A 72,089-nucleotide genomic window follows, 5' to 3' on the forward strand; every position below is an offset into this window, starting at 1 on the left:
TGCTGTGGCACTCTGTGGAACCATTAAAATCTGTTTTTCATCTTTTTTTCAAATATATCTTTCTCTCAACTTTTATATTCTTTCTTTCTGAATGTCCTATTTGCTGGTTGTTAGTACTTTTGTTCAATCTTTCATATCTCTTAATACTATTTACACATTATCTGTTTCTTTTTCCTTCACTTTTTTTCTTCCTGGAGAATCTACAATTTTATCTTCAAATTGCTCATTTTAAATTCTGGTGCACCTGTTCTAATTTTAGACTTTGTTGAAAGAAGTCAAAACAAAACTGTCTGATCCAGTTTATGGTTTTTATTTCAAAATAGTTGTTCCCTCAAATGTCTTAGCTTTTCAAGCTTTAACCCCTTTTTCTCCTGTGCTCATTGTCCACTCTGACAGGCAATGTGTGTGTGGAAAGTTGTGGGGAGCTCATTTTCAACTAGATGAGCAGAGAGGGGGAGGTGTCGAATGTGCCTAGGACAGAACCTGGACTTTGATAATGACTTTGAATCACCTTCTACCCCACAGAACTACTCTGGTTAGCCCTCCATCCTTAGCAAAATCAGGCAGAAGCACAGTTAGAAGAAGAGACTTTTTAAGTGGGAATTCTCAGTCCTGGGGATTTGAAGAGGACAGAATGGGGAAGGAACTGCTCTAGCCCAGTTTTTTTTTTTTTTTTAATTTATTTATTGAGATAGAAGGAGAGAGCACAAGTGGGGAAGGGGTACAGAAAGAGGGAAAGAGTCCCAAGCAGGCTTTGCACTGTCAGCGCAGAACTGGAAGCCAGGGCTCAATCCTTCTCACTGCAAGATCATGACCTGACCCTGAGATCAAGAGTCAGAGGCTTAATGGGCTGAGCCACCCAGGTGCACTTCCAGTCTTTCCCTTTATTCTCTCAAGTTCTCAATGACACAGGACTCATTCTTCCTGACTTTTTCCCTACCGATTTGTACTGGAAGTCCAAGTACTACTTATCCCAAGGCAATGGTAGAGGAAAAGCAAGAAAGAATGCCCATGACTCCTGTTTTATCCTCCCATTGCTGAGCATAGTTGCCTCTGCTCCAACCCAGAGCCACTACTTCAGATCAACCAATTACTACAACCACCCCATCCTCTCACCTACCTCTACACTCCAGGAGGCCTTTAAAAACTGTCTTCCTAAAATGGATCCCCTCTATATTTCTCTGCCGCATACCACAACCACAAAAGCCAATAATCCTGCAAGTTCAACTTTTTTTTTTTTAATTTTTTTAATGTTTTACTTATTTCTGAGAGAGAGAGAGAGAACATGAGCAGGGGAGGGTCAGAGAGAGAGGGAGGCACAGAATCCGAAACAGTCTCCAGGCTCTGAGCTAGCTGTCAGAGCCCAACGCAGGGCTCAAACCCACGAACTGTGAGATCATGACCTGAGCCGAAGTCGGACGCTTAACCGACTGAGCCACCCAGGCGCCCCCTGCAAGTTCAACTTGTTGGGAGGATGTTTTTGTCTCATAGTATCTCATTTACAATCAATAGTCCCTTTTCTCCAACTTTCGCTTTGTTTTCCATGCCTCTTACCCCTTAGTTTCTTCTGCCATATTTGTCCTGCCTTTTTAATTCCCTCCTGAAGGTTCCCTGCTTTGGTTTCCAATCTGTGATCTTCTTTTCATCAGTTCTATCTGTGCTGAGCTCCTCCTGGTCCTCTGTATAGTACTGTTTCTCATGCGTCATTCTTCCTTTCCTTTTCCTTCTATTCCACAGTTCTCTAGTTCCCATTTCATTCTTTACTCTTTTCCCTTGACTTTCATTCACTAGCTATTGATCCCCAATTTCTAAGTCACCTTTCTCTTATAAGATGAATCACTGTTTTGCACCAAAATATTAAGTTGGCTAAGACCCTTATATGTTAAATCTAAGTTTAGCTTATCATTGGATCTCTAACACTTTAATATATATCAGAATGTTTGAACATTTAATAGATGACTGATACAGATTTATTGAAAACACACAAGAATAAATTAATGAAAAGAAAAAAGCGAATAGTAGGGAACAAATATATGATGTCCTTTTTTTAAAAAATATTTTGATGTTTATTCATTTTTAAGAGCTGGAGAGAGAGAGAGAGCATGAGTTGGGGAGAGGCAGAGAGAGACACACACACAGAATCAGAAGCAGGCTCCAGGCTCTGAGCTGTCAGCACAGAGTCCGACGTAGAGCTCAAATTCATGAACCTCGAGATCGAGATCATGACCAGAGCTGGAGTCTGATGCTTAATCGACTGAGCCAGGCATGCACCCCAAATGATGGCCTTTCAAATAAACATCATATAAGTAATCATTTTCCTTAAGTTTCATCTAGTTTCTAAGCCTTCCCCCCCCCACCTCTCCATCCATAATACTCACTATCGATTCATTCTCTAAAGTATCCATAAGTGGAGAAAGTGATTTGCGCTTTCAGACTTTCTGGATATCTCAGACTCATATTTGTTCTCTTCTGTGTGATTTTTTTTTTTTTTTTTGGTACTGGTTATGGATTCTGTACTGAGAGAGACATACAAAGTGTGTATTATAATAGACACAATAAAAAATAAGACCTTTGGATGTGGTTAAGAAATCCCTACCGTCAGAGATATCACAACACATCAGTCCCCAGGGAGGAGTGGTTCTTTTGCCTTCTAACTCTGATATGCATTGACTGTCAGATATTTTCTTTCTAGTGCTTATGCTAGTTAATGTATGATGTTCTGCAGACTGCCAGCTTGTTCTGTACTCCGTGGAACAGTTGATCTTAAAAAATGTCATTTTTTTTTCTCATTTTCTGACTAGTTTTGTTACATCGGTGTTGATTTATTTTGCACTTTTGACAATCTGAATTTTTTAAAAAACTGATCACATCTCAGAAACTTTAAATTAACGAATCAGATGCTGTAAGCAGAGGGAAACAATAATCTGATTCTTCATAGTCTCTTTTCTTTGCCTGCCTCATCTTTTCTTTTTTCTCCTTTCCTTCCTCCCAAAGCACAAACAGCTGTATCTATGTTTCCTGCACCTTACATGCAAATGTGCAGAGAGAAGCACAATTAAAACAACTAATTAGAATGTCTTCATTTGCCATCCACTTGTGGTGTGTATTCTGTTTCCAAGGCAGGACTGTGGTGCTTCCCTTGAACCTGGTTATGATGGATTAAGGCAAGCAAAATGAGGTCGATGAGCTCTGTAACCTTCTCCAGTGTAGTTGTGGTTTTGGGCCTGTTTGTTGTAATTTGAATGTACATCCAATTGTGCAGTTCTGTAGAACTTCATCTTCGTATCAGGGGAGAACCGTTAGTTAAACTTAAAAACACTTTGGTGGATTGGTGATTGACCAAGTCTCTGTTTTTAAAGGACTAGCCAGAAATGAGGTATAAAATCAATATTTGGTGCACAGATTATGAGATGGACAAACCTGCAGTTTTTTTAATATGTGTATATTTTTTAACCTTTTATTTATTTTTGAGAGACAGAGCACAAATGGGGGAGGGGCAGAAAGAGAATCTGAAGCAGGCTCCAGGCTCTGAGCTGTCAGCACACAGCACAACGGGAGGGCTCGAACCACTAAACCATGAGATCATGACCTGAGTTGAAGTCAGACCCTTAACCGACTGAGCCACCCAGGTGCCCCAGATAAACCTGCAGTTTGGATTCAGGTTCCACTGCTGTGTGGCTGGTGGGGCTTGGGTGAATTGGGATGAGCCTGAGCTTCAGGTTTTGGGTTTTGGTTTTTTTGTTGTTTTTTTTTTAAGTACTTACTCTAGGGATAAAATTGCTCAGAAATATCATGAAGAGGGGCGCCTGGGTGGCTCAGTCGTTTGAGTGTCCGCCTTCGGCTCAGGTCATGATCTCGCAGTTCGTGGGTTCGAGCCCCATGTCAGGCTCTGTGTTGACAGCTCAGAGCCTGGAGCCTGCTTCGGATTCTGTGTCTCCCTCTCTCTCTGCCCCTCCCTTGCTCATGCTCGGTTTCTCTCTGTCTCAAAAATAAATAAACTATAAAAAATTTTTAGAAATATGAAGACTATACATATATATGTATGTATTTATAAATCATATAAAGTGTTTAGTCCAGTAAAGTCTCAATACATGGCAGCCTTCATTACTTTTGCTTTGATGCTTTATCGTTACCATATAGTTGGCTTTTAGTGCCTACAGAATACTAAATAAACATAAGAACAAATTTATCAAAGGAAAAAATAGAGAACTTAGTGTCAGATAGTATTTCTCTCCAGCTCTATTAATCATTCTTAGTTATTCTAGAGTAGTCCGTGGTCTTCATGGAAAAGCAGAGCAGATGAGATCCAGCCTATCTGTGAAGGCAGATGAACGGAGAAACATTAGGAGTCATAAATGATTTTCCCTTACATGTTGTATTTCAGGTGATTTTAAAATAATTTCATTAAAAATATCCATGGAGAAGTAGAAACATGGAGGAAAGATTGTAAGGAGATGAATATTTTACTAATTTTCATTTGCCTCATATTTTCCCTTCCTTTTTCTCACTGCTCCACATGACAGATAGTTCCACATTCTCAGCTCTTATTCTCACAATTGTATTGATGGTAATTAATAGGACTCTGGCTAGGTTATGTATTTCACCATTTCACTATTTAAGGTTGAGAGAGCAGTAAGGAATTTCTCTTAATTGAAAGATAGCTCAATTTAAAAATATCCAATTATAACTTATTTGTGAGGTTCTTTTTAAAAAATTCTCAAACTCACTGATTTTCGAAAAAGATAGACGATCATACTGTTTGTCATTTGTCACTGTTTAGTTTCCCAGATCAGCAGAAAAGAGAAAAGTCTACCACTCCGAATAAAAAAAACAGCTTTGTGAATATTGTCCTTTCAATCGTTTTTCCAAATACATTCTAGGGCTGCAGGTTAGACTATTTTATTTTCTTTGCTATTAGATGCAGATGAGACTAGTCGTAAAATAATCATATTTTGTAGTCTCAAAATTGAGAATAAACTGTAGGCGTTGTTTTGTTGTCTGTTTATTCAGCCAACCATATATCATGGACATCTTTGAAAGTCATTACATATTCTTCCAAGACACCATTATTAATGGCCTCAATAGTAGCCTATTGCATGACTGTGTCATAATTCATTTAACCAATACAGTTGGCACATTCTTGATGCAATAATATTGGGGATATTGTAAATGGAGTCATTTGGGATAATTTATTCCTATCTGTAGTTCCTCTGTGTTTCTCAACTTGATTTATTTGCAGCCCTGAGAAATGGAACACATTATGTTTTCCTGTGAATGCATTAAGCATAACCTTATACTGAAGGCTGAAGTAATGTGTGTGTGTGTGTGTGTGTGTGTGTGTGTGTGTGTGTGTGTATGCCCATATGTATACATGCACGGTGTAGGGCAGAGTAGAGGTTTCGAGTAATATGTGACCATAATCAGAGCAGATAAAGACAACAGCAAGAATACATATCTGCTAATCCTTTAGAAAATTCTAATTGCCTTACAGTTTCAGGAAGTGAAATATCAAAACTGCGTGGCTGTGGCTTTTTGTCATGAAGACGTTCATGAAAGAAAAGAGGGAAAAAATAAAGGAACTCTGAGTTAGAGAGTTACTTCTTATAAAGTTTTTATTATATGGAAAAAGGAAATTATATTCAGCCCCCAAATCATTTTGCTCTACTGAAAAAAACGGGAACTGTGCCTGCTTTCTTCTATTTTAAATGCATAGAGATAGCACTTGCTTACCTTCTGGAGGCTGTTAACAACCAGAAGCATAATCTCTATATAAACACAATGAACGCTATAGATTCCACAGTTCTTTTCTTTGGCATTTTCATCACATTTTCTCTTTGGCATTGAAACATTATCACAAATGAAAGGGGAAAAAAAGTGCAGGTTTTTCCTTTTCTTTTTAGTTCGGCTTCAGAAAACTCCGAAAAGGAAAAGTTAGTTTGTTCTCAGGTACAATGGCATCTGAGAGTTCACAACTTTGCACTCTAATCACCCTTTTCTTCCTCGGAATGTTCATGGCTCACATTCCCAGCCAAGAGCCTCTACTTGCTCATCATTCTCTAAGCCCCGAGCAACAATCAGTGTGTACTCATGTGGCAAAGCCCTGGCCTTTCCTATCAATTCTCTTGACAAGAATGTTGTCAAGTCTCGTTTGTTCTTTTCTGAGCTGATGAACTTATTTCAGGAGGCTGGTAGTTATATTTCACATCTGTCTCTGATGAGACTGTGAGCCTTGAGGCTCTGTATCTTCTTGGGTTTTCAGAAGGGACTTGGCAGAGATTATGTGAGATATGCTTTGATGACCGCAGGCACAGGGTACCCAATCTCCATTGTCTATGTAGTGTGAAAAGATCCTTTTGTGTGTGGTGAAGGGGGCCTTAGTGTGCATGACACCCTCTCATTCCTATTTTCCCTTACTGCCTTTTTTTTTTTTAAATCACGTCAGTGGGTAGATAGCTATGCCACCACGGGGTAGATGGCTACCATTTTGCTTGATAAATAATATATCACAGGCTCTCCAGCTTGTTATGGACTAAAAATCTTAAGGAGTCCTAAAATGCTGGCAAAATTGCAGACCCCGATGACTGAACTAGTTCAGACAATAAGCATTTATGCGGTGATACTGATATATCAGAAACCATTTTAGGTAAGTAAGATCCTAAATTCAGTGGTCTTCACCTTTCTGCAGCTTGGTAACATGAGGAAGGCAAAATGCCAGATCATCTCAGTGTAATGTGGTGAGCTCTGTGATGGTGGAGGGGTCCTCAATCTAACTTGGAGATTGAAGAAAGACATCCCAAAGGATAGGATTCGTCTTACTTCCCTTAAAAAAATTTTTTTTTAATTTTCAATTTGAGTGTCAGAATCTACTTTCTCATTTTGGTGTGGCTGTATTGAATTTAAAATTTCACATGTGAATACAGCATATGTGACCCAAAGAAACTTGTAATTGGGCAACAGAAGTGACTGGTTGAGAGGCAGTTTGTGCTGTTGAGAGCATATGCTTTTGTTTCAGGAATCCTCACTTCTCTATCTTATTAGCTTGGTGACCTTGGCACCTAGCGTGCCCTCTCTCATTCCCATTTTCATCATGTATTAACTGGGAACAAGATCACCGCTGCACAGACTTGTGGGGTATGGATGAATCTCTTACCAGAGCATTTCATATTTGGGGGAATTCCAGACACATCTTTATTTTCTACTTGTGAAGGAGAAAGTTACCCTTTGAATTTCAGGCAAGTGATGTCTATCCAGCTCATGTTATGTACTCAAGTAGTGTGTTTCTTCATCTCTTATGTTTTCATCATTATTTCGGTCACACACGCACATAAGAATCTTTTCTGTATCTCAGCTTCCATTCTATTTTCCATTCTCTTAGATATTTCACATCTACGAGGTATAAAGTTAACTCTACTCTTATAGCTAGCACAGGAGTAATGATTATATTAGGAAACACATTAGGCAACTGGGAGCAATACGATGTACATGGGTCAGATTCTTGTATGCAGTATCTACAAGGTGTTCGCCGATAAAGGAACTAAGTCTTCAATCATCAGTTTTGCAGAAGGTGTCCATTTATGAGGAGTTGCTAATACAATGGCAGATGAGACTAAAGTTCCAAAGAGTAATGATGGTGTATAGGTATGGTGGCCTCAGTCTGACACACAGAGCTGGGATCCTGTCTTTGCTGCACATTCTAAGTATCTTTGGGTAAATATTCATGTTCTTGCTTAGTAATATGCATCACCGAGAGTTGTATTTAAGATGAAATAACATGTGAAAAATTATGGGCTTATTTGCTGCTTCTTGACCTGTACTTCATCTTTCTGGTGTCTGATGAGGACTCTATCACTAGGTAGCAAAGTGGCTTTTGTCTTGTCCCTGTGGCTCTGCCACTCAGATTTTCCATCTAGGTATTTTCCAGTTTGGATTTTATGTGTGGATTCCTGATTTTATGTGCTGGCTTAAAGCATTTGTAATACCATTGATTACGTGTTAATTAATCCCATTTTGAATCCAATGTGTATTTTTACACAAATTAAACACTTACCAGGGCATCCCTGATTCGCATAAAAACAAACAAAAACATAGTTAGTGCCAGTCATTCTCTTTATTCTGATTTAAGGCCATTCTGTGCCCTAGGTGTTTGATCTTGCTACTTGCAATTCTGAAGCAATAGTGGCTAAAGATCACAGTTCACTTTTAAATGCCTTTTTAATGTGTTGATAAGGCATATTCATTGACTTGCACTGTCCTCTCTGAGTACTTTAACAATTCATTGTTGAGATAATTATTTGGTATTTATTCTAGCCTACCTGTGTCAACTCATTTTCTCCTCATTTTGAATAGGAGTTGGGAGATGAAAAGAGGTTTGTGTGTGATTATCTTCAGTATTTATTTCAAACTCTGTTAATGTTGTTAAAATGTTGTCTGGCTAATAAATAAACTTAAAAATATCTAATAAATGTTCCTTCTCTTTAAAGGGAAAATAAATGGAAAGGAAGAAGGAAAGGGACAGAGTATGAGAGAAAAAGAAAAGGGAATCTTTTTTTTGGCATCTGGGAATTTGGGGAATTGGATATAAAGAAGAGTCATGATCCATTTGATTTCTTAATCTGCCATTTAAAATAAAATCAGATTCTTCAGATCTGTTTCATTCTGTTATGCCTTTCCCTATTTTTCTAATAAGCATACCTAGAGCTCTAGAAGGTATTTTTCAGTTTAATGTATTTACTTGGAGAAAGACAGAGACAGCACGAGTAGGGGAGGGGCAGAGATAGAGAAAGAGAGGGAGAGAGAATCCCAATCAGGCACCACTCTGCCAGCTCAGAGCCAGAAGCGGGGCTTGAACCCATGAAACCGTGAGATCGTGACCTGAGCTGAAACCAAGAGTCAGATGCTCAACCCACTGAGCCAGTGAAGAGTCCCAATAAAGATAACTAGAGCTTTAAAAATAAACACATGAAAAACATGTGACCTGAAATCCTGAGATAGTGTCTAAAGTACACGTAGTCTAATACATAGATCTCAGCATAATTTTGTATTGTCAGTGCCTATTGCCTTTCCAGTGTGTCACTCCAAATTTTGGGCATTGAAGCAGTTATTATTTTGTTTGAATATCAACAACTCCATGTCAGGTGGTTGTCAGATGGGAAGTAGATTAGAGACCTTGGTATTGCCTATAACTTCAAGTCTTTATTCTATTGGTTAAAAAAAGGCATTTATTTTTTAAATAAATAAATCATAATCATAATTCTACAAGCTTTAGAATCCTATTTATCAGTGTTTATTTTAAAAAATTTTTAAAACATTCATTTAAAAAAATTAAATATTCATTCATTTTTGAGAGAGAGCGGGAGCGGGGTAGGGGCAGAGAGAGAGGGAGACACAGAATCCAAAACAGGCTCCAGGCTCTGAGCTGTCAGCACAGAGCCTGACACGGATCTGGAACTCACGAACTACAAGATCAATACCTGAGCGGAAGTTGGACACTTAACTGACTGAGCCACCCAGGCACTCCTTGATCTGTGTTTAAATTCTGGCTCTGGTATTTCTTTAGGTTGGTTTGAGCATATCTAAAGTTCTATAAACCTCAATTTTCTCTACAAAAAAGGACAAAAGATGATTCCTCAGTGAGTTGCTTTCAGGATTAAAAATAACTTATGTAAACTCTCTAGCATTTTGCTAGCACCAGCCAGGCACACTAGCATTTTGCCATAAGCATTCTATACTTGAGTAGTAGTAGTTAGCAGTAATCACCTAGCAATCACTACTGCTATTAAGTAATTGGATCTCATTGAATTAAAAAAAAATACCGTAGGGGTGCCCGCTGGCTGGTTTAGTCAGAAGAGCATGCTACTTTTGATTTGCGGGTTGTGAGTTTGAGCCCCACATGGGTGTAAAGATTACTTAAATAAATAAAACTTAAAAAATAAAAAAAAATACCCTACAAACACAAAGAACTGACCAGCATTAATAATAAAATCTATACATATGGAATCAACTGAAGCCTGGAGGAGACTTAAGGAGGTTTAATTTTAAGAAGCTTACCCAAATAGACCTGTAAAGAAATCCACATGTCTTAATCCTAAATGTCCTAGTCTCTTGACAAATCCTCACCTTTCAATGCACCAAACTTAATTACATTAGTGGCCTTTAAAAATATATAATTTCTTACCACTGCCAAGGAATAAAGTGAGTACCTTTCCTTACCATACCACGTATCCAGTAACATTGGCAATGACTACTGATATTACTCGTTCCAAGATCTGGAAAAGACTCTCGGAGTGAGGGAGTATTTTAATCTAGGTTTCATGGAGGAAGTTAATGAAAAAAATTAAATGTATATTCTGTTTATCTCTGATCATTTCAAGTATTATTAAGAACTTGTTTTCAGTTATTCTTGGAGGAGTAAAGACAAAACAAGACAAAATAAGTGGTACGGGATCTAAAAGCTTGCCAAATAGAATCATTCTATACCTTTAGGGTAGTTGTTTAAAAGCAATTTTGTCCTGTGCTTGAGATAGTATAGCTTCCTTTCTCCCTGCCATCTGTCTATCAGGAAATGTTAGTTTCTACACATACGTCACACTTTCTTTGAGGTTCTGGAGATACTGTAGTGATGAATATGGAAGAGTACTTGCCCTAAAGAACATCATTCTCTTTTTGGGGAAACAAATGATAAGATGCCTATACTATGTTGGCTGTTAGGTTTAGCAGTAAACACCACATGTTAAGGAAGTATACAGGTGGAAGACCTAGTTCTTGTGTGAGGTATATCTGCCATCTGATTTTACAATTCCTCCCTCTAAAGTTATTTTTTTAATGTTTATTTATTGATATTTGTGAGAGAGAGAGAGAGAGCACAAGTTGAGAAGGGACAGAGAAAAAGAAGGAGACACAGAATCGTAGGCAGGCTCCAGGCTCTGAGCTGTCAGCACAGAGCCTGATACCAGGCTCGAACTCACGAACCACGAGATCATGACCTGAACTGAAGTTGGCCGCTTAACTGATTGAGTCACCCAGGTGCCCCTACAGTTCTTCCTTCTAATTAAAAAAAAAAAGAAATTTTAATGTTTTATTTATTTCTGAGAGAGAGAGAGAAAGAGAGAGAGAGAGAGAGACAGTGTGAGCAGGAGAGGATCAGAGAGAAAGGGGGACATAGGGAATCAGAAACAGGCTCCAGGCTCTGAGCTAGCTGTCAGCACAGAGCCCGACACAGGGCTCGAACCCACAAAGCGTGAGATCATGACCTGAGCTGAAGTCAGACGCTTAGCTGACTGAGCCACCCAAGTACCCCACAGTTCCTCCCTCTAAAGGGGCATTGACTCCTGAATTTGGGTTTGGCTTTGTGATTTGTTTTTGATAACAGAATGAACCAGAAGTGCCAATATGTCAGTTTTAAGTCATAGACTTAAGGAGCCCAGCATGTTTCTCCTTGCTCCTGTGTACCTCTGCCATTTCTTTAGTAAAACATGTCTTGAAGGTTCATCTACTGGTCCCAGGAGGAGGATGAGAAATGTATAAGCAAATTTAGCAGAAACCAGTAGAGCTACTGAGCTGAGCCCAGACTAGATCAGCCAACACCCGTTTGACCGAGAGATGCATGAGCTAAATAGATGCGTATTGATATATGCTACTAAGGTTTTATGGTTGTTTGCTACTTAGCATGATCATATCAGTAGTTAACTGATAGTTAACTGATATAATCAATGTGAATTGAGATGATATACAAGTCAGAGAGATACTATAGAAAAGAAGACCGCATCTGGAGAAGGAGTGTGAAGAATGTTTAAATTCATATCCCAAGGGAGTTTGATGGGCCAACATCCCAGTGGAGTTTGACCAAATCATATATGTAAATAATTTAAACTGAGTTGCATAAACATTGGCCAAGACAGGGTTCCTTTACAGGTTGTTTTGATTTTCTGATCACTTTAACCAGTGTATATAAAGTAAAACAGTAATCAGAGAGGGAAAACACATGATCTAAATAGCCCTGTCTTCAGGTAAGGTCTAGGAGGACCTTAGGGGAGGATTCTGTATTAGGCAAAGGATGAACTCACAGAAAAATGGTTGTGGTTGTCTATCATACTGATTTCCCCAAGCCTATGGGCTTGCAGTTTTTCTGTAGACCTTATGGTGTATCCCACTGACAAAGTAAACATCTAGGTATTGCTGTACCTATATTGCCTCGTCTCTCTACTTAGTGCCCATGGATTCATGGGAAGAGGCCCCAGAAATGAGCAATAGTATAATTTATTCTCCCAGTATAAGGATTTATGTAACTGGCTTGGGTTGCAATCTACTGTGACAGTTTTCTATTTGCTTGGCTCTTTCTTCCTCCAAGGAGACTATGGCACAACCAAAAATGTTAGGAAAGGTAGAAAGGGCTGTCAGATCCCTGTACCTTGAATTGTCATTCCCTTTTCTAATTGTCCAAGATAAATTTCACATGTCAACTTTACTTGAAGTCTTTCATAATCCTTTTGTGTTTAAAATAATCTTGCTTTTCTAACCCCCCCCCCCACCCCTTGCGTTTTACTCATGTTCCTTTATAACATTTCTCACTTGCTATCTTGTGTCACGCTTTTCCTCCACTTGTAGACTGTTGACTTCCAGAGATCAGAGACCATGCCGTATGTACCGGGAACCCTCCAGTACAATGTATCATCCAGTGTGTGTGTGTGTGTGTGTGTGTGTGTGCAATTACTACTGTGTTTAATATAGGTTATCTGCTCCTCTGTCAAACCTTCAGGGGCCCATATGCCACGAAACCAGAACTTTATTTCCTGTTTAAGTTGGAAGCATTGTTTGCCACCATTTGTGGAACACTTTTCAGGGGGATGGGAGAGAGTGGAGTTAACGACATCAGAGTGTAATTTCAGTTCTGATTCAATTTGGGCTTTCTCCCTGCTTATAGACTCAGTTCGAATTCATTCTGTGTACTGTTTCTTCAAAAAATTTGGACTTGATTTAACACATTCTAAAGTCAGAGAGGCAAAAACTGCAATTTCTCATCATAGAGGAAAACACAAACCAGTGAAGACTTGATAATTTGCCCTGCGCAAAAAAGATGCCTGTTATGGCAACCAAAACAAAGTGTGAAAAATCTAACATTTAATTTCTTAAAGGAAGGCTATACTTGTTATTGCTGGCAAAATTATCTAGACATGAGGAGTTGTGACATGTTGCATCAAAATGTATATTAACGCCCTTTTATATTCATACACAAAGGCACTTAAATGCAGTCATTCATTCAAAAGGAAGATTCCTGGCAAAAGTCACATATTTCTATTATTCTTGCACTAAAAATTAGGAAAATTTAAACATTTTATCAATGCATCTTAATGCTTCTAGCAACATAATTCTACTGTAAAATGCAAGTCAATAGTTCTTAAAATTTCGAGAACGTAAGTTTTAAGTGGAATGCTTATTAAAAATACAAGTTTCCAGAACACACTTGAGAAATGCTGCATCTGCCCAGGAAATGACACATTTTTACAAGCACCACAGGTGATTCTACTGTAGGTTGTCCATGGACTCCACTTTGAGACAGACAAAATTTCCTGTAATACATGTGAGTAGATTTAAGACCACTTGACCTACTAAAAGGAAATCCTCATTGATTAAATATTTGATTGCACCCCAGTTACAGTTGTGGCAGCTATATAAAGTGATCTCCTAAAAATGGAACAAAGTGTGGCCTTCCCGAAACCTCTTTACCTTCCATTAGAGGTATATCCAGAGGGGCAAGTAGATTCTATCATCCATCTTTCCACCAACCATTGATTGTAGCTTTGTTACATCTTGGTTTATTTTGAATAAACTCTTATTTTAAAAACATGTTCTTAGCCAAATTTATTTGAAAAAGATATAGCATAATAGTATGGTCACCAAATTTTATTCAAAATCACAAGTTATTTGTGTACTAAAAATAACAACTATTCTGTATCTTAATAATTTCATCCATTTCCAATTTTTATAACTTTTCTTCGCCTATGCCTTCTTTTTAAAAAATAAATCCTGGTAGCACATGTGGGCATTTAATATCCTGCTTTTATTCAATACAAATATGCTTTTATTCATATATATATAATATATATATATATATATTTGGCTGAAAAGTATGATTCGAAACTGATGGTGCTATCAGTTCTTATTTCTTGATGTTACCATTAAGTTCCTGCCATATTTTCTGTGTGTGTGGTAAACTGGTAAACTGGCTTAAGTCTAAAACTCAGAACATGAGATTCTGGATTAAAATGCTTCTCTTAAAACATAAATTAAAGACTGTCTAAAATGTGCAACAAAGCTGGAAATATTTATTAAGCACCAGTAAGCGACAGGTGCTATGGTGAACAGAAATCACTTCAGGTCAAATGCCTCACTGTGTTGGGAAGTTAAAAAAAAAGGGTGGGGGGGAGCCTGTTTGAGACCATACCATATATCATGTTTGGCACTTAGCCCATCTCATTTCGTCTTCACAGCTGTAGCAGAATACATATGACATGATTTCATTTTGGTAACAAAAGACATACATATACCTTTATGCATATCTCGGTACGGAGACACCAGAGGTTGAGCCATTCTACTTTGGTTTGAGTCTTCACTTGATCTTAGCCAAAAGGCCGAGAAGCGATACTTTGGTTTGAGTCTTGGTTTCACTAGTATTAGCCCTATACCTAGGGATGAGTTACTTAATCTCTTCAAGTCTCAGTTTCTTCACTGGCGTCATGGAGATATGAATGGTCTATATTTCACAGGGTCATGAGAGTCAATGAAGCAGTCTGAGTAAAGCACATACCCAGGTTTTCTGCACAAAGCAAGTGCTTTATAAATGTCATCACCTTTATTTTGCAATTATAATGAGCCTACTCATTATATCCCTACTTTAGGATAATTCACATAAACTATTAATAGCAATTTGCCCTGGGGAAGAGGAGTGTAGTGAGTAGAAGAACATGGGAAAATTTGAGGAACCCTGTACTTGTTAGTCTTCAGTGTCTCTGTTTAGTAAAATAAGTATGTTTTGCATTTGCGACTTAAACAATGTTTTTTTTTTTAAATCAAAATAAAACATTTTCAAACTCAAGATCATTATGGTGATAAATGATCTAAAAATCTAATAAATAAAAGGATTCTTAAGATTATATTTGTATTAGGGGATGCTTGGGTGGCTCAGTCAGTTTAGCTTCCGACTTCGGCTCAGATCATGATCTCATGGTTTGTGGTTTAGAGCGCATTGGGCTCTGTGCTGACAGCTCAGAGCCTGGAGCCTGCTTTGGATTCTGTGTCTCCCTCTCTCTCCACCCCTCCCCCACTCTATTTCTCTCTGCCCCAATGATTAATTAAAAAAACATAAACAAACAAACAAAAAAAGATTATATTTGTACTAGAATATACCAATGCTTTGCTATAGGTTTCTAAATTCAAATTCATGAACTCAATGTTGGATTTATCTTTTGATTTTTATTCTCTTTCTCATATTTGATTATAAGCTCCTTTTGGGTATAGTAATATGTATCCTGCATTCCTACACATAATACCTACTTTGGAAAAACATGTGGACCAGTACAGGTTCATGGGTTCTGAGGATTTATCTTTCAACATCTCTGTTATTTCAATTCAAATTCATTAAATGACAATAGAGATGGTAAAAATGATGTATTTTAAAATATTGTCGGGGCGCCAGGGTGGCTTAGTCGGTTAAGCATCCGACTTTCTCTTGGGTCATGATCTCGCGGTTCGTGGGTTCGAGCCCCGCGTCGGGCTCTGTGCTGACTACCAGGTCAGAGCCTGGAGACTGTTTTGGTCTGTGACTCCCTCTCTCTCTGACCCTCCCCTGCTCATGCTGTCTCTCTCTCTCCTAGAAATAAATTTAAAAAAAATTTTTTTTAATTTAAAAAAAATAAATAAAATATTGTCATGGTTCCAGATTTCCTTATGTTCCTTTCTTTTCCTTCCTTCTTCAGCAACAGCACCCCTCCCCATTTTTTGGTGTAGAGCAATAAGATGGAAATCATGGCAAGAGTGAAATATCAACCGAATTTATACTATAAAGACAATAAGTGCATCATCTATGAATAATTATTGGTACTGTTAATGTATTCAAAGCACTTGGCTAAGTTACACTGTATAGTGAGACAAGAGAGAAACATGGGAATGTTAATAATGAAATACAAAAATAACACTTCAGAGGTATAAGACAGTTAACGTTTAAAAAGTGCATAGTTGTCATATGCATGGAAATAAAAGTAAAAGCAGTACAGGCATTCAGAGAAGAGAGATTTTGGTAGAGGTAGGTGAGAAGACTTGTATTTTGCTGGATGAGTAGAAGATGAATAAATATGTAAGAGCGGGAAGGTCTTCTATAAAGAGAGAATGGTGAGGACACATGTTAATACAAGAGAGCACATCGAATGTGCCTGTTATTTGTTTCCCTTTTACTCTGTTCTCTACTCTCTACATCATGGTCAATTGAGATACTTTTGCAAAATGCATATTCCTAAGTTTTGCCAACCTACTAAATCAGACAGACTATCTGGAGCTTATAATTTTTAATTTGCTCCTCTCGTAATGTTATAAACACTTAAGTTGAAGAATCATCAATCCCCTAATGATATTTTATGAATATTAAAGCTTGACCACCTTTAGGTTAAATAGTTCTGAGATAAGTATACATTGTTTGGTAAAACAAACAAACAGACAAAACCCTCTCATGATTGCTATTTCTCAGTGAAGAATATGACTTTATTTTAAGTTTATTCATACTCTCTCTTCCCCACTGTCTCTCAGTATTGTCATGTTTCTTTGGAGGAGAGTTCTCTAGCTTCTGCTCAGAGGCCAGATGCCAACAGGCTAGCAGTGTGTATGTGCACAGGGTGGTGTTGTGGTCGGGGATCTTCCGGCTGTAGACAACATTACTACTTGTACTGATTTCAGCTCTCCAGCTCACGCAGCTCTACAAATCTGCTGGGGGCAAGGTTGGCACCTGTCCAGGGCACTGACGGAAATGGTGATTTTCACCTTCGAAAAAGTCTTCTTGGCACATTCTGAGCTTTTGCTCCCCCTCTTTTGACATGTCTTAAAAATGCCTGCAATCCATCCTCTAGAAGTTTGCCAAATCCCTTCTCTGCTCACAGTGCTCACTTTCTTTGCTATCACCATTATATATCCATGTGTATACATCTCAAATTTAATTTCAGTGGGATTTTGGCCGAGAGGAGATGCAAATGATGCACTCACTTAATCTTGGACATGAAAATCAGATGTTCTTTGGAAGAATTTAAACATCGACGAACTTGATGGAGGTCATAGGGACTCTCGTTACTGATTAAATTCACATGGCTTTGATTACCAGCTAGGCTGAGAAATTTTTATATCCCATGTATGTATTTGGGAGAGACAGATTAACTTCATGGCTGACTCAGGCAAAGCAGCTGTTCACAGCAACACAAAAATATGTGTTGCCAAGCTCAGGTTTCACAGTCTTTCTTTAAGGATTTCTATTCAGACAAAAATCTTCCTTTCTAAAGGGACACGTCTACAAAAACAGAGTTTCTTTTCCAAGTTAATGTTTTCCTCCTCCCTTTCTAAAATTTTGTAGCTAGTATTAATATTCTTTGCAAATCTTTCCTTTAAAGAGGACACAAAGGAAGTCTTTGGCCAACCTAATCCTGGTAGGTTGTCGTAAATTCTGAGGTAGTTGAGAAATCAGTGGATTTTCAGTGAATAGCCCTAAAGCAGTATCACTTTCCTATGTATTAAACTTGTTTTTGCCATGAAGATTTTGAAAGCAAATGTTCTGGAAGAAAGTAAATGGCACCTACATCCTTCGAAGCTGCAAAGTCAAAAGGCTTGGTATCATCCTTAAATCCTCTTTCCGCAGCACTTCCCACCAAGTCCATCAGCAAGGTCTACCATCCAAATACATCCACAAACCCACCCTTATCACCTTTCCATCGATTGTACCTTCTTTTCAGTTCCTACCATCTTTAACTGTCTCCTAACTAGCCTTATTGCTTCCACACAATTCTTCAAAGAGCAGCCAGAGTGAAGCTTTTAAAATATAGGGGAAATGATGTCAACCCTCTTCTAATTCTCTGCTCTGCTCCCCATTCCATCCAGAGTACAATGGCCTACAAGATTCCTTGTCTTCTCCGGCAACATCTCCCTCCCTCTATCCTTCATTCTTCTGCTAAGTGAGTCCCACTTAGCACCTTTACATTGGCTGTTTCTTCTACCTCCCTCCCTACCTTCAAGTCCATGCCAAGGAGTAATCTTCTCAAGGTGGTTGGACCTGACCACTCTAACATAGAGCTCCCCAAGGCCTTCCTGGAACCTGTCCAACTCCCTCACTTTTTTCTATTCCCCATCTCTGCCTTAGCACTTTAACATTTTCAAATAAGGACAGGAATTTCATAGTATTTTGTTCACAAAAGTATCCCCATTGCCTGGAGGAGAGCCTGCCAGATAAGTATTCCATGAATGCTTGTGTAAATCTAGAACCAGATCATTTGATGTATATCCCACAATAACCCCAAATACCTTTGCTAGATGGACGCATATTAGAAAATTTTATTTCACGCAGATAAAACAGATATACTGTTATTTTATGGATGTAAGCAGAACTTCTGCTTCTGCCCAGCAAATTAAAGTGTTTATCTGACCAATGTTAATTTATAACATTGGCATGCCTTTCAGTTGAAAAAGGCTAAGAAATAGGATTATGGGTACTTTTTACCCAAAATTTTTGAGTAAATGCATATTTTGAATTAGCTTTTCTTTCCCAAATGCAAAATGTATTTTGTAGTCTTGGACAAATGGCTTCTGTTAACCTGTATATAATATTACTTCTAGTAATACAGGAAAAGCAAGATTGTTACTTCTTTTAAAAGAGTTTACTTATTCATTTTGACAGAGAGAGCATGACGGGGGGGGGGGNTCTGTTAACCTGTATATAATATTACTTCTAGTAATACAGGAAAAGCAAGATTGTTACTTCTTTTAAAAGAGTTTACTTATTCATTTTGACAGAGAGGGGGGGGGGGGGGGGGGGGAGGGGGCGGGCAGAGAGAGTAGAGGAGAGAAAGAAAATCCTAAGGAGGCTCCGTGCTGTCAGTGCAGAGCCCCAGGTGGGGCTCCATCTCACCAACCATGAGATCATGAAACCTGAGCCGAAACCAACTGAGCTGCCCAGGCACCCTAAGATTATTACTTTTGATTTTAAAAAGGAGAAGTAATTTATTTCCATCCTTCTCATATAATTTGGTTGAAACAAAAAGGCAAGTGTGAAAAAATATAAAGAAGTGAGGGTATATGTTTAATGTTTGGATAGACAGTGTCTTCAAGCTAGAATTATATTCGGTAATTGCAGACTGTCAGTTTGTATTGAAGAAAACTAAATGGCAGTTAAGTACTTGGATTTCAACATTCGGTTTGTAGTTTTGTTGAAATACCTTTCCGTGTATTTCAACACACACAATTTCTGTAAATTGTCTTTTCTACTAGTCCATCAAAAGCTTTTTCAATTAATAAACAAAATCAACCTCCGAAAACACCATACCGTCTCTTCCACAGAAAGTGTAAATGACCATGATGACACTTTCAAAGTTGATAAGGTCACATGTCAGAATAGATTATTTCTTTCTGTCAGTTTTCAGCTCTCTTTCTTTCTCTTGGTTTCTATTGCCAGAATAATGCTACCTGACCATATCATGCATTTATCGAAAAATCCAATAAATATAATTCTTAAGTAATGTCTCCTCATTTGAAGAAAGAATGATACAAGATAAACTAGAATAAATGATACATACATTTGAAGATACCTTCGCGAAAATGTAGGGTTTATCAGACTCAAGTGAAACCTTCTCTTTTAGGTACTAACTTTCAAAAAGAGTATTTAGAGCACACAGCTGTTAGAACATGATTATACTCTACCAAAAATATTCTTGTGACACGCAGCCTCAGGATGTCACAATAAGTGTGACTGGGCTCAGAAAACACATCTTTGTTCAGTGTGAAAAGGTCTTTCATGACCACAATACAGTCTGGGTGTCATGATCACGAGATGCCATGGAGGTTGGCTTTTAAGTCCATGATTCCATTGAAAACTTCCATTTTCAGTTTAAAAACCTTGCCAGAGGAATATGAATATGGCTGAATTGAGGGATTGGTTCTGCCATTCATACATTGTGGGTTTGCATTCAGACCTTAAAAAGAGAAGGGGAAAAAAAGCGGATGGTTGAGCATGATTCCCTTTGATGAAGCTGGGAGGCAGCTTTATCTGCAGGCAACCATTTAACTCTAGATTAGGGCTTGTGGTGCCTTAGCAAGAGGTGCAAAGAAAGGCTAGTTGATTGTGAAGAGCTTTATTTATATTCCATTTCTGTGCTGATATTATATGCATCATACATTGTATTTTCAATCACATAATATATTTTGCTTTTTCCCCCCAAGTTTTCTGTCTCCAGTCTATCTGTCTCTTAACCTTTCTAAACTTTCATCATCTACACAATCAGCTTCTTCAATTTATTTTTATACTGTCTGTCTTGTAGTCTTAATTCTCCGTGTTCCTTCTCCAGATCTCTGTTCAACCTTCATTTTCTGTTATCACTATAGTAGCTTGGTGGTGTCCTTGGTGTCTCCCTGTCTCATTTGACACTCCAGGTATTTGCTGAGTCCAGTAGAATGTATCTCTGTAATGCCTCTCACCTTCAGTTTCTCCTTGACTTTGCTTTTGCCTTTTCTCATTTATATTTTTAATGCCATTTTCTGGGAATGATGCAATAGCTTCCCAGATGGTCTTTCTATCTCTTTTTGTCTTTATCCCAAACAGACAAAAATCAATAAGCAAAAATCCTTCTGCTTGATTACTGACTACCTATTGAACTGGATGCACAACCTTCAGGTTCATTCAGCCCCTTTATAAGAGACAAGCAACTTATCTTCTGTTTTTCAACCCCTTTTCTCTGTAATTGAGCATCTCCCTGTTCTGCCAAAATCAGTACATTTGAAGTTCCATACCATGATATTTTGTCTTCCTTTTTTTTTTTTTCTTCTGAGTCATAATTCTACTCTTCTTCCAAGACCTGGGTCAAGTAATACATTTTCATGATCTGCCATAAATATGGATTCTTTCTTCTTTAATCTTTCACAATATTGGCGGTGCCTCTCTGAGAGCATATGTGAGGGTTTGCTTTGTTTTATAATTCCTTCATTTCATGCCCAAACCCCCTACTAGGGCAAGTACATTGAAGTCGGGCATTGTATATTGCCAACTGTTGTTTTTACCATCTTTAATTTAGGTCTGTGTCTTGCACTAAGAGAGAGATTGATACATTTTTACTTGAATTAAACTGCTCTGATTCAGTCCTATGTTCATGACATTGAGTCCATCTCACCTAATGCTTTTGGCTTCAGAAAAACTTCTGATGGTTGCCTTCAAACCCTGAGAATGTTAAAAGACCAACACGGTGGGATAGTTTTGGTCTCCTCCCAGATTACTGAATTTTGTTTAAAATATATGCAGGCCTAAAGATGGCTCACAATGACAGAATTGGAAACTGATGTAACAACTCAGGTGTTCCTTTTGCTTGGTCTTACTGATAGGTAAGCCTTAAGGGCAGCTTTAAGCCATAATAGGATACTATGTTCCACTACACATGAGATCCCTCCTCCTAGGCAGGAATGTCCTAGGTCCTGGGAGATAAAGAGAATAAGTACAAGAGTTTAGTGACATTGTTGGCATATAAGACTGCTATGGATTTTAGTAGTGTCAGTGCATTCACAGTTTGTATATTCTTCTGGGGTTCAACTTTTTGTGGTTGCTTTTCAGGATAATTTGTGAAGCACTACCTTTCTCACTAAAAAAATTCTCTTGATATAACTGTATATCCACTGACATTTGACCTATTAAGTAGTACCATAGTACCATGATCTACCATCAACATAAGTAGATCATATATATCTACATGCCAATAAAAGTAAGAAAAATGGCACAAAATTAAAGGAAGTTATGGCATAGGCATTGCAATAAGAATGAAATGTTACAATTTGGACTAGCAATGAGCGAATGAAAAACTAAGAACTGCCTTACTTAAAAAAGTAAAAGGAAAACAAAGGACAATTTATTTTTCTCACATTTGACTAATTAGTTGTCAATCTTATGCCTTATTATATTTAAATCTGATGTCAGACCTGTGTATAACAAGACATTTGATTGACAAGGCAGTTTTTTACACATGGATATGATGTTCTACTCATGTTTAACTAGGTATTTGATTGACATATGAGAAAGATCAATATATCCTTATATTTCCATCTAGAAGTTGACATTATCCAAAAGCAAAGTGTAAGATGGCCAACAAGCATTTGATGATGCATTAATATCTTCTTTCTTTTTTTTTTTTTTTTGGTTAATATATAATAGTCATGAAATTAATTTTGCTTTAGGATTTACTTAGAGCATCTTCATACAGTATCATGTATGAGAACTATACTTAACCATTGAAGTATATGTACTACAAACCTTGATCCCAGTCTTGTTCTTAGATATGCTATAGAATCTTATGAAATACAACTTGCTACCATGTGGATTTAGACATAGTAAAAATGAAGTGCTGATCTCAAGCAAAGCAGTCAATAAAATGTGAGAACAATGTCAGACTCAGACATTCCAATAATAGCATTATTCAAGGTTACTAAAATTCTTTACACTTATAATTATTTTAAATTGTATTTCAAATGCTAAACACTAAATAAATCATATTAAATTATACTTGTTTTGAGTAAAAATCTGAGTGCATTTTCATTTTATTTAGACTTGGGCATTTTTAAATTATTTTCTCAAGCAGCAAGGGATGTTCTAAAGCATGCCAATAAGTATTACATCAAATAGTGTGCCCTGGCTAATAAATGTTGACTTAAACAAAATTGAACATGTTTCTTTAGTGCTGGACTTTTCAGAGTCTTTGAAATGCTAATATGAGCTGTGAATATCAAAGTGTGGGAAATAATATGTTTCCCAAACTTCTTTGAACCAAACTCTTTTCCTGGGCAGCATCAAGTGAAGGCAGAAGAGATTTGTTCAACCAACATCCTTCAGGAAGTACTGCTCTGAGCAATTTTTCCTTTGTTATGGTAAGTATATTACGATTGGATAATTCTATAAATATTACTCAAAAAGTAGTGTAGTTTGGGAAGATGTATTAAAAGCCTTAAACATGGCTTTTAATACATTTATTTAAAACCAGGATTTCACTTTTACTAAAAAGTGGGACTGATGGAGGATGCTTGTTTATGATAGTAAAAATATTTGCCATAACTAGATTTCAAAAATAAGGAATAGTTCATTCAATAGGTCAGGCTTATTCATAATAAATAGCCTGAAATATTATGCAGCAATTAAATCAATATGATAGAGTTATTTTTCTTTGTTTTTAATGTTTATTTATTTTTGAGAGAGAGAGAGAGAGAACAAAAGTGGGGAAGGGGCAGAGAGAGGGAGACACAGAATCTGAAGCAGGCTCCAGGCTCTGGAGAGGTCAGCACAGAGCCCCACACGGGGCTCGTACTCACAAACCATGAGATCATGACCTGAGCTGAAGTCGGATGCTTAACCAACTGAGCCACCCAGGTGCCCCGATAGAGTTATATTTATTGATGTGGAAAGATGTTTCCAAAATATTGACACAGACATGGGGCACCTGGGTGGCTCAGTCGGTTAAGCTTCCAACTTCGGCTCAGGTCATGATCTCACAGCTCGTGGGTTCGAGCCCTGCATCGGGCTCTGTGCTGACAGCTCAGAGCCTGGAGCCTGTTTCAGATTCTGTATCTCCCTCTCTCTCTGACCCTCCCCTGTTCATGCTTGCTCTCTCTCTCTCTCTCTCTCTCTCTCTCAGAAATAAATAAAAACATTAAAAAAATTAAAAAAAACCCAAAAACTCACAAAATATTGACACAGACAGGTTGCAAAATAGTGTCTTCAAAATGATGTTTTTGTATATCTAAATATGCATAAAAAATGAGAAAGATAAGTCAAATTGATCATGTGAGTTTCTCTGGGTGGTGGGTTTAACTGCGACATTGTTTCTCTTTTATATTTGTATTTTATAATTCATCTGAAATGACTTACATGGCATCAAATAAAGATGAAATATAAGTTTAAAAAATAACATTATTTGAACTTTAAGCTTACTGAGAACAAGGAACTTACAATCCTTGTCAGCTTCTGGGGCCTGCCTGATGGTTAGAGAGTGCTCAAACCCACATGTTGAACGAAGTTTAACAGAATTTGCTTCGATCGTAGGCCTCCTGATATAAAATAAATTGAAAAAGGGAAACATTTTTGGGGATTATGAAAGGTACACAAAAATTTAAAATAGGCCATTGGACCCTGATCATGGTTGGCCTGCCATAGCTTCCTCACTTCCTCAGTCTTTAAGTCTATGACATTCAGAAAAGAAGGAAGAAGGAAATGCATGAAGAATAGAGGAAAATTTTATGAGCAAGTAATTTGTGTTGGTCCATTAGAAAATTTTTAAACAGATTTATCAAATTATAACTGCTATACAAAAAACCTATAATACAGTTTTCTGAGTTTGGACGTAGTTTATATCCATGATACCATCACCATAAAGAAGGTAATGAACATATTCTTTACCTCCAAGAGCTTAGAAATTTTTAATATGCATGCAAGGTTATATCATAAAATTAATTTGCAGGGGTTTGAGTATTTAGATACTTATAATTCCTACTGATACTACATTCTTAAACTCTTGTCCATTTGAAATGGGATGGTAATATTAAATATCAATCCAAATGTACAGTCTTTCAAGTCATACACACAGTATTTTTCAAAGCTTCCTTTTCCTTTTAGATCTTAGTATCAAAGAACTGGAAAAGATTCCGAGAGTTCCTGCCCTCAGGTAGGATTATGTTAAACCACTCCTGACAGAAATGAACCTAACTTTGATTCCCAGATGGTTTTATTCCCTCAAGTGAATTATTCTGTCCTCATACTCATCACTGATGAATTTCATTCTGGGCGTTTCAGATTACCTTCTCCTTATAGCCTCCTATGGTGCAGTTTCAAATCCTGATCCAAACCTCATGGTGTCAAGGTCATTGATGACAACTTTAAGTATCTTGAGTCCAAGCTTAATTCTGTAACACGTTATCACCAATTGCCTTTTCCCCTTTGACCAAGATTTGCCTTGCTCTAATCATAAACACATTTGAATAACATTAGAAATAGATGATTCTATAAATCAAGATGAACAAATTATCACTATACCAGGATGTAATACATTGTCCTATTCCTATTCCTTTTACTATTACACAAATCCTTGAAGTGTGAATTACTCGATAACCCCCTCTGCCTTTGGGGTAGTCCAGAACCATCAGTAAACACTTGGAGGAGTCCATGTGGGCCAATCTCTGATAATCCTGCCAGTTAATTTTGACAATTGGCCCACGTATAAAATGAAAGTAAGCTCTATGGAACTTCTTAGCTTTACATTTAAATTATTTCAAACTTGGAAATTTGTGAATGTGGCAGCTTGTTATAGGGCCTCTTCTCATGGTGATGGCAGAGGTATGAGGAAGACAGGCCACTGTGCAAGAACATTTCCATTCTTTGCTAGTGTCATGTTTTATAATATCCCATTGACCAAGCCAGTCCCATTGCTGTGCCACAGTCAAGGGGTAGAGACATAGTAGGGGAGAAATTGAACAATTTTGAATAATTTAATCTATGACAGTCTATTCTTTTTTTTCCATAAATATTGGTACCCCCCAATGCTAAATACAGTCACCCCATTCAATACTTCCACCCCCCCCCAACTCTTGGCTAATCATGGCATCGGATTCACCAAGAATTTATAATACAGAGGTGTCTCCTGCTGATTTGGGAAAGCATGAACTAAAACAACAGGTCATCTGCCTTATGTATATCCAATGCGCAATGGTGAAATAGGGGCAGAAGAGACCCAAGAAATGACCTAATTTGGAACTGGGAAAATAGGAAGACAAAGTAATGAATCCATGGCATGTCTGATAGCCTTCTAAGCAAAACTGGTCAGAACCCTTTCTCCAGAATGTAAGAGATACTGCTTGTTTAGTGCCTGATTTTATTTCCTAGAAGTAGCTTCCATGTCTGTTATTGTCCATGGCCCTTACTAGCTCTGACTTCTGAAGCTATTTTCTATTGTCCTCAGTCATTTCTGAAGAAAGCGTTGTAGAATATGCCTTTTTTTGTGGCTAGACAACTTTCTTGACTATCGAAAGTCATAGACTGAGAGGTCTTTTTACATTTAGCCTCAACCATATTTAGTCCATGCTGGCAGTCTTATAAATACAGGTTTCTCAAGAACTTTGTAGTTTCTTTTTGTCGTTGTTGTTGCTAATGAATTTTAGTGACTCGCAGAATTCTGTTTTGGGACAAATGTCTCCTACATTCAATTATGTATATATTTTAGACATGTGAGGGTTCTGTGAGACCATACCCTAAATCATTCTAGGAGTTCTTTTGTTTAGCTAAGAGAACTAACACAGCTCCAATCAAATTCTATCACAAGTCTTAACAAAGGGTCCACTTTGAAGATATGTCTAGAGACCCCTGGATTTGGTAAGGTTGTGTTATACAGGCTATACATTTATTTGGTTGAAAATAGTTAAATTTTAAACACTGCAGTTAATGCATTTCAATATCCTCCCTAAACTGGGTTTGCAAACTAGCCAGTTCTTTTTGAAGCCTATCTCATTCTTATAGTCCCTTATCAAATGTCCTAGCGGCAACCACCTCACCCTTTAAAAAATTCCCATTGATGGGTATCTGGGTGACTCAGTTGGTTAAGTGTCTGACTCTTGATCTCAACTCAGGTCATGATCTCACGCTTCATGAGATCAAGCCCCACACTGGGCTCTGTGCTGACAGTGTGGAGCCTGCTTGGGATGCTCTCTCTCCTGCTCCCTCTGCCTCTCCACCTATTCTCTCTCTCTCTCTCTCTCTCAAAAGAATAAATGCAATGCTTAAATGTTTCATAGAGGCTTCTGGCTTTCATATGGTGCCTGACTTAATGGTTGACTGACATAGCCAATTGTTCTTCTTTTAGCTCTTTGATTCGCTTAATAATCAACCAACTATATATAGACCTTGTAATTACTACTGACCCTGCATCTGAAATACTGGAATTATTGCAAAAGCAAATGCATTCACTTCCACTTTTCCTCCAAATTTATCACAAGTGGGAGTCTCAAGAACCACAATACTCTAACAGTCCATGGTTTGTTACCACCCTGTGTATCACCAGCATAAGTATCCTTGTTCCCAACCAAAGAGATGTCAAATTCCAGAATCCCATCCCTAAGTTTTGCTTTCTAGAGCAACCTCTGAATTTCTTCCAGAATCAGATCCCGGGACAATTATTTGAGGGCTAGTAGTTTATTTATATGCAAATCCAGGAAACTTTAGTAGGGAGTGGGGAAATGAGATAAGTGAGGGAGCACAGCTGGAAAAAAAGTGCATTATCAAGGAAGTTTCCACAACTGGTGCCTGGTCCTAAATCATACGGTGAACTCTGGACCCTGTGTTAAACATATGCCTCAAGATTAACCCCATTCCATGAGTGAGAAAGCTAGGGTTTAGAAATCAGTTCCTGTGAGAGTTTATCCAAGAGTACAGACTTGATATTTCTGGGCTTCTGCATGTATGGGAAAAGTTAGCTTCAACCCCAGAGGACCATCAATCAAAGAGAGGTAGATGATGGCAGTTGGAGGTTGGAAGGCACGGACAGAAATATAAGATGCAGGGAATATAGGTAGAGCAGTGGTGTTATCTGCTCTAACCTCTAATGCTGACATGGCTCTAAGCCATCATCCCTCATTGAATGCTTGCAATTACTTCCTATCTGGGGTTCCAGCTTTCCCTTTTATCTCTCTTCAATATCTCTTCAATATCTCTCTTTCAGCACAAGAGTGAGAACAATACTGATGAAACTCAAGTCAGGTGTGTCTTTTCCCTACTCAAAATTCTCTGTTGGTTTCCCATCTTACACAAGGTAAAAGCAACATCTTGTCATAAGGTTAGAGACGTCACAGAATCTGCCTCAACCTGACTTCCTCTCCTACATTTTGATCCAATAAAATGGTCTCCTTACTTTTAAGTATAAAAAATAGGCATTATCTTTGGTCTCTACAATTGCTACCCTCTCTGCCTGGAAAGCCCTTCCCCCAGAAAGTGGTCTGACTCCTTCCCCACTTCTCTCTGATCTTGACTCTTGTACCCTCTCATTGGTCCAATAAACTCATAACCACTTTCTCAATCCCTGTGTCTCTCCCCTCTCTGTTTTTATTCTACATCCTTATCACTAAGGATAATAATATTCTATATATTTTCTTATTAATTATGCTTATTCTCTTTCCTCCCTCTAGAATGTAACTCACCAGTACAGCAGTTCTGTTTGTTTATTCACTTCTATATCTCTGGCCTATGACAGTGTCTTGATAAATATTTGCAGAATGATTGAAATAAACTTACCCAGAGTTTATCTTTTAATTTCTAAACAGGTAATTTTTCCAAGGATGTTTTAAAGCCTGATTTAGTAATAATGTTTTTTCTTTTAATAATAAGCATAGTATCCTCAAAATCATAATGTACTAAGATTTCTAATACTAATCCCTGTATGGTTTGGTTAGCTTGTTAGACTACATTAATGTGATATTTGCTATTAGCATATACTTTGGAAACTAGAACCTTTTTTTAAAATTTTTTATTTTTCCATGGATCCTTCTATATACTAGAGGTTTAATAACCATTTTCTAAATTAAATAAAGAATCCGAAGGTAATTTCTTTGGTATATCTGTTGCTCCATTTTTACAGAAGCTTGGTTATACTAACTGTTTCATATAATGTTTCTTCTATTGTATAATTATTTTTGACATTGCATTGAGCTTCTGGATCAAATTCACAGACATGAAATTGCTCTAATGATTACATTTATTTTTATTCCACTATTTCTCATTTTTCTTATGACTTAGTTTTTCAAAACAACTTACACCTGTTGTAAAAGGCAAACAATATAGAAATATATAAAGTGAAAAGTAATCATTGCTCTTCTCCACACACAAAAAATGACTAACTCCTTAGTATATATGTTTACATGTTTAATTTATATAGTTTCCTTCTAGACATATACAAACATGCTGTTGGTATTATTTTATATTTTCTCATAGGTTGTGTATCTTGATGGATGTACTACTATTTTATTTATTTACCTCCTTATTTATATGAACAATTTATCATGAGATCTATTCTCTTAACACATTTTAAAGTGCACAATACTGTATTGTTAACTGTAGGCACTGTGTTGTGATACAGATCTCTGGAATTTATTCATCTTGTATTACTGAAACTTTAGAACTATATAATTTAAAAGTGTAACAAATATCACATTGAAGACATTCAAAATCCCTCTTATTTTGATTATTATCAGATTTGGATACCATTTTGAATTTCACAGATAGTCGTTTTATTTGTATATGATTTTGTATATAAAATATTAAACTATGGTTGCACTTCTATTCAGGGATGAGTCCTAAACAGTGATATGTTGAAAGTCATTGGCATAACTCTGAAAAAAATAAGTTGTCTTATAGTAGTTGAAATTTGACAGCTATGAAAATCGTGAAGACTGAAGAGAGATGGCTGGTATAAAATGTAAAGAAATCCTAACCTCTCTCTCTCTTTTTAAGTTTATTTTGTTTATACTGAAAAAGAGAGAGGGAGCTTGAGCAGAGGAGGGGCAGAGAGAGAGGAGAGCGAGAATCCCAAGTGGGCTCTGCCTATCAGGGACTATCAGGGCAGAGCCCCCATCCCAACAACCCTGAGGTCATGATGTGAGCCAAAATCAAGAGTCAGATGCTTAATCGACTGAGCCACCCAGGCGCTCTGATCCTAACATCTCTTTACCAAGTGTCTATAAGGGAGAAGAAGTAACTTATAAATAATATAGCCATGAGCAGTCATCTCGTCTTTTCTTTCATAAAGATAAATGTCATAATAGATCAATGTTCTGCCTCCATTTTATATGTTCAATGTATATTTTTTCCTCCTCTATTCTTTGGGACTGAAATTACTTTAGAGAGTAGTTAGAAAAAATTGAAAGTGTTTTGGAATGTGTAGCAATAAAAGGTTCAGACTGCAGTGAAACCTTTAATAACTTGTGAATTATGTCATCTGTGAAATAACAATAGATGACAAACTCAGCTGTGAGCAGAATAAAAGCATCCTTTTCTTAAAAAGAGAAAAAAGCTAGTTTCCCTCTAGAGTTAAGATCAGCTTTAGATTTTCAGTGTTCTTTGAGCCAAGTTTTAACGCGCCATGAAGTGTATCTTAGATACAATAAAGATATTATCTTCAATAGAGTCTGGGTTTGAAGGACCAGCTTCTAACGTGTTAAACCTACGCAGGTGGTGTCATGTTGGGAAGGAACCCAGTGTATATGTACCTAGTTGTTCTGTTTAGGGACTGATTACGTCTGCCATATGTAGACTAGATTTTTTTGATGAAGAGGTTTCTTGTCAGAAATTCACCATGTATTGTACTGATGCTGCCCACTTGATATTTAATCATTTCCTCCTGCATGACTAATAAACATCTCCTATGTGGAATCTCAGAAACAGAGCTCTTTATACCTTGAATTACCTTGGTGGCAGAATTCAGTGGACATTTAACATTTTGTTTTCAGAAATGTTTCCCTTTGTGTCGAATATGCCATCCAACTTTTAACATTCATACACATGGAACGTTCTTTGCTAAAATATTCTCATCTTCTTTTAGCTTTTAATGATCAGAAAGTCTAAGTGCTTAAAATATCTCTTTCTTTGGTTTATACTCTGCTCAGTCTGGCAGTTAGATTGCATGTATCTGTTAGTAATACCCAGAGAATAAAATGTCTCAGCAAAATTTCAGGTTAGAAGTAATCCAATTGTATCATGTAGTATAGTAAAAAATTAAATCAATGTGTACAATGTATAGCAGAATTCAACATTCTGTTAAACATTCATCACAAACCTGGGTGTTTGATTTTCTTGAAAATCTCTATTCAGATGATCTCTCCTCTGTTTTGAGTCCCCTTTATTTTCTCCTTGGGAAAACTGACTCTTGTTTCTCCCATGAAATGTAGACTTTAGAGTATGTGATTCATATGGCTTCTTCTCTATAATCTTATGATTAATTTGCCAAATTCAGTATTTTCTCCTGTTTATCTTCAAGTAGCCATCCACAAGATCTTAAAGAATAGTCCATAAAGAATTCTATTATTTAGAAAATAGAGAAAACTCATGCCTATTCCTAATCAATCAAATTTATATAACTACATTTATTTTTTCCTGTTCCCTTCTTGTCTTCTTTCAAACGACTGTATTTAAATATGCTCACATTTGTATCCTGAGTTTTCACTTGGCAATATTTAATAAGGATTATACTATAGTCTTTATAATGATCATTTAAAATTGTATTAACTTCCTTTTGACTTAGCATTATCTAATAAGCCTGAACTTTACAATAATCACTTTCAACATCTTAATTCCTGTTTAATATTCCATATAGTAGATACGCTGTAATTTAAGGAATCATTTCCCTGATGCTTGTCATTTAGATTTCTTCCAGTTTTCTCCATTATAAATTATGCTCCAATGAATAGCTTTTAATATCTAAAGAGACAAGACACAGACAGAGAGAATGACAATGTGGTAAAGTGTTAACATTCTGATAACTTGGGTGAAAGATACACAGGGAATCTTTGAACTATTTATTCCACTCTTTTATAACTCTGAAATTATCTCAAAATAAGTTAAAAGAGTACATTTGAATAAGTGGAATTATTGGATCAAATGTTATACATGTTTTGAAAGCTTTCTTTTTATATTGTCATTTTATACCAATAAGTGGTACAACAGTATGTGAATATCTGTTTCATTGCTCAATTAGCAAGTGATCTATGAATAATCCAAGTAGAGATTTCTTCTTTTTCTAAATTCATCATCAAGTGATGAATTGGAGATGGAAGGCTGTGGAAATGTGAAAAGAGTGGAGGTAAGGGAGCAAGAAAAGATATGTTGCTGCATTTAATATCCACATCAAAATTTTTTTCGAGTAATTTTGGCAAGTACACAGCAACACAAGAGTGGAAATGACAATAGATTGTTGTTGGTTTTCTGCTTTTGTTTTTTTGCCTCATGGGTGAGTTTCTATCTAGCATCTATGCTCTGTCAATGACTCTGTATTGAGAGCACAATTTGTAACAACAGTATATGCCACATCATAGAATCAATATTTTAAAACTGGAAGGCACTTAGAGGTTCCCCAACCCTAATCCTGAACTTTTCCAGATCAAAATATGGAAACCCAAGATTAAAGAGCATGTTTAAATGACAAGCTAACCAATGGCAGGGCCATTTTCACAATAAAGTTGTCTTTTTTAGTATTCCTAGGTTTTATCATAAACATCATAATCTTAGTACATCTATAGAATGAAAACTGACTGCCAGCTACTTGGAAGTTCTTCTACTTCTTGGAAGTTCTTAGACTTCTTTACATCAGTGGATGACCCAAATTATCTAAGATTCTTAAGATAAACATGTAAAGATATATAGGCCAGTGTGCATCGTGAGCCAAAAGTTATCTTTTTTATTATTTTCATTTTTTGAAGAGCAATACAGTTACATCAGAAATATTTACAACTGAAGAACTTCCCCCAGAACTACCCCAGTGGTTTTTCGTCACATATATATTGATTGGCTATTGTGGGTCACTTGTTCTTTCTTCTAGGTGCAGGAGATTAAGAATGCAACGTTGAGCAAACAAAATCTAGCTTTCAAGGAACTTACATCTTATTGAGAAATTTACATGCAACTGAGCTAGATAAATTGCTCTTATATGCAGTTGAAATTAATTGTAAAGATAATTTCCATAATCTTTATCCTGAGGAAAAAATATAAATCTATAGGAATCACAGTGCCTTGGATCACCATTTGTAAAAATATAAACATGGGAAGCAGAGATAGACATATCTTTTTATGATGGCCAAGTATGATGCATTTTCTAGCTTTAAGTTTACCAGCTCAGCACTACAGAAGTGCCAATTCATTCATTCATTCATTCATTCATTCATCTTTAGCATTTTTTAATTTTCCCTCTCATCAGATGTCCTGAATGTGGCTTACTGTCTCCTAGCCCAAATGAAGAGTATATTTTCATTTGAGATTCTTTTGGTGACTGAATACTGCTTCATCTAACCAGATTTACATCTTTACTTAATGCCACCAGATTTATAGTCATACGTTTTTCACCAGGCTGTGGAGCCACCACTGTTTTGCTGTTATGAACAAACGTGATTAACAGGCATTTTCATGCTCACATGTATAAGTACGTTTATAAATTTTTACAGGAGGGACTCTAACTTGAAAGGTTGTAAATTATTTATTTAATAGACATTATCAAAATGTCCTCCACAGCATTTGTGCCAATTCGCATACCAACTAAAAATAGATGGAAATGCTCTTTTCTCCATGAACTTGATGGTACTGCTTGTGCAAAAGCCTCGTCCTTCTAGTTGGAAGTGTCCTTCTAGTTGGAAAACAATATTTTTCTAATATTGTTCCACTTTTTATAAGTAAGGATGAATGTCTTTCACTTGATATTTGGAGAGATCTAGATTTTATACCTCGGGATCATTGGGTAGGTTCCGGAAAAAGAAAGAAAGATAGAAAGGAAAGTAGTGTATGAATTTGGAGGCTGCATTTCCACTTATCTTAGCAAAAGAAACATTGTCAAATTTAAAAAATACAAAGTTATTTGATGTTAGGAATACTTTCAGCACATCTCTTTGACAAAAATCCTTATTTTGGGTATGTGGATATTTCTATTGACTTTGGTTTCATAGAACTGTGTAGACGTTTTCCTTCCATGAATAAGAATGAGATGAGTTCATTTGAAAGTATTGAGAGAAAGACAGTGTCTTGTATACACAAAACAGGTTTGTTTGTTTTGTTTTTAATTTTCTTGCTACCTTACGCTGAATCAATGCGCCAAGGCTGTGGAACAATATGTACAACTTCTCCCCTTAGGATTTCCTAGAGGTGAATATTTTCTCACGGAATTGTATTCCACTTGACAATACCTTATTTGTGGGAGAGAGGAGCTTAGAATTCTTTTGACGTTATGTGAGTTACATAGTTGTCTTAACTTTTGTAAAATTTGAACCTCATCTACAAGTGATGACATCTGTTTAATTCAACCATATGTTATTTTAGTGGCCAATGGCTAGGTTCCCAGGAGTAAGCTAAAATGCACAGGATATAGATGTCGTAGGGGTTAAATTGTAAATCTTTTAACAAAATAATAATAATTTAATATAGTTCATCATATCATCCTTAAAGATAAACATTTATGTATAAAATGTAGTGATTAGATTTCATGTCTCATTACTTCATGGGTTTTATGAATTAACATGAACAATATGTTTACATTATTCATTAGCTTTGGAGGCAACTGTATTATAAAGGCTGCTTTTCAACAAAATTTAATGGGGTCCATATCAAAATTCAGTGAAGGGAACTAGTAAGATTAAAGGTAGCATTTGATTGACAGCTAGAAATCAAACTCAAGAATCTCATATTTAAAAAAAAAAAAACCCTCAAATAAAGTGCCCACTATGACATCTGGAGGTGCTGTATGGATGTTGTAGCATTTTGTTGTATTAAATCAGTGATAGTAGAGGAAAACATAGAGTTCCTTACCGTATTTCCCTAATTAATGCCTTTATTTTCTCTTCTGTGCAAAGCTCTCTGTTCAATGTCGTTTTTGTTTTTCTGACATTGAATTTTCAAACTGTACACATTCCCTGGTATTTTTTCTTTGAAAAAAAGAAACATTGGAGAAAACATAACATTTATGGAGTGCTCACAGCATGTGCAGTAATACAAAGTTTTGTGCTGGCACTTTACTTAACTCATCTTGTAGATGGCCTCAGAAAGTACAGGTACCTTGTAAATGAAGCAGCAGTCAAGTAGTGGCATCATCATTCAAACTCATGACTATTGGACTCTAAAAACCAATCTCTTAACACTACTATATTCCTCCAATCAGACTAGCCAGTGGGGAAAAGGGGACAGTAGCAGCTGTTTGATCTGACCAATGTAGCTATCTCAGCTTACTGTATCTTGCAGTGCATTTCAGGAACCGTTGCTTTGCATCTCAGGCCAAGAGTCAGTCATTTGCTCTTTTATTATTCCTCCATGGGATGATATGTTTAGACCTTCTTTTAACAAAATAAAAGAGAATTTGGAGTTCTACATAAGGGTCATGCTATTTATGGCCACATTTAATCCTCATTTTAAATTTGTGAGGTCAAGATGGACAAACTGAGGTTGATGAGCTTGCTCAACAGTGGCAAGTGGCAAGTGCAGCTCTAAAATTCAGATGTTCCCTTGAGGACATCCAGATGGCCAACAGACACATGAAACGATGCTCAGCATCCCTCCTCATCAGGGAAATACAAATCAAAACCACACTGAGATACCACCTCACGCCAGCCAGAGTGGCTAAAATGAGCAAATCAGAGGACTCGAGATGCTGGCGAGGATGTGGAGAAAGGGGCACCCTCCTACACTGTTGGTGGAATGTAAACTGGTGTAGCCCCTCTGGAAAACAGTGTGGAGGTTCCTCAAAAAGTTAACAATAGAACTCCCCTAGGACCCAACAATAGCACTGCTAGGAATTTACCCAAGGGATACAGGAGTGCTGATGCATAGGGGCACATGTACCCCAATGTTCATAGCAACACTCTCAACAATAGCTAAAACATGGAAAGAGCCTAAGTGTCCATCAACTGATGAATGAATCAAGAATATGTGGTTTACCTATACGATGGAATACTACATGACAATGAGAAAGAATGAAATCTGGCCATGTGTAGCAACATGGATGGAACTTGAGGGTGTTATGTTGAGTGAAATAAAGGCAGAGAAGGACAAATACCATATGTTTGCACATATAGGAGGATTAGGAGGAACTTAACGGATGACCGTGGGGGAGAAGAAGGGGGAAAATAATGGGGGAGAGGGAGGGAGGCAAACCATGAGAGACTCTTGAATGCTGAGAACAAACTGAGGGCAGATGGGATGGGGGAGAGGGGAAGGGGAGTGATGGGCATGAAGGAGGGCACTTGTGGGGATGAGCACTGGGTGTTATATGGAAACCAACTTGACAATAAATTATTAAAAAAATAAATAAATAAATAAAATTCAGAGGTTCCCAAATGCCCATGGATGATATGACATGAGCAAACATACAGCCATTTTGTCCTTAGAAACAAACATTATAAAAGCAGATAACTGTTTTTATAGTTTCCCCAAATCTAAAACACAATAAACTTTTCACTTATCTTCTATTTTTGAAAACATTTTAACTTGAGTTCTCAAATGGGAAAAATGTGACATTTTTTTCTGGTACCTTAAGATTTTAAGAAATATACAAGTGATGATCTTATGACTCTGCCTTTTCCCACCAGAGTGGACCTACTTTTCAGAACCAAACTGTCATTATGTTACCAGTGGGAGATTTGGGGAAATGGTTCAGGTAACAGAATAGTCTGTTTTGACACATGTCTCTATTATTCCATTTCAGATATGCCTCAGGTCAAACATATTCTTGAGACCCCTCTCTCAAATAAAAGCCCTTTGTAGGATTCCCAAAGAAAAATTTAATGTCCTGTTTCCCTAATACTCATACCAAGAAAACATTATATTCTGCTTAGAATATGTGTTCATGAATTGAAATGGGCCAACAGCAGGTCTGAGCTTGAACGTTAACCATATTATTTCTTTATTTTTTTAAGGTTTATTTATTTTGAAGAGACAGAGAGAGACAGAGCGCAAGCAGGGGTGGAGCAGGGAGAGAGGGAGACACAGAATCTGAAGCAGGCTCCAGGCTCTGAGCTGTCAGCACAGAGCCTGAACCCATGAACTGTGAGATCTTGACCTGAGCCGAAGTCAGACACTCAACCGACTGAGCCATCCAGGCGCCCCAACCATATTGTTTTAAGAATTACCAAGAACTACAATTTAAGAATTACCAAGCACTATAAGCAAAGAAATTAAAAATTCTCAGGTGATAAGAGTTTGAGTTGAACTTAGTTTAAAACAGTTTTAAAACTAGAGGTATTTGGAGATTAATGTTTATGACCTTGTCATTCACATTAAAATAGTTAAATAATTTCGTTTCAACATGGTAGGTTTGAAGGTGAGAATCATGACCTTTCTGTCACTTAGTACTTCAATATCCACAATAAATGCAGCTTTCTTGGTACCCTTGGTCTATTTTCTTCAACGAGAATTACTTGCTCTGCACTTATTTGACTACACCGGGTATTTGCACCTGTTTGGAAACTATGCTTTATTTATACCATTTGTGACACACAATCTCAGAGACAGGACAGCTATTCAGAAACATCCTCCTACCATAAGATTTAGGAATTTCAAAGACTCCACATTGTTTTCTTCATATAGAAGATATTATGCACAGAGATATAAGAACTAGGAAGTAACTAGGAAGTAATGACTTTTAGAGATGTCAATCTGACATGTCCTATTTAGGTAAAAATTTTATTAAGTGGGGCTTTTAGTATTAGATGGTCTTTCCTCTCCAGGATAACTGAATTAGAAAACACTGTTTTTTTCCTTTCTTCCAAAAAGGAAAGAAGGTAAGAAAGAGAGAGAGAGAGAGGAGAGGGAGGGAGGGAGGCAGGGAGGGAGGAAGAAATAGGTATTTCAACAAGCATTTTGCATGACTTATTTTATTTCTTCCTTAAACAATACCAACAGATATAGGAATTGTTCTCCCTGGTTTACAAGTGAACAAGCTGAAGCTTAGTGAAGTTCAATAACTTGCTTGAGGTCATACATATAGCAAGTAGCAGAGTTAGAATTCCAAAATGCTGAAAAAATGCTCAGGGAAATAAAGGAAGAAACAAACAAACAAAAAAAGCTGAGTCACGTTTACCCTACATTCTATGGAAATCCAAGATACAAGTTAATTGTGTGTGATAATTCAGTGTAAATATATGCAGACTAACAGAAGAGAGTCAAATCTGCAGAAGACTCTGGAGGCATATCCTCCTGCTTATGGAAGCTTAGTAAAGAGCTGACTTAGCTGATTTGGGTTAGTTCAATGGAAGAACAGGCTGGAGGCCCTTTCCCAGCACCCTCCTCCACCCCCCACTATTTCCCTTCTAGACAACAGAGCTTCCATTGTTGCACAGGCTCTCCCTGCCCACCCCAGTTCTTATAAATATGTGAAGTTTTCAAAGGGCAGGCCGCTCAATGGAAAAGAATCCAGCTCCGCTATACTTGCCTTAGCACGTAACTCTATGGAAGAAGGAGGGATTGGAGGGATCAAGTGTTCTCTGCTGCTTCTCTGTTTATAAAGTTTTACCTTATAAACATTATTTAATATTTACACCATGTAGTGTGCGTATCCACGTTCCCTTTGCACAACACTCCTGTACCATTTAAAACAAAGCCAATGGTGAAGATATCTTTGTTCATTTCATAGGCGATCACTCTGGATGAGAATTCTTTGAAGCTGAACAGTTTGAAGTGTATTCTGTTATCCTTCATTCTCATCTAAGTATTTTGTTTTCTGCTGACTTACACCTGATAATCCCCCCAAATGTGAACCCGGTCTACTCAGGGATCAGCTTCATCAAAATCAAACCCAAATTCAGAAGAAAATGTTATACGCTGGGATTATTCAGTGTGAATCTTCTGTGTCAGAAAGAAACATCTTTCAGCAAGTAAAGAGAATCCCATAAGGAAATAAATATAGGCCATATCACACCAGTGTGTTTTTGTATTTCTCTTCGTTCCTTACCTTCACTGTCCTTGGCTTTCACTGTTCCGCTCATGACTCCTCTTTCCTTGAGTCCTCTTTCTCCAGTGACTGTGGCATCCAGAAAAGTACAAATGCACAATAAAAATTACTTCCTGAAATCAATGTAATAAAAGCTTCATGTCAATGAGATACATCCTATGATGTGATAAAATGTATTTCTTATTTGTAAATCCATTTAACTATCCTTAGTGACTATGTGACTTCTCCGTTCCAAGACAAATACTTGATTTTCCAGAAAATTCAATATTTGGGGTCTTATAAATTCCAAGCCGATTTGTTAAGGGAGACGTAGAAAATACACAATTCATAATAGGAAGAAAGTCTATATCTTCTTTCATTTAATTTCAAAGGAATCTCAAGTGATTTTTTCTCTCTCACTTTTTAAATTCCCCAATATTGTATTGGGAAAAAAATGCAACCCATGAAACACATAGAACCATAATTTGAAATTAACAGACAAACCTGCTGCACTCATCTGTTACTTTTATTACGTTCGAAACCTCACATTTCTGCAATTTATTACCACTATTACTTAGTACCATATAGTAATGTTTTAATCAGTTGAACAAAAGTTTTAAAGGTTCATAACATCAGTTCTGGAGGGAAAGAATGCCTGTCATACCCTGTTGGTGAAACTGGAACTTGATGAAACCTATTCTCAAATGAAATCTGGCATTTTTTTTTTTTTTACCAAATCTGAAATATATTTGAAATTTAAAGTGCATCAAGATATAAGTACACTGATGTCGGATATGTCATTTGTAAATATCTTCTCCGATTCAGCGGTTTGCCTTTTGTTTTGTTTTGTTTATGGTTTCCTTTGCTGTGCAAAAATTTTTTATTTTGATGTAGTCCCAATAGTTTACTTCTGCTTTTGTTTTCCTTGCCTTGGGAGACATATCTAGAAAAATGCTGCTACTGTTGATGTCAAAGATATTACTGCCTATATTCTCTTCTAGGATTTTTATGGTTTCAGGTCTCACATTTAGCTCTTTAATCCATTTTGAATTTATTTTTGTGTATGGCTTAAAAAAGTGGTCCAGTTTCATTCTTGGGCATGTAGCTGTCCCATTTCCCCAATTCCATTTGTTGTCTTTTCCCCATTGGGTATTCTTTCCTCCTTTGTCATAGATTGGGCATGGGTTTAATATCCAAAATATATAAAGAATTTACATGGCTCAGCACCAAAAAACAAATAACCCAATTTTAAAATGGGCGGAGGACCTGAGAGGACATTTTTCCAGAGAAGACACAGATGGCCAACAGTGAGATGATGCTCAACATCACTAATCATCACAGAAATGCAAATCAAAACCACAGTGAGTTATCACCTTACACCTGTCAGAATGGCTAAATTCAAAAAGATAAGAAATAAGAAGTGTTGGCAAGGACGTGGAGAAAAAGGAACCCTTGTGCACTATTGGTAGGAATGTAAACTGGTGCAGCCACAGTGGAAAACAGTATGGAGATTCTTGAAAAAAATTAAAAATAGAGTTACCATATGATCCACTACTATTCACCCAAAGGAAACAAAAATACCAATTTGAAAGGATAATGCATCCATGACATTAAAGCATTATATATAATAGCCAAGATATGGAAGCAATCTAAGTGTCCATACAAAGATGAATGGATAAGAATGATGTGGTACACACACACACACACACACACACAGAGAGAGAGAGAGAGAGAGAGAAGAATATCATACAGACATTGAAAGAATGAGATTTTGCTATTTGTAACAACGTGGATGGACCCAGAGGGTGTTATGCTAAGTGAAATGAGTCAGGCTGAAAAAGACGACAAATATCATGATTTCACTTACATGTGGAATCTAAAAAAACTAAACAAATGAATAAACAAAAAGCAGAATCAGACCTCGAACAAACTGATGGTTTCCAGAAGGAAGGAGGTGAGAAGATGAGCAAAATGGGTGAAGGGGAGTGGAGACACAGACTGCCAGTTATGGAATGAAAAAATAATGGGAATAAAAGGCACAGCATAGAGAATATAGTCATTGATACTGTCATGGTGCTGTATGGTGACAGATGGCACCACACTTGGGGTGAGCACAGCATAATGTCTAGAGATGTTGCATCACTATGTTGTGCACCTGACACTAATGTAATATTGGGTATCAACTACACTCAAAAAAAGTGTTTTTTGGTTTTTTTTAATATTTACTTATTTTTGAGGAGAGAGAGAGCATGAACAGGGGAGGGGCAGAGAGAGGGGGACACAGAATCTGAAACAGGCTCAGCCTCTGAGCTCTCAGCACAGAGCCTGACATGGGGCTTGAACTCATGAACCAGGAATCATGACCTGAGCCAAAGTCAGATGCTTAACCAACTGAGCCACCCAGGTACCCCTCAAAATAAGTTTTTAAATATAAGTACACTGATCTGATTGTAGCTCTCTTCTCTTCATAAGAACAATTAATAAGTCATTGTAATTAAGGTTCTCGTTAAGTGCATTATGGCACACCCATATGACAGACACTGCTGAAATGTAGATATTTATAAATTGATTGAATGAAAATCTTCAAGATGCATTCTTAAGTGAAAACTATGGTATAAAAAAGTGAGAATTGTATGATTATTTTTTAGGTTTAAAAAATATATATGTAGCGATATGCATGGAAACTGTTCTGAATTTACAGACAATTGCCTGTTAACAGTAGCTCCCTTGGGGAAGGGGAATCAGGGTGTGGGGTTGTAGAAGACTTAGCTTTTCATTATATAATTCTCTGTGCATTTATCATATCTAATTATGTGAATGTATAACTTTATTTTTTAAATAAGAGCATAGTGATATTGTAGACCATTTGGGCATTAAAATACACCTATAAATATAATTTGGAAAATATTAGCTTGTGTCTTACACTAGTAAAACATTGCAATATAAATCTGGAACTTATTCTGCATCCTCTATTTAAAAGGAATCCTGATTTTAAGCTAGATGCTCAGGATTCCTGGAGCAGATTTAAAAATTTTTTAAAATATTTTATTTATTTTTGAGAGAGAGAGAGATAGAGTACAAGTGAGGGAGGGGCAGAGAGAGAGAAGGAGATACAGAATCCTAAGGAGGCTCCAGGCTCTGAGCTGTCAGTAAAGAGCCCTACACGGGGCTTGAACTCATGAACTGTGAGATCATGACCTGAGCCGAAGTTGGAAGCTTAACCGACTGGGCCACCAGGTGCCCCTCCTGGAGCAGGTTTTAGAATGACTGACTAGAACTGGATATGCAGAGCTCAGAAAAATTGCTTAGAGACAGGAAAGAGTGAACAACTGCTAATGTGTGGTTTACTCAGGCCATAACAGCAAAAGCAATTCAATTGGATACGAGGAATAGTGACAGGAAGCAATCTCCTGTTCTCCATGTCATCATTGGTATAAACACTAAGTCTCCTCCTCCTCTATATGCCTTAACCAGCCTCCCATGGACTCTTGCCCTGCTCAGCACTCAATGGTCCATTGGTCATTAAACTGGTATCCACGATCCCTCTTTGGATGCCCTGTTACTCTGCATGTAGATGTAGGTATAGAGTCCATAGTCACTGTATCGTGGGCCCTGGTGCCGGCCAGGATGTGGCCCCAGCCGTCACCTCCTGTACCAGGGATGAAGTAGCTGATCTTTGAAAGCCCCATTAAAATGGAAGGAAATACACTTTTTCTTCTGTTCTGAGTTTTGCTGGTAGGTCCAGATCAAAGTCAAAACAATTCAGGGGATACCACACTGTGAACCCCTCAACGTCTTTCTTCTCTTCTGACATCCTCCCTTTTCTTCCCTCCACACTGAAACCAAACTTGCATATCATGAAGCTCTTTACTCTCGGCATGAATTATGCTACCTGAGAGGTTAGAGGGGAATGTGAATTCTTGGCATGTCGACTCTGGAGAGTTGGCTTTAATATGTCAGCTTTAATGTGTCTCTCGTTAGATTTGCTGTACTTTGTTAAAACTAAAATGGCAGCTACTCTGTCTACACAAGCAGAATGAGCCATATCGCCTTTTAATATGGCTTCAGTGACTACTTGGTTGCTGTATCTGTTTACTAAGGTACAAAGCAGAATGCTATTAATCTGGATCACATGAAAATATCCCATATTTAGAATATCATAACCTGGAATTGCTTCTTTCCTCCTCAATATAGTAGTTAAAAATGCAAGACTTTGGGTCATGGATCTGAATTCTCCCGTTTTTACTGATTAGCTGCACAATTTGCTGAAAGTAAGTAATCCAATATCTTTGAGTCTCACTTCTCTTTTATCCAAAGGTAGGTGTGAAAAATAAAGATTGGAACAATTGTGAACTACCTAAACACTTAGAGTTCCACAAACGTGTGGAATTGGGGTGGTTAGTACTCTTTCTTCAACTTATTAATGGCACTACCCTACACTGGTCATCAAAGCTGGAAACATTTGAGTATTTTAGAATCAAACTCCTTCCTTCCACCTTCTAAGTTCAACTCATCACAGTGGACTCTAGAGCCAGCTCTGGCTTTTATTAGGTAATTAGCCTTTCTGTTCATCAGTCTCTTCATGGGTAAAGTGGAGATATTAATACCTAGGTCACAGGATTGTTGTATTAAATGAAATGATGTGTGTAAAATTTCTGGTACATAAAAAACATTATAAATGTAATAATAAACCTGTAACATACTAGATAAAATCACACAGTTTATGTAATATATGTATAATTAATAATTTATCAATTTCATACTTTATGATTAACAAATAATTTTATTACAGAGCAAATTATAGCATAATCATATAACAAAATAATAAACATTACATAAGTCTTTTCTATAATAATATTCCTATTATAGAAAATATTATTAGCACTGGTCTTCGTGAAAAGGTTTATTTTAATAATGAATTCCATGACTCTCATTGGTAGTGACATTCTGATTTTGTGTTTCATCTTGGGCCAGTTCTGGTATGCTGTGCTTCTCAATAAATTTGTCATCTTATCTAAGCTATTAATTTTTTCCATAAAATTTGTTAAAAATATTCTCTTAATATCATTTTAAATCTGTAAGATCTGAAGCAATCACACATCTTTTTCTTCCTGACACTGGTAATTTCTATTCTTTTAGTTAATCAGTTAAGAAAGGAATTTATCAATTTTGTTGATCTTTCAAAGAACCTAATTTTCCTTTCTTTCTCTTTTTTGAGAGAGAGAGAGAGCTCATGAATATGAACGCAGCAGGGGCAGAGGGGGAGAGAAAGAGAGAGAATCTTAAGCAGCCTCCATGCCCAACACAGAGCCTACACAGGGCTCCATCTCACGACCATGAGATTATGACCTGAGCTGAAATCCAGAGTCAGATGCTTAACCAACTGAGTCCCCCGGGCGCCTCTCAAAGAACCTAATTTTCAATTTACTGTATTAGTCTTTTCTATTGCTTATATTGTATAATTTTTCATCCCTTCTATTTTTTTCCATTTACTTTGCTCCTATTTTTCTAGCTTCCAAAGATAGAACCATAGGCAATTGATTTTATACCACATTTATTTTGAATTTAAAGCTTTTAAATTCCTCCCTGAGCCCCACTTGAGCTGCATCTATGAAATGTTGATGTCTTTTCATTTATTTGGAAAGATTTTCTAATTTCTCTTATGATTTCTCCTTTGACTTTGTGGATTAATTACGTTCCAAATATTTGGGGTTAACTTAGCTATATTCTTGTTTTTGAGTTCTATTGCATTGTGATCAGAGAACATACTTTGTATGATATTTGTTTTTAAAATTTATGCATATTTGTTTCAATTGCTTCCACATTGTTTATCATGGCAAATATACTACATGTCCTTGCAAAGTATGTATGTCTGCAAATGTTAGGGGTAGTGCTCTGTAGTTATAAATAAGATCAACGTTGTTGATGGTGTACAAATTTTTCTCTATTCTACCAACTACTGAAAGAAGGATCATTATTTTTTAAGCTTAGTTTTCCTTTATGTGTTTGAAGTGTTGGGCTGGATAACACATAAGGACACTAATGACCCTGCTGAGCTAAAAGTTTTAGGACAGAGCTTGAACTTGCATTATGTTTAAGGTCACTTTTTCCTCGATGACTGTATACTCTTCCCTGACAAATCAGGCAATTTCAGATTACTTACCACTGCTCTAATATCATTTGTCATAGGAAAAAATAATTTTTTAAATTATGGGTAGAAGCCTATTCTCCTCTTGTAATTTTAGAGCTGTAATTTATATTAAGAAAAGATGTATGACTCAGAACAAAATAAACATCACATTTTTGAATGCAGTAATAGTGAGTACTCTGAACAGTTCTGTGTAAGTATGCTTTTTTGAGAGAGAGAAACAGAGAGCAAGTGAGGGAGGAACAGAGAAGGAGACACAGAATGCAAAGCAGGCTCTAGGCTCTGAGCTCTCAGCACAGAGCCCAACTCAGGGCTCGAACCCATGAACCGTGATATCATGACCTGAGTTGAAGTTAAAAGCTCAACTGAGCCACCCAGGCGTCTCGAGTTCTCCGTAAATATACTTTAAAAAGCAAATAGTTTGTTCAAAGAGCTTATATGAAAAAGACAGATAATTGTGATAAAAATATTAACTACTCTGTCAGTAGTCAAGATTTGATAAACTGAAACTGAAGGTGAAAATCACTTGACAATCTCATTTGACTGCTCTGTAATTCTTTTTTTTTTTCCTATTAGTAAATATCATTCAGTGTTTTTGGAATTTTTTATAACTGCACTATTCTTTCTAATTCTTACTCTTAGCAATTTCTTCAGTAAATATATCATATTTTCTCTTGATGTTCAGAGTTACTTTGAATATTTCAAGGACTTGATATCATAAACTCTTTCCTCATGACTTGCCAGTGAGGTCTGTCTTCTCTCTCATACTGGTGCAGTAAACCGGGATTGTACTTATGATCTCTGAGAATTCTCTGCTCCACTTATAATGTCTTACTCCAGCAAATACTACTAGGCTGTTCTTTCATTGCCACTGTTTATAATTTGAACCAGGAGTGGAAACTTAATATAAGAGTAGTGTGGACTTAAAAAAAAAAAAGAAAAGAAAAGAAAAGGTGGGGGTGCCTGGGTGGCTCAGTCAGTTAAGCATCCAACTCTTGGTTTTGACTCAGGTCATGTCTCAAGGTTCGTAAGTTCGAGCCCCACTTCAGGCTCTGTGCCGATAGTGCAGAGCCTGCTTGGGACGGACTATCTCTCTCTCTCTCTCCCTCCCTCTCTCTCTCTCTACTCCTCCCACTCTCCCTCTCTCTCTCCTTCTGTCTCTCAAAATAAATAAATTTAAAAAGAAAAGAGCAGTGTATTTTTTATGCTGAGTAGTGCCCATACTATTTAGTGGGGACGAAGAGTAGTGCTAAAGTAAAAAGATGATCACTTTTTGGGATCTGAAAATAGAGAATGTGGGGCAGATAGGCCAATTTGAGGTGAAAAATAGAAAACATGAAGATCATGAGTTAAGACATAAAAACTGAAAGTTGCTGGTCCCCACAGTTGCCTTGATTCTTAATTATTCATTCATTATACAGATATTTACGAGGACTCTATTATGTACCAGGAAATATTCTAGATGCTGAAAGTGTGGCAATGAAAGTGAAACCTTTCTTGTTTTAATTCTATTCCAACTATATGTGTATATTGACATTTCTATTATTGAGGTTGGGTTTTCTTTATTAAAATTCAAAACAGCCTAACAAATATACTAGGAAAAATGATTATCTTAAAGTAATATTTTGTAGTAATACATTTATAAGGTAATTCTCTCTTTTGTCACCAGTGAGAAAAATGAAGAGACTTTGGGGGGAAAAATACTCTTCATATATTTGTTGCCTTTGTCAACAGCTTTGTATACCATAAACAGAGGTTCATATATACATTGAATGATTTCATGTAGAGGTTACATGACAGACAAAATCAAGAAACAAAGCTTCTAAAATTAGTTAACTGAAAATCAAGAGGCAGAGAAAAAATGAAGAAGTCTGATCTGTTAAAGCTTGTGAACATACATACTTCTTCCAACCAAATTTTAAATCCGTTTTGCTTATAATCTCTTTTTTATAATTTAGACTCAAGTCATGGTTTTCCTTATCAAACTTTCAACTAATGGAATTCTGATTGCTTTGACTCCAGATGTACGGGGACATTAATTGATCATCTTATGCTTCAATAGTGGTTCTTACTAAATGACAAATAATAGCACTCTATAGTGTTATGTATCTAAGTGTTTTAAATAAATTAGTGTATTTAGTCCTCGTTATAACACAGTGTGGCATGCACGCTTATCACCCCCACTTTATAGACAAGCTAACTGAAGGTAGAAGAGGTTCTATAATCGGCCAGGTTATACTGCAAGTCAGTGTCAGAGCTGGGATTCAAACCCAGGACATCTTGCTGTGGACTCCACTCTGTCAGCTACTTTGCTATACGCTCTTGTTCCGTTCCGGCTTCCTGATGCTGATTTCTCAAAGCTGATCTCTGTTTTGGCACTGCCCTATACCAACTGGTTAGAGTACTCTCAAGCTCGTATTGTACCTCTGACCGCTTCGATCAGAAAGGAGTGTTTATGAGCATTCAAGAAAATGCGATAATTTAAGAAAATGTCATGGTTCTAATCACATTCACCCCCAGTTAGAATAGACGCAATATGCTTTAATTAGTTTTTTCTGCCTTCAAGACACGATTTTACTGAGAAAAGTAAGTTAATTTTATAAAAAATCTAATAAAATTCAACAAGCTAAAAATTCCCTTTTTGGGGCGCCTGGGTGGCTCATTCGGTTAAGTGGCTGACTTCGGCTCAGGTCATGAACTCGCATTCCATGGGTTTGAGCCCCACATCGGGCTCTGTGGAGCCTCTTTCAGATTCTGTGTCACCCTCTCTCTCTGCCCCTCCCCAGCTCATGCTGTGTATCTCTCTGTCTCAAAAATAAATAAACGTTTTTTAAAAATTTCCTTTTTTATCTCAGTGTGATGTCTTCATATAAGTTACATTTTCTTTTCCAGTGTTGAGTGGAATGATATTTCTAAACCTCCAATTTCTTTTTCGTTTTTAAACAGTTTTATTGAGATATAATTGATAGATGATACAGAGTTTAAAAATGTGTAATTTGGGGGCTCCTGGGTGGCTCAGTTGGTTAAGCGTCCAACTCTTGATTTTGGCTCAGGTCGTGATCTTCGGCATGTGTGTTTGAGCCCCACATCAGGTTCTGCACTGACAGGGCCTGCTTGGGATTCTCTCTTTCTCTGCCCCTCCTGTGCTCTGTCTCTCTCTCTCTGTCTCTCTCAAAGATAAGTAAAAAAATTAAACTTAAAACATTGTTTTGAATAAATGAAATGTGTAATATGATATGTTTTAACATATTTATATATCAATGAAGCCATTACCACAATCAAAATAATAAACATACTTCATTATCCACAACAGTTTGTTTCTATAATTCTGCCCTCAAGCACCTTCCCATCACCTTTTACCAGGCAACTGATGATCTGATCTCTATACTATATATTAGTTTGCATTTTCTATTTTATTCAATGGATTTGGGGTGCCTGGGTGGCTCAGTTGGTTGAGCGTCTGACTTTGGCTCAGGTCATGATCTCACAGTTCATGGGTCTGGCCCAGTGTCGGGCTTTGCGCTGACAGTGAGGAGCCTGCTTAGGATTCTCTTTCCCCTTCTCTCAGCCCCTCCTGGCTCGTACTTTCTGTCTCTTTGTCTCAAAAATAAACATTAAAAATTTTTAATTTTATTAAACATACTCCTATAGTATAGGTTTTTTTTGTCTTGAGTCTTTTATTCAACAAAATTATTTTGAGATCCATTCACATTTCTAGGAATACGAATAACTTATTCCTTTTTATTTCTGAATTGTGTTTCGTTGTATGGGTACCCATTCATACAACGCGTTTGAATTGTGTTTACCCATTCATCTGTTATCAGCTCACCTCTTGATAGGCACCTGGATTGTTCCCAGTTTTTGTGGCGACTACAATTTAAATTGCTATGAACGTTAATGACAAGTCTTTGTATGGACATATACTTTAGCTTTTGCATTACTATATTGGAATGGAAAGACTGGATCGCTTGGTGGTAAGTGTTTAATTTTTTAAGAAACCGCCAAGCTACTTTCCAAAGTGGTTACACAATTTTACATTCCCACCAGCAGTGAATGAAGGATCTTGTTCCCGCACTTGCTCCCTAGCATTTGATATGGTCAGTGTTTTTTTTTTCTTTTTAAGTTTGTTTATTTATGTTGATAGAGACAGAAAGAGTGCAAACAGGGGAAGGGCAGAGAGAAAGGGAGAGAAAAAATCCCAAACAGGTTCTGTGTGTGGTCAGTGTGTAGAGTCCCTTGTGAGGCTCAGACTCACAACACCATGACATCATGAACTGACCCAAAATCAACAGTTGGTCACTTAACTGACTGAGCCACTCATGTGCCCCGATATGGTCAGTGGTTTTTTTTTTTTGCTTTCTAATAGATGTGCAGTCATGCCTCCTTAGGGTTCCATGCCCAATTTAAAAGTGAATAAAAGGGGCGCCTGGGTGGCTTAGTCGGTTAAGCGTCCGACTTTCGCTTAGGTCATGATCTCGCGGTTCGTGGGTTCAAGCCCCGCGTCGGGCTCTGTGCTGACTGCCAGTTCAGAGCCTGGAGCCTGTTTCAGTCTGTGACTCCCTCTCTCTCTGACCCTCCCCTGCTCACGCTGTCTCTCTCTTTCTCTCCTAGAAATAAATAAAACACATTAAAAAAAATTTAAAATAAAAGTGAATAAAAGACCTTATTTTTTAAATGACTAATAAATTTCCATAGAACTCAGGATATTAAAAAGCACATCAAGGAAAATTACAAAAGTTACATTCAGGATATTCATACATTTAAAAAATGTTTCCCATATGGCGCCTAGGTGGCTCAATTGGTAAAGTGTCTGACTTAGGCTCAGGTCAGATTTCACTGCTTGTGAATTTGAGCCCTGCATCAGGCTCTATGCTGACAGCTCAGAGCCTGGAGTCTGTTTCGGATTCTGTGTCTCCCCCTCTCTATGCTCCTCCCCTGCTCATGCTCTGTCTCTGTTTCTCAATAATAAATAAATGTTTAAAAAATGTTTCCCTTTTTTTGGTAGCCAGTTATAGGGGGAGAATTAGAATGTTTATTTTTTTAATTTTAGAGAAGGGGTAGGGCACAGGGAAGAGAGAGAGAGAGAAGTCTAGCAGGCTCCACAGTAAGCATGGAGCCCAAAGTGGGGGTCGATCCCACAACCCTGCGATCATGACCTGAGCTGAAATCGAGAGTCAGATGCTTAACCGACTGAGCCACTCAGGCATCCTGGAATGTTTATTTTTTAAAAGTGACTTTTGAAGGTTAAATAGATGACATAGAATACAAGTATTACACAAATCAACCAATTTTACTTAACTGTGTTCCCTGTGAACAGCAAACCAACCAAAACAAAACAGAAACTGTCCATAAAATTAGTGACAGAATTAGAATTAAATCGCACATTTCTTAACTTCTAGTGTTGTGGTACTTTTCCTATCTGGCATATTGTGCAAATTGTTTTGGATGTCATATGCAGTTAAGAAATCTTGAGTCTATAATGTCTAAAGAGTAATAAAAATCGCTTGTGCATATCCACACAACATGCAACAGAGAAGTCACGTCATTCAACTGAGCGTGAAACCTGAATTTAATGATTGGAGTGAAATTTCTTTATCTGTTAGATAAAGTAAGGCTGCGAGAGGGCACTTTAGGAAGAATTTTGGAAAACTGTATAGCAAGAAAAGGTAGAAGGAAAACAAAGTAAGGATGAGCAAAAATTGAATGAGCAAAGTAAGAATGTTGCAAATGGTGTGGGGAGACCTGTGTAGAGGATCTTGCAGAGAGAAGCAATTAATGACATATGACCAGAGACTTAGCCTTAAGTCCTCAGAGATACAGACATGGGAGCCACAGATCATTCCAGATGCATAAGTGGAACAAAATGTAAAGGTAAATCACAAGAAGAAGAAGCCCAAAGTAGAAGAATCTATCACTAATAGGTGTCTGAATATAGAAGGGTGATGGTACTGAACCTGAGAAAAAGTAAAACTTTCAATGCCAAAGGATAGGGAGTATATGAAGAACAGTTCAAAGGAAATCCTTGAGGAGCTAAACTAAATAATTTTTTAAAAATTTCAAGTTCTTAGAAATAGAAATTGTAGAGCATTGATAAGAGGAAAACCTGATTGACCATGAACTGTTTGCATCTGTAGCTTGTAATAATCGTAAACAGGAAAATAGATAGGATGGGTTTATGTTTAATTTATAAAATATAAAACATATGAAATATATGTGAGAAGACATACTATTATAAACATGACTTGGGGAAGGAGATAGGATGGGTTTTATATTCTACCCCCAGAGTGGCTGCACCAAATTAACTAGCACCAATAGATGATGATTCATTGATGGTATTGATAATAATAGGCCCCATTTTATGAAAACAAAGCAAAGTAATAGAACTATATGGTTTTGCACATCAGATGAACAAATATAGACATACAGGAAAGTAGGAAAAGGCTTAGTAGCAATCCACATGAAAAGGACATTAGTGAGCAGACTTTAAAGGAGACATTGACACGTATCATAGGACGGATTACTTTTATAATCAATTCTATTTGTGGTCCAAACTCAAATTAAGAGGAAGCAGGACAAATGAAAAAAGTATTGACCTCCCCATATACCTGATTTTCAGGCTTTCTCTTTATATGGCAATTTATTTCCACTAGTCGTTTGATTAAGATTCAGGTTGGGTAATGCTTTCGCGATAACAGCTGGAGTGGCTGTTTGTTTCTAATATCAGTCCAACTATCGCCTAAAAAGTTCACGTGTATCGTAAGAGGATTCAGCATTAGCCACTACCTTGCATGTATTGGCATAACTATTAACTCAGTCTCTCGAGTTGTCGAGAATGTTGAGGAATGTTGATGGCGTGTTTAGCTTTGATGCACTGTAGCCCTGTCCATGCAGGGGAGGGGAGAGTGTGCCAGTGAGCCTCCGATTGGTGCTGGTCCGTCCCCATCACAAAGCACAGATTCTCTCATTCCCTTTTGACTTTGCCTCTCCTGCTTGTAATTAAGACTCCTTTGATTTTGTTTGGCAACTCACCATCTGCGGAAAAGAAGGACAAGCCCAGAAAACTGGCATTCTCACAATTTCACAGGGTCCTTGATTAAACTCCGTTCAATTCTGAGAATCTTAATCAAGGTAATTATCTGACTGAGGGTGTCTGCGTCTGCGCTTGCTTCTCTTGTGGGTTCCTCCGACAGCTGGAAGGTGTTTCGGATGTGGCGGCTCTCCACAATGGACTCGCTGTGGAGGAGCGGTGTGTGCCGACCGGCCGCTCTATTTAGCATAGTCCAGAGTGTATGGCTATATTGCTTTGTTTTTAAAACCTTCCAAATGTGTACAAAGCAGGCTGCTTATTTTGTGCCAAAAGACTAGATTAGCTAATTTGCGATGATGCTGAATTCAAGCCTTTAATATATTTCTCCATAATTCTCATAGTTTTCACATCCAAGTGCGGTAATTACTTATCTAGCACACTCACTCCCCTCCCCCAAATACAACAGGAAGTTCGATCCAGAGAAAGGCTAGAGGGCATGCGCAAATGATCCATCAGTCACTTTAGGCCATTCATTTCAGGTTTACCAAATGCTAAACATGTTAACCTTGATAACTAGCCAACACTGCAGGGAAAAAAATTGTAATATTAGAAATATTACTGTCTGGGAAATTTAAAGTTCTGTTAGTCAAAATAGTTTTGAGAACTAGTGTTAGGTACAACTACTGAGCTTGGCATTTTGTTGTGCTGGAGTGTTTTGCCCAAGAAGGTTCATCTGAGGTTGGGGGTACACAGATTTTCTTAAAAATAATCCCGACTTTTCCCTTTGATTTATACCTCATGGGTGAATCGATCCACCAGAGCTATTATATATCTTCTTTTTCCATTTCTTTCCGTCAAGGCCTTCAGTTCGTGGGTGGAGGAAGGATGAGAGTCCTCTAGTCATGGCATTTCAGAATAGGAAGGCCTTGGACAGCCTCCAACCTAGCATTTCTCGTTTTCTGTTTTTTGTTGTTGTTATTGTTTTTTGGTTTTTTTCAACCCGTGAAACTCTCCCCTAATAATATAAAATCTTGCAAACAATTGTAGAAATTTCCCACTAATTTCAAGCTTTTGGTATAGGTAATATAGGTCACAATCCAAATATTTCATATCAGTACAGTATTTAATACTATAAAGTTAATTTAATACACTATCCAATATCTTCACAACAGATAAAATTGTATTGTTCCTTCCCTTTGTTAATTCACATTAAATGAATATTCATCAAAAAGGATTTTTCAGGCTAAATGTGGAATGTTGTATTTTATATTTTTGTGTTTAGACTAAACATGTTTTTTTAATTTAGGTTTAAAAAATGTTTTTAATGTTTATTTTTGAGAGAGAGACAGAGACATAGTGCACATGGGAGAGGGGCAGAGAGAGGAAGACAGAGAATCTGAAGCAGGCTCCAGGCTCTGAGCTGTCAGCACAGAGCCCAATGCCGGGCTTGAACTCATGAACCACAAGATCATGACCTGAGTCGAAGTCGGAGGCTTAAGCGACTGAGCCACCCAGACGCCCCTAGACTAAACATTTTTTTTAAATCAAAATAGATAAAAGCTGCTTACATGTCTTTATATTTGGAATTCTTCAACCATTTTCAAAAATATAACTTTCAAGGGTGCCTGGGTGGCTTAGTTGGTTACGTGTCAACTCTTCATTTTGGCTCAAGTCATGATCTCATGGTTTATGGGTTCAAGCCCCATTTCGGGCTCCTCACTGACAGTGCAGATCCTGCTTGGAATTCTCTCTCTCTCTCTGCCCCTCTTGTCCATCCTCTATATCTCAACAATAAATAAATAAACTTAAAATATATATATATATATATATATATAACTTTCAAATGTAATCTTAGATAATGAAATAACAGAGACCGTGTGGGCTTTTTTGGCAAACACTTCTCATCTAAAAACATACTGCCAGTGTCAGTCATTTTGAATTTGAACTTCTGATTTTATTTCTAACATATTTATTCCTATTAAACTCCCAAAGAATAGAAATGTTGCTATGTATTTTAAGCATTTGAAACATTGAAGTCATCTCGATGGGCCATATAGGAATTTGCAAAGATGAATTAAAATTATGAATACTGCCAATAGGAACTTTCAGCAGAGTGTATCTCTTACGTTTTTCTCTAACTGGTTGCTTTTCCACATCAGTTCTTCATGCTAACTTCTTGAACACAGTCCTTCATGTTTGGTTTAAAAATATATGACCAAAACCAAAAATTTCAAGATTATGTAATAGATTTTAAAAATAAAGTAGAAAGATAGGAGACATCCATGATACGAGTTGCTTCTGTGAGCAGGAAGATAAGTGGTTTGGGGGGTAAGGCAAACTCTTGATGAAAATATTTTATTTAAAATATTACAAAAAAACTTCAAGCAAATATTACAAAATCTTAGCCATTGTCACCTGTCCATGTCTGCACAAATCTCTTTTTTATCTGATTGGATTTGCTTTGAAAATCTACCTGATAGCTTTCTGTCATTCCCGACCAGAAGAAAAGTGGTTTGTGTTACTCCCCATTTCTGTGCTTCAGTGTGTCCCTCTGCTTTGTAGCATGATTGTAAAGATAAATGAGGGAATATTGGGAAAGTGCCTAACATGGTGCCTGGCCCAAGTACCAAATCAAATTTTAGTTCCTTTTCCTCCTCCTGTTTTTATCCCCATCTTTCACTATTCTGTTTACAAAACTTTCTAAATCACAATGGCTTGTTATCCTCTAATTCCTTCAGATGGTTTTTGATCTCCCTCTCTCCTACCCCAAGGTCCGTTCCAGGTGGGTGCCATTTATCTTCCCAAGCACCTTGACTGTCTTTTCTCCGTGAGCACCCCAAAAGTAGCTAGAAAATTCACTTTTCCAAACTCGGGACAGTGAAACACAATACCTTCCAGCTCAGTGTGTTCTTTTGTTCAATAATAATAATACCAATAAAAATCCTACAATTCAGAAGTTGATATTTATGTGTCCCAAACCAACACTTCCTCAAGTGTCCAGGCATTTAACTTGGCTTTTCCCCTTTTGTGTGACAGAGTATTGGCAATGCTTGGGAACTGAAACAGGAACATGTAAGAATGCTAATGGAGTGAGGGGAGCTTTAATCAGAAAGCCAATGTCATGCCACGATGATTTTTTTTCTTTTTACTATTTAAAGGCAGGTATAATGTAACTGCTTAAAAAAATACCTGCGTGCTCTATTCTGTACACATTTTTTTACAACTGTATTTAACAATATACAAAACAAAAACCTATTCACATCACAGATTACTAGAAGAAATACTCTCAGCTTTCAGTGATGTTATTTTCCTTCTAATATTTGTGAATATTTTCCTTCTAATATTTGTGAATTTTTGAATTTTCTACATTCGAGCATGTGTGACTTTTGTATAAGAAAAATTATGCGACTATTTGAAATAAAAAATGACCAGTATCTTAGATGACTTATATTTAAGCACACTTGTGCTCACAATCGTATGAGGTGTCACTCATGAAAAATAGTGGGGGGACTTAGTATGTTGAATGGAGATGAACTTGGGTACCACTCTCAGCAGTTTTTGCTGGCGACTCCACAGATCTCTGAGGCGTGCAGTGACAATTCTTAGAGAAAGAAATCAAGGTTATTTCAGCAAGCAGCTGTCTCACAAACACCTCCAGGATGCCTTTGAAGGTTGAAGGATGTTGATCAAAGCAATGTGTCTTGTGAGGCTTCAGAGATATTTCAGCAGGACATTAAAACGAAACAAGGGAACTGACATCAACTTCACTCCCCATGTTGTGGTGGTTTGTCCTATGGGCACCAAGCCTCTGATATTATGCATGCACGAAGATTTAGATGACAACGCATTGCAGTTGCCATAGCAAAAACAGCATAATATCTATTAGCGTATACTCCATGGTCCACAAATACTTAGGAAAGAAAACACCACATTTGCTAGGATTAACTTCTCTTTCATGGAACAAAATGGAATTTACGATCGCCTCAAAGGCTGGCTTTGAAACTTTGCCTTTCCCCAAGAAAGAGCTCAGGATAGGTCATACACTAGCACTGCAGAGTTAAATTCTGTATCAGCTTTGTACATGGGGACAAACGGGAGACCCCAAATTGTCCATCTCTGTCGCGGCCTCCTGAAGAAAAACGATCACTTTGTGCTAACTGGTAGAACTCAGCAAGGCAGAAAGACATTGATTTTGGAAGGAAAAGTCTTAAAATTCTAGTGAATAGATTTGCAAGAGTAAAAACCCTTTTCTTATTCACATTCTATCAGAAATACTTAAAAGCATTAAGAAATTCTATAAATGGCGACAAATACAGGTACACATTACTTACTACATTCTATCAAAGTCATAGCATTCTAAAACAGCTAAGAATGCTAAATAAATTTGAAGAAAGAACTGTCAGAAATTTAAAGGGATCATTTTAAGATCCATATAATAAAATAATTACTTTAAAAATCCTAAGTTTCATTACCCTCCCCATGTAATTGTTTTTCTGTACAAAATGATTAACGCAAAGTCTTCACTGAAAGAGAAACATACTAGTTATCCTATTATGGGCACACTTAGCATCATACATAATACGGGGGGTGGGGGAATCTCATCCACAGCCTCCTGCTTTCTCTGTCTCTCTCTTTCTCTCTCTCATACACACACACACACACACACACACACACACACACACACACACTGAAACGTTTATGTTTATCAGGGAGCTCTCTGATGTTTCTGGCTCTTCTTCCTTTTTCTTTTTCTCCTTCAACCTAGGAGAATAGAATCAGAAGGCAGAAACAGCTCGATTTCAGGAGTTCTTTTTCATTTGATCCTCAAGAAAAATCAGACATTGTCTCAACCACCGTAAGGTAACCTAAATTTTGAAACGGAGAGGAGTACCAGAGTACAGTTGTGACTTGTTACGCCTTATAACCTGTCAGAATGTCTATGTGATTTAGTAAAATTCAATCTGTTAACTGGATAGAGGAAAAGAAGATACACAAAGTAGAAGACATTCACAAAATTGAGGTTGTTTTATTAATAGCGTACACACTGATGTGAGAAACTGGGTTAAAGTTTGAATTTTCTTCAGTGTTTATATCTGGTAACTGCTGTACACTGATATATTTTTATTTTCATTGTAAAACCCAAGGTACTTCTTGATTTGGCCTCAACCCATATTTCCAAGCATCATACCCAACACTTTATGCTTTTCCTGTAGTGAACTCTATTGGCCATCCCACATCTACCCTTGCACTTTTGCCTCTGATCCTTTGCTGTTACTTTAGTGTCCACTCACTTGGAATATTAAGGCCGTTGCTTCTTTACCCGAAGGACTTAGAACGGTTTCCTATGTCCTCAATGAAAAGTACAAAATGTGGCATTATATCAATCTGTTTTGCTATTGGAACTTGATCAAGCCATTATTAGAGCACTTAATGCATACTGGTTTTTCTAATGTTGAATTCTATACATCTTTGAATTGTAAATTTCTTGAGGAACAAGATCATATATTACTGTATTACTAGACCTGTTAAGAGAATACGTCCATTAAGAGAATAGTTCCTGAAGTCACATAAACTAAGATGATACTTCATCTTTGCAACCGAGAGGCTGTTTGGGCAAAATTCTCAACCTCCTCTGAGACTCAGTTTCCTAATTTGTACCTCAGGGCCATATGGTTGTGGTGAGAGTTGGTCACGATGGTGGATTTAAAGTCCTCTGAACAGTATGTGGCACATAGCATACAATAAATACTGCTATTGCTGTTTCACTCCCAAAGTAACTAGCATAAGGTTAAACTCATATTGAAGCTTTAATAAAAATCTATTAATTGTTTAATGCATGAATAGATGAAAATGCCTTCCTTTAAAAGTCATTGAAGTTGCTTACTCTATTTTCTTTTAATTTGTGAGAACTAAGGGGAAATGACCAAAACGGTTAGTTCTATGTGTAACAAATAAGGTCTGCTGAAACATCTACAAACCAATTGGGGAGCACTGTAATTGATGACCCCCAGGAATTTTCTCCTGGAAGCAGTTCCTTGGAAGAGCAAGGAAATGCAAAGATATGCAAAGAGTATTATCCAGCTGCGACAAGCTTATTAGTGCTTCATTGACTCTATCGAGAGCAACTCACCTGCTACAGCTCTGTCTGGGAATCCTCGGGGCGCAGATGGCCTCAGCTGTTCAGTCACAGCCAATGTACACAGTTAACCAGGTCATCAGCCTGGGAATGGCCCTCATTCAACTTGCCTGTCCTTGTTTGGGCTGTGGCGGCGCATATACGACAAAGGAAAATCTTGATATTACATAGACCCTATGGAAACAGATCTTTACAATAAATCAAGAACATCCTAAAAATTGAAAGTGAAAGTCTCCATCCAAAGCATGCAGACTTGCCCATGGAGATAGGAAAATTTTTGAAAGTATTCTTATTACTTTTAACATTAAAAGTATTTGTGTAATTTCCTATTGTGACTATGATGAGGGAGCATGGGACAAGCTGAGGGCAAAGTATAGGCTAACAGCACCCTGCCCCCAGGTGGAATATGTGTGATATTCCTCGGATACTCCTGGCTTCCCAAAAACTAAGGAAAGGGGTTTAAGCGCTTGCCGTGGTGATGTGGGAAACTAAGGCAAATGAAACATTAAATTCCCCTACTGCCTACAGCCCATTGACAAGTCCTTGAAATCGGCAGAATGAACTCCCTCTAGGGGCTCAGCTGCCTCGATGATGACACTTTGCTAGGGGAAAAAGAGAATCTTAGCTTAATGTTATCCCAACCTCAAGGGTCTTGTAAGTCTACTTCCTTTATCTCAAAGGCCCCAAAATATATACTGGCAATCGTACTCCAAGCTTATGGCCCCTCAATATACATCAGAAGGGTCTCATGACTGAAGTTTTACTAAATGGTAGGAAATAGTGTTTCCCTAGCAATAGCTAGCCCCTCAAGGTCCTGGAAACTTTGCTTCCAAAATTACTAAGTAGACTTACTCGATCCCTAACCCCCTCTCAACCTGGAGGTATATAATGAGTTACCTGTCATGACCACAGTGCAGCTCTTCCTGCCCATGTATCCTGTTCCCATGCTTTAATAAAATCACCTTTTTGCACCAAAGACATCTTCAAGAATTCTTTCTTGGCCATCAGTTCCAGACCGCCCCGCCATCACCCCAAAACTTTGTCAAATAAACTACCATCCTACATCACCCCAAAACTTCATCCACTAAAATAGGTACCCATAGTATTTCTTGAACTGAACATGGTGCTCCATTGTTAAAATTGGATAATTTAATGTCCCCCACCCCTTTAATTTATAGTGGAGGAAACAAGATAGTTTTCTGTTTTTAATAAAAAAAAATTAATGTTTATTTTTTTGAGAAAGAGAATAAAGAGAGAGTATGTGGACGTGTGAGCAGGTGAGGGACAGAGAGAGAGGGAGAGAGAGAATCCCAAGAAGGGTCCATGCCGACAGTGCAGAGCCAGATGCAGAGCTTAAACTCACAAACTGAGATCATGACAAGAGCTGAAATCAAGAGTCTGAAGCTTAACCAACTGAGCCACTCAGGCATCCCCAAGATAATTTTCTTAACTTGAAATGTAAATGTCAGTTGGGAGCTCCTTTACTCTTGAGATTTAGAAAAGGTTATTTGAACCACAGTTCCATGGCTTGATCCAAGAGTTCTGAGACTACCTGGGATTACGATCTGTTGATCACCTCTATTTCTGGGACTCATGCTTTTGGTTTTTTGTGGCTTCTTTTGGGCCCCTGTGAAATCTTAGTTCTATACACCATTACCCTAGATGAAACTCTGTCCCTTTGCTGATTTCTACAAGACTTTGTGATTTTAGATTTACTGTTGATTTGGGGGCCATGAGGAGGGGCCACAATGTACTTTGATCACTAAAAAAAATGTAACATTTCCTATTGAACACTGCACCTCTTAAAAATCCTTTCAGTCACATTGCCACCAAAAGCAGAGCCCATGATTCATCCTCCTCCAGCTTTTTGCTATTTCTCTGGTTCATATCTCTTTCTGCTTCATTTTTCCCCTTTGTCCCTTTTCTTTTTCTTAGAACACAGAGCAAACACCTACAGAGTTCCTCTTTATCAGATAAAGTCAGCATTATATGCAGGGAGGCTTCCTTGATTGGAATCCCAGCGCTGGGACCTCCAGTGATGTGACCTTGGATAGGTCACTTAACCTTAGCTTCATCATCAGTAAAATGGAGGAGGAAAGAATTCATATCTCATGAACATAGTTATAATGATTAAATGAAGTAATATGTATAATAAGCATTTAGAACAGTTTTTGGCACAGAGTAAGCAACAAAAATGTTTATTAAAAAATTATTTCTTTTGTTATTGTTGCTTGGACTCTCTCAGCACCTAATCTCCAATTTCCAGTGACTCATCAAGACAGTTTCCAGCAAAGCAACCTTTCTCTTCCTAGGAGGAAATCTGCTGCCAGATGTTCAGGGAACAGTGGGTTTCATGTTATTAGAAATGCTTTCATCTCTGAAATCATTTGTAAAATATTCGTGTCTGCTATTATTTTCTATCATGTGCTAAAATACTGCAAGGAACACATATTTACAGATAAGCTGGTAACCAATCTAAGCACTTTATAATCTTAAATCTATGGTCATGATCCCACAGGGTTTATGATGACTGGACAATGAATATTGTATAATTTCTTTTTTAGAAGCTAATTACAGTCTTTCTAGTTCAAAGGCAATACCAGAAAAAAAATTAGGGGCGCCTGGGTGGCTTAGTCGGTTAAGCGTCCGACTTTCGCTTAGGTCATGATCTCGCGGTTCGTGGGTTTGAGCCCCGCGTCGGGCTCTGTGCTGACTGCCAGCTCAGAGCCTGGAGCCTGTTTCAGTCTGTGACTCCCTCTCTCTGACCCTCCCCTGCTCACACTGTCTCTCTCTCTCTCCTAGAAATAAATAAAAATATTAAAAAAAAAATTAGTTTTGTTTGGACTATAGCACATACACATTATCACCCAAAGCAAAAAGGTGTGTGTATGTGTGTGTGTGTGTGATGCTAAAACGAAGCTGTTTATAATTCCAGCAATGTATGGGGCTATAACCTAGGCCAGTAAGCTATTTAAACTTGACTCTGTATCAGTATTTCCTTCAATGAAATGATAAGCAGAACTATTTAAGGTCATCTTCTGGGTAAAGGGATAGCATGTGGACAGTTGCTCCTAGGACATTTTAAAATCAAAACGGACATAAAAGGAGGTATTATTCAAAGCAGAGACAGTGGTGGGAAAGGGAAAACTGATTAGGCAAAGTTCAGTGCCAAATTATCTCTGGAGCAAGAAAAATTAAGCTGGGAATGCACACCTCCAGGTGCTCCAATTGGCCATCAGCTTTATCTGGAACCTTGTTAGAAATGCAAATTCTGGACCCCCTCCCATACTCAGTCACACTTAGAATCTTAGCAGGAAGGGTCCGGAAATCTGTTTTCACAAGCTCTCCTGGTGATTGTCATGCATGCTCAAGTTTGAGAAGCTCCAAGGAATATGCATTTCTGAGTCCTTGTCCACGTTCTCTAAAATAATTTAAGTGAAAAATCCAAGAGGAAGAGTGAGCAAATTTAACTTGGCATTTTATTTTATTTGAAATTTGCTGTTTAATCTCCTTGATTAAGCTAAGCATCTCCTTTATTTTCCCTGCTCTGGGAGTAAGTTGATCACATGAGAGATAATAATTTCATGTGGAATTCTAGGATTATTTGAGTAAACTAATAACTGGAATAAAAAAAAAGATCCTGTGAAATTTAACCTTATATGTGGCAGAAAGCCCTGAGCAATTGGGTGTCGATCTCTTTAAAATGATGCTGTGTCCTCTTTAGTTATCTGTGTATTTTTGGCAATCTATGTAGAATCAGGATGTGTAAGAGGACTGAGAAGACAAGATCACTTTACCAAGGCATCGGTAGATGCCAGTCTTAATCCAGGCGGACAGTGTTGGGTGTTTTGTTAGATCAGTGATAGTCCACTAAGGGCTAAAGTGGAATCTGAGTTTCCAACACCGGAAGAGAGAAAGATTTTTATATATTGAACAATAAAACAAGAATATAACAGAAAGAGGAGTTTCAAATCTTTTTCTTATTAGAATCTGTTTGAATAAAGTGATATAAAAGTCATTATCTATGTTAGAAAGGAAAACTTCTTCAGAATAAATATTTTTGAAGATGTGAATTTTTCCCATTTGTTAAGCAATAAAGCAATGAATGTATAAATTATAAATACAGCTAATTCACTTGTAATAAAATGGTATGCGTTATTGATTTCAAATTTCAAAGCTATAAACAAACACTTTCCTATATTAAAGATTTCCATTTTCTCACCTAATTATACATTCAGTCTTTAATGAATCTGAAATAGTACTGTGTTGATATTACAGTTGATGTAGAAAAGATTTTTCTTTGAAATATAACCTTAAAATGTTTGTTCAGCCATCCTTCAGATAAAAAAAAGTGCAGAAACATAATCTTACACAATTTTCTAAAAAATGTGAAGTTGTAAAAATGGAATACAGAGCAAGAAAAAAAAAGAAATTTTGATAGGCAGAAATATCATCAGTTATTAAAAAGCATTAAAAATGTTCCAGAAATATAAATGGTTACCAGAGACTGCCAGGGTCTAGAGACAGTATATGGCATTTCTTATCCAGTAAAAATATAATAAAGGCCAATTTAGATTCCTGTTATGCTCCTAATAAGCTTATAAGAACTAATCGTGTCACTGAAGCATCATAACAATGTTATCAACATATTACTATTTATTTTTCTGAAGTATACCACATTATGGATAGTACTGCTTTATTGTAAGTAAGTAGCAGTCATGTGTGTCAGAGTAGGAAATAATATCTATTGCACCCTCACCCTACATGTTAAAAAATCTTTTATAAAAAGCCGCTTTCTAGTGTCTTCCAAAATCAAATGACACATTTTCAGTTACATTTTGCAATTCGGAAAGTTCATTTTTCTCTCTCTCACTTGAGAAATACATAATTTAAAAAATAACCTGCATTGTTAATATAACTTTAAGCAATGTCGGGGGGAATGTCTTAAATTATATATTATATATAAAAGAGCAAATAAAGGGAGGCAGACAAAACTGGGATCAAAAGGCACATAACATTTTCAATAAAATTGTTATTTATGTTAGAATTTCACAGACAAAACAGAAAGAAGAAATCAACCAAGAATATTTGTTTTCTCATTAGAGGTAGTAGTTCTTTTAAAAAACTCCCCCAATATTAAGTGAAAACTTAATAACTTAAAACTTTTAAGTCAGTTTTTTTAGTTCTAAAATCCTCTTGTGACCTGTGGGAATCTTTGACTCGGCTTCTGTGTCCTTTTGACATGATCCCCATATCCTTCCATAAGTTTTCTCGTTTTCTCGTATGACAAGGTTTCCTGTCCTAGACCTGGAACTGGCCATTTTGTCCCCCTCCATAGTCCTGATGCTTTTTAATAGTGAATATTTTTTTGATACCATTACTGTGGCTAGGGGTGGCTAGGAACAAATTTTTTTTTTTTTTTTTTTTTTGTAAATACTGACTTAAATGTTCAAAAGGAGATTTTTTTTTCCTGGTTCTCTAGGATTGGTACCAGTTAGGTTTTCTTTGCTCACATCCAAACTGGTGATTGTCAATTTTTAAAATTCCAATCTCATAAGGAAAAATAACTATCTGCATTTTCGATGAACATTTACTTGTTTATTACCAAGATTGAACATTTTGTTTATATTCTTTTATATTTTGTATCTTGTATTGCCTATTCATGCTTTTAGTTTGCTTGCTGTATTCTTTCTCCATATGCCAAGAAAAGAACCCCTCTCTCTCATAAATGTTTTGAAATGAAGTCTCCCTAAGACTATTCTGTGTTATAAATAATATTTAATATATTATGAATATCACTTGAAAATGTTATGTTAGTTAAAGCTGGCAGAACTATAACACATGATGAAGGAACATTGATTATATAAAAAGCTTTGTTTACCTAAAAATTGAAAAAACAAAAATTAGAAATGCATTTATTGGTTTATATCAATTAAATGTGCATCTTTGATTTTCTTGGATAGTCATGAGTTTTAATATCCTATTCCAATGTTTCTAAAATTACATTCAGAATTGTTAAAAATCATGCACCTAATCTTTAGTCATAAAATATTAACATTATTTGTACCAAGAGTCTTTATAGGGCTAAATTATGAATGGCTTTATGGAAATAGATGTTTTCATTAAAAAGTAAATACTGGCTAAATATACTTTGGATAAACAAATTAAGAGTAGACATGCATATTTTTAAGGAAAGCCATATCATTGTTGTAAAGACACCTGGAATAGAAAGAAGAATGCTAAGAAATTCTACAAAAAATTATCTGTTTATCCCCACTCTTTTTTTTTTTTATGTTTTTTATTTATTTCTAGGAGAGAGAGAGACAGTGTGAGCAGGGGAGGGTCAGAGAGAGAGGGAGTCACAGACTGAAACAGGCTCCAGGCTCTGAGCTGGCAGTCAGCACAGAGCCCGACGCGGGGCTCAAACCCACAAACCGCGAGATCATGACCTAAGCGAAAGTCGGACGCTTAACCGACTAAGCCACCCAGGCGCCCTGCCACTCTTCTCTTTTTAAACTTTTGAATATTTGTTTATTTTCAGAGAGAACATGAGCAGGGTAGGGGCAGAGAGAGAGGGAAAGACAGAGTCCCAAGCAGACTCTGTGCTGTCAGAGCAGAGCCTGATGTGGGGCTTGAACCCACAAACTGTGAGATCATAAACTGAGCCAAAATCAAGAGTCGGACACTTAACTGACTGAGCCACCCAGGTGCCCCTATCCCCACCCTTCCAAACTGACCACGGTGGTTACCTTGACATGTATGTCTCAGAGTCATTTTTCCTTTAAAATATGTTTTAAATTGTATAAATCAGCAGGGAATTGATATCTGTGTATGATAGAAGCTAGGTGCACATTGAAAGCATATAAAATGATCCCCAAGATGTAGGTATTAGCAGATCACTATTTTTTGGTTTTAATATTTGATTTAATAATATGCAAGTTGAATTTCTGCTTGAGCCAAAAACATTTTCAAATCCTCCTAGAAGCGATAGAAAACACTAAGTATGACCCACTGTCATGTAAAAACACACGATGCTACAGGCTAAGATGACAGGGTGAGATTATCTTAAATACTGAGATTTTACTACTTTCTGTCGGGGGGAATATCTTAAATTAGATATTATATATAAAAGAGGAAATAAAGGGAGGCATAATAAAAGATTAAGACCTACTCTCATATGTGATTTTGCACAAATCCAGTATTTATAGTATAACATAAGTGATGCTTTCTTCTCCAAACCTTCAGCTAATGAAAAATGTGTTTTTAAAGTGTTTACTTTGTTTTTATACAAGTCCATCTTTATTTGTAAAAAATATTATACAGCTAAATATTATTGTTAATAATTATTGTTATAATAATTAAGACTGACATTTGATAGTTTAAACATGTAAAAATCAAGTGTTCTCATGTAGAATTTAATTAGGAAATTCATAGTTCACAAACATATGTAAATCTTTTTGGTAGCTCTTGAGAACATTATTATAAATATTTTCAAGATACAGACAAAATTCACAATTAGGCTTGACATTTAATATATGAAATCGTATGCTGAATCTACTGATTTTTTTGTTAATAAGGTACATTTGAAATAACTGATTCAGACTATCAATGACTTGACATTTTTTTGTATAACCGAGATCTATATTGGCTTTATAATACGTCTAATAATCAATACTGTCACCAATAATAAACTGTTTTCTCAATGCTATGCAACTAGTTCAGAAACTTTGCTGCTTTCAATACTACCCTCCGCTCCCAGCCCTCTGCCCCCGCAAAGGCATGTCTTTGTTATATTAAATATAAAGATGTAGGGAATGCCTGGGTGGCTCAGTCAGTTAAGCTTCCAGCTTCAGCTCGGGTCGTGATCTCACATATCCTGAGTCTGAACCACATCAGGCTGTCAGCACAGAGTCTGGTTCAGATCCTCATCTCCCTCTCTCTTTGCACCACCCCCTAACCCCCGTACGTGCGCACTCTCTCTCTCGAAAACAAATAAACGTTAAAAAAAAAAAAAAAGATGTAAGAATATTCCAGTTTTTTAAAATTTCCCTAAAACCATAAAGGCCTATGCCATCTAATACCAGAGACAGCCGAGTATCACAGGAGAAGCAAATACAAGGAAAGCAAGTATTAACTATTTTTATTATTATCAGTAATGGTGGTATTATTAAAAGCACAGCAAGCAAAAACACTAATGGCAAAGTTTGAATGATCTCTCGGAACAGCTATGAAGAAAGAAATTGGAGATCTGGATTTAAAATTAGAATGTTGCAGTTGCCCAGGCAAACAGTGATAAGAAGCAGAGAAACAGCAAGCACTATGAATAGGGAGAATGGAACTTGTTAGCACAGATAGTGTAGGCAGGAGGTGATATTACTGTATATTAGTAGGTTCAGACTGGTTGTAAAAATATTGAAATTCTTCCATACCCTTGGGTAAACAGCTATTGGCCCAAGCCTCTGATTTTTATTCAGCCCATTCCCTGAAACCTCCAGATTTCTCTATGAACCAAACACTGTAATTCCAAGGAACTTTAGCAAAGGGCGTCCTGAGTCCTGCTTTAGCTCTAAACCTGACATCCTCTGATGCCTTGATGCCTTGTGTCACTCAGATTGTTAAGCATTTTTAATATCACTTCTGTCTTTAAGAAATAGATGTGGAATTCTTTTCTATTTACCTGCTCAGCACCTGATATGTACTTTCAATATGAGGACATATGTCTCTCTCCCAAGAAGACTCCCAGCTGATATCTCTTCAATTGCTTTTTTCCTCTTCATTTTTTTCTATTTTCTTCTTCTGCACCCCTTAATATACTACTTTTGAACCTATGAATCTGTTCTATATGTTTCTTATCAGGGTTATCCTATTTTTATATAGCATCACGTCATATTATTAATGTAACACTATTGAATGATGAGTGTTTTAATTACAAAGTCATTTTTGATTCCTCCTTTATTTTCATTGTTTTATGGGGAGAATTAATCTTCTGATTGATTTCATGGAGTGCTTCACTTACTATGAGATTTACCCAGGTGTTCTGGATTGTTCATCAAAAAGAAAACTTCCTTCTTTTCCTTCCTATTCTTATTCTTCTTCCCTCTTTGCTCAAACTCCACAAAGTCTGACAGTTTTCTAAATGCTTCTACCTGGCTTTCTAGAGGTCCTAATCTAGATTCAGTCAGACAATGATAGCTCAGAGATCTTGATAAAGTGATGATTTGGGGAGTTGTGGGCCCTGAGAGTCATAGCTTATCTTAAGTCTTCATCCACCAGGATATGTCCACTACCTTATTCCCTCGACTTTCAGCTTTATATGGGCAGGCGTAATTCAGGGTAAGACTGAGAGGTTAATTTTCTGTTTCCTTCAGTAGACAGAGAAGGGAAGCCATAGCCACAAGTTTCATATAGGGAGCCTGGGTTGAGCCTGCTCTACCTTCTTCATATGAAGAACTTTGAAGTGCTTTTATCTGAAAGGAATAGAGTTCCCTCTTTCCAAACTTCAAGTTCTCTAGATTAGAAAGAGGTTCCTCTTTCATTCTGAGACCAAAGCAGTATTTATCTTTTAATGGGAACACCAGTATTTCACTTAACTTTTATCATTTTATACTTTATCATTTCTATGGGCTTAGGAGAGGGGAAGATGGTGCTTTTATCAGTCACGTTTCCAGCAGGAAACAGATGGCATGCTCAAATTAGGATAATTCAAGGCAAGTTTTAAAAAGAGACCACTGAAAAAGATGTTGTCAGGGTGTAGGGAATCGAAATCGATACTGTCATATTCCAGAGCTAGTATGGAGGAGAAACTGAAGACATGAGAAACGGAATGGTGAGTGTATGGACAAAGAAAAAAAAAATCCAGCTATATCTCCTCTTCTTCACACATACACACAGATTTATGAAACATGTACTTGGAGTGCATTTTGCAATTTGCATCTTACCTTACCCCTAACACTGGCTTATGAATAGGTCACATGTATGTTAAAATATTACGTATACAATATGCATTCAAGAGAATGCATGGAGGCTTTTAGTCATGATGCTGCTGCAAATTTATGTTTTATACATTGGGCTAGATAACTTCTGTTTGTCATTCCCATGGCAGAAAGGAGAGTAGTGAAGTGTGGGGATGGGTTTGTTTCATTAATATGTGCGTGTGTATGTGTGCATGTGTAGGAAACGGGAACAGCTGGATTTTTTTTTTTTTTTTTTTTTTTTTTTAGTGGCAGCACTGTAATGTCCACACCTGAATGGAGACACAGTGGGTGTTGCTTTTTACTCAGACTTTTATGATTTAATGTCAGCTTACGTCCCTTACTTCTTCCCCCCACCCCTTTTTTTTCTTTTTTCCCTTCCCTCTTCCCTGATTTCTATCTTCTCATCAGCTTCCCAAAGTAGAGACTTGACTAGGATTTCGTCAGTAATAGGAAATCCAGAACATCACAGGCAGAGACAGAAAGACCGGTGGGCTTGCAGTGAAAAATTTCATGGTGGACTATGGCCATCTGATTTAAGGAACCAAGCTCTCTGAATAGCATGTTCTTCATCTTTGAGGGGGAGGAGTTATTGTCCACAGGTTCTGAACCAAAAGGGGATAGTGTAGGTGAAACTTCACATTATCATTAAAATGATGGTTATCTTTGGAGAGGATCAGAGGAAAGGAGCATGCCTGAGGGCCTGAGATTGGGCCAGAAAAGGAAATGTAAGGGAGTGCACTCTGGCCAGGGAAGAAGAAATGTCCTTGAAAACAAAATGTCTCCAGTAAAATGTTTTCCTTACTTTGACTCAATGTACCAGGGATTCTTGGAATGTGTGTTTCCTCTGCCTCGATGATGCTTCTACAGGTATTTGCCTGGTAAACTCTCTTACCTCTTTCGAGTCTTTTTTTAAAATTCTTTTTTTAATGTTTTTATTTGTTTCTGAGAGAGAATGGCAGCATGAGGAGGGGAGAGTCAGAGAGAGAGGAAGACAGAATCAGAAGCAGGCTCCAGGCTCTGAGCTGTCAGCACAGAGCCCGACACAGCGCTCGAACCCACAGACCATGAGATCATGACCTGAGCCAAAGTTGGAGGCTTAAGTGACTGAGCCACCCAGGCGCCCACCTATTTCAAGTCTTTACTCAGTAATCATCTTAATGACGCTTACACTGATTGCTTCTCTTTGATACTACAACCTATAGCCCTCAACACACCTCATCTGCTTTGCCTGGTGCTGTTTCTTTCTATAACATTTACCACATTCTAATATACTCTATAATTTTCTTGTTTATCATGCCTATTGTTTTTTTCTGCTGTCTGACAACACCACATTGCCCTGGCAACACCTGCACTGGAATGCAGGCTCTATGTTGGCAGGGCTTTCTGTCTGTCTGTTCATGGGTGTATCCCAAGCAACTAGGTTAGTAAATGATAGAAGGCACTTCATAAATATTTTCCAAATGAATTAATGTGTACTCTAACCGTGTGAAGCACCCATACCCAGATTTCCCTGGGTGCCAGCTAAAGAATGTCATATATCGTATCTGGAAGATTAGTCGGACCCTGACCATAGGGACTGATCATAGGGCCTTTGGAGACATTGGAGGCTGGTGACCAAGTTAAAAACTTCCTATGGCACTTTATTACATGTTTCTTCTTCTAAAGCACCATCAAGGCCATTATGCCCATTGTCTGAGTGTACAGTGGAAAGGTTCTCACAAAGGGGGCCATTCCAGGGGATGGGAAGCCAGATCATGTCCTCAGAGGAGGACAGACACATATAATTTTACATTCCACCTGATAATAATTGTTTGCTTACAGTTTCATCCTTTTTAGGTTGTGCAGTCATCATATTATTTCTTTCATCATCAGTCTAGGGATTTCCTTCGCCTTTTTTTTTTTTTCTTACTGTGGATTGCCCTGCTTTTGTGAGTCCCATTTCTTTCTCTTTCTAGGTTTGCTTTTTCACTTTATTGAGCACATGCTTCTGTCATTAGTACAGACTGAGTAAAAAGGAGGTAAAATTTTTGATCCTTGGGATGGCTAAAAATATCTTTATTCAACCCTTGCTTGACTCAACATTTGGTTACATGCAGAATTCTATGCTGAAAATAATTTTTCTAAATGATCTTAAAGTTTTATTCCCCCTTATTTTCGACTTCCTAGCTTTTGAGAAGTGGAATGTATTTGCTAAGTTTCGTATCTATTTTATCTGTTATTTCCCTCAAGCTAGAAATAGGATCTCTATTTTAGGATCTCTACTTTCTCCATGATGTTATGAAAATTTACATTGATATATCTTGTTGTGAGTCTTTCTCTGTTCATTATGCTGGCACTTGACATGCCCTTTTAAATTTGGAGATACATGTCTTTTAGTTATGAAAGGAAATCTTATATAATTTCTTTTAATATTTTTCGCTCACTTATTTTTCTTTGCGTTTTTTTTTTTTTTTTTCAGAACATGTGCCTTTGGGGGTTATTAGTTGTTTCTGTTGTTAGTTTTTTTTCATATTTGTCCTTTCTGAATTTGGGGTTCATTTTCTGTGAGATTTCTTCAACTTCACTTTTCAACCATTCTTTGAATATTTGTTTCTGTTGTCATATCTTTAATATTTGGAAGGCCATATTTTTTATTCTCTGAAGGTTTTTTTTTTTAAATAGCATCTTGTTCTTGTTCTGTATTTTTGACAGTATTTAAGATTCTTATGCATTCATTTCTATTTTCTTATCTTTATTTTCTCTGCATTCCCTTTAGGGGTATTTGGCTGTTACCTTTCAGTTTTGAATGCTGTCAAATGTCTGCTGATAATTGCCTACTTATGAACAATTATGTGAATGAAGAATAAATAAAAAATAATAAAAGACAGCTTATCAATAAAGCATAAAACGTGTATTAGAAACCCTGAGCATATGGGTGGCCCAAGGGGAATGATGGGATCCATTATTGAATAATCAGGTAGATACATGGCTCTCTTATCAAGCTATTCACAAATTCCTAGATGTTTCTTTTCAAGCTGGCCAGTTTCTTTGGAAAAAAAAACCAAAAAACCATGCTCTTCTGATTCTCAGGTTCTTTCTTATTATCCATGACTTTAACCATGGTACTAAACTATATTCTCTCATGTCTATTTCTTCTTCCACTACTAATACTACCTCCTTGGCTGGGAAGATGGTATAAACTTGTCTGCTGGGAGTTGAGCTAGGAGGAGGAGATGGAGTAATGATGGCAAGTCTAAAGAATAAGTAGTTTCACTAAATCTGTTTTCAGTATGGGGCCCCATCCCTACCTTCTGCTGTGGCTGGTTCCCTGTGCTTTATTCTTTAGCAAATAAATGTATTCACTTGTATTTGTCGATTAAATCTCAATGAAGCTGGAGGAAAGCATATGGATGTTTTGGAGAATGAGAGGGCTTTTAAAGATGTGGGCAGTGCATGCTATCTTGTGCCCTTGGCAAAGAAAACAGAGGGGTTGTGCATATGCGTATATCTCTTGTGCTTTGCCATCTTCTAAAATCTCAAGACTCCATTAAGTAACCTACATTAGTCTATTAACTCCTATTTATGAGTGTTGAGCAGACCTTTTACTTTGTATGCTGGTAAAGTTCGTTTTGGAAAGAGAAAAGACCTCTATTTCTATCTTCTGAGAACATTAACTGGTCATGAGAAACCCTGGTGTCCTAAACCATTTTTAATGACCAAATAAGATAAGAAGAAAATCCTTCAGTACTAAAAAGATTAATTTTACTCCTCCCTCATAAAAACATGAGAAGAGTTTAATATTATCAGCTGAGGGGAAATAATGAGCTATAGGTAGAAGGAGTCCATGGTAAAAATAATTCCCATCACCAAGTCACTTTATCCAGTTACTTCAAAGATAGTCTTCACAGTTATT

This window comes from Hyaena hyaena, unplaced genomic scaffold (assembly GCF_003009895.1).
Source record: "Hyaena hyaena isolate Hyena2069 unplaced genomic scaffold, ASM300989v1 scaffold_850, whole genome shotgun sequence".
Classification (NCBI taxonomy): domain Eukaryota; kingdom Metazoa; phylum Chordata; class Mammalia; order Carnivora; family Hyaenidae; genus Hyaena; species Hyaena hyaena.